Raw genomic sequence first — 71,379 nt, forward strand, 5'->3', positions numbered from 1 at the left:
TAGGTGAAACAGAAGATAAAATTATGGAAAATGAAGCTGAAAAAAAAGGAGGGAAAGAAAATTACTAGATCACGAGGGGAGAATTAGAGAGCTAAATGATTCCATGTAATGAAACAATATCTGTATCATAGGAGTTCCAGAAGAAGAACGGTGAGAGAAAGGGGCAAAAGGTTTATTTAAACAAATTATAGCTGAGAACTTCGTTAATCTGGGGAAGGAGAACAGGCATCGAAGTCCAAGAGGCACAGAGAACTCCTTTCAAAATCAACGACCACAACAAAACTCGTCCACACCACGACATATCACAGTGAAACTGGCAAAATACAAAGATAAAGAGAGAATTCTGAAAGCAGCTGGGGACAAACGGTTCTTAACCTAAAAGGGCAGACGCATAAAAGTAGTAGCGGACCTGTCCACTGAAACTTGGCAGGCCAGAAGGGAGTGGCAGGGAATATTCAATGTGCTGAATAGGAAAAATATACAGCCAAGAATCCTTCACCCGGCAAGGCTGTCATTCAGAATAGAAGGAGAGATGGAGCCTTTCCCAAACAAAAACGAAAGGAGTTCATGGCCATTAAACGAGCCCTACAGGAGGTCCTAAGGTGGAATTCTGTGAGTGGAAAGCAGCAAAGACTGCAAAATGTGGAAAGCCCCCAGACACGTGGAGGTTAAAGAACATCCCCCTAAAGAATGAATAGGTCAACCAAGAAATCAAAGAGGAAATTTAAAAAATATATGGAAGCAAGTGAAAAATGAAAACACAATAGTCCGAACCCTTTGGGATGCAGCCAAGGTAGTCCTAAGAGGAAAATACATTGCAATTCAGGCCATCTTAAGAAGCAAGAAAGGTTCCACATACACAACCTAACCTTACACCTAAAGGAGCTAGAAAGGCAGCAGCAAAGAAAGCCCAAAGCCAGGAGCAGAAGAGAAATAATAAAGATTAGAGCAGAAATAAACAGTATAGAATCCATAAGAGAAAAAAAAAACACAGTAGAACAGATCAATGAATCCAAGAGATGGTTTTTTGAAAGAATAAACAAAATTGATAAGTCTCTAGACAGATTTCTCAAAAAGAAAAGAGAACCCAAATAGATAAAATCATGAATGAAAGAGGAGAGATCACAACCAACACCACAGAAATAGAAACAATTATTAGAGAATACTATGAAAAATGATATGCCAACAAACTGGAAAATCTGGAATAAATGGACAAATTCCTAGACACTCAGATGCTACCAAAATCAAATGGGAAGAAATAGAAAATTTGAACAGACCTATAACTAGTGAAGAAATTGAACTGGTTATCAAAAATTTCCCAACATATAAGAGTCCTGGGCCAGATGGCTTCCCAGGGGAAGTCTACCAGACATTTAAAGCAGAGTTAATACCTATTCTTCTCAAACTGTTCCAAAAAATAGAAATGAAAGGAAAACTTCCAGATTCATTTTATGAAGCCAGCATTACCTTGATTCCAAAACCGAAGACCCCACTAAAAAGGAGAATTACAGGCCAATATCCCTAATGAACACAGATGCAAAGATTCTCAACAAGATACTAGCAAATCGAATTCAACAGTACATTAAAAAAAGTATTCACGGGGCACCTGGGTGGCTCTGTCGGTTGAGTGTCTGGCTTCAGCTCAGGTCATGATCTCACGGTTCGTGAGTTCAAGCCCCATGTCGGGCTCTGTGCTGACAGCTCGGAGCCTGGAGCCTGCTTTGGATTCTGTCTGTCTCTCTCTCCTGTCCCTCCCCCGGTCTCTGTCTGTCTCTCTCAAAGATAAAAAGCATTAAAAAAAATTATTATTCACTGTGGTCAAGTGGGATTCATTTCTGGACTGCAGGGCTGGTTCAATATTTGCAAATCAATTAACGTGATACATCACATTAATAGAAGAAAAGTAAGAACCATATGATCCTATCAATTGATGCAGAAAAAGCATTTGACAAAATACAGCATCCTTTCTTAATAAAAACTCTCAAAAGAGTCGGGATAGAAGGAACATACCTTACCATCATAAAAGCCATATATGAAAGGCCCACAGCTAATATCATCCTCAATGGGGAAAAACTGAGAACTTTTCCCCTGAGATCAGGAACACGACAGGGATGTCCACTCTCACCGCTGTTGAACATAGTGTTGGAAGTCCTCGCCTCAGCAATCAGACAACAAAACGAAATAAAAGGCATCCAATTTGGCAAAGAAGAAGTCAAACTTTCACTCTTCACAGATGACATGATACTCTCTGTGGAAAGCCTGAAAGACTCCACCAAAAAACTGCTAGAACTGATCCATGAATTCAGCAAAATTGCAGAATCTAAAATCAATGTACAGAAATCGGTTGCATTTCTATACACCAATAATGAAGCAACAGAAAGAGATAGCAAGGAATCAATCCCATTTACAATTGCACCAAAACCCATAAAATACCTAGGAATAAAACCTAACCAAAGAGGTAAAGGATCTGTATACTGAAAACTATAGAAAGCTGGAGTGCCTGGGTGGCTCAGTCAGGTAAGTGACGTCAACTCAGATAATGATCTCGTGGTTTGTGGGTTCAATCCCTGCATCAGGTTCTGTGCTGACAGCTCAGAGCCTGGAGCATGTTTTGGATTCTGTGTCTCCCTCTCTCTCTTCTCCTCCCCCGCTTGTGCTCTGCCTCTCTGTCTCAAAAATAAACACTAATATATATATATATATATATATATATATATATAAAGTTTATGAAAGAAATTGAAGAAGGCATAAAGAAATGGAAAAATATTCTATGCTCATGGATTGGAAGAATAAATATTGTTAAAATGTCGATACTACCCAAAGCAATCTACACATTCAATGCAATCCCAATCAAAATGGCACCAGCATTCTTCATAGAGCTAGAACAATCTTAAAATTTGTATGGAACCACAAAAGACCCTGAATAGCCAAAGTAATGTTGAAAAAGAAAACCAAAACTGGAGGCATCACAAGCCCAGACTTTAACCTGTATTACAAAGCTGTAATCATCAAGACAGTACGATCCTGGCACAAAAATAGACACATAGATCAATGGAATAGAATAGAGAGCCCAGAAATGGACCCACAAATATATGGCCAACTCATCTTCGACAAGGCAGGAAAGAGTATCCCACAGAAAGAAGACAGTGTCTTTAGCAAATGGTGCTGGGAGAACTGGACAGCAACATGCAGAAGAATGAAACTAGACCACTTTCTTACACCATACACAAAAATACACTCAAAATGAATGAAAGACGTAAATGTGAGGCAGGAAACCATCAAAATCTTAGAGGAGAAAACAGCAGCAACCTCTTGGACCTCATCCTCAGCAACTTCTTACTTGGCATGTTTCTGAAGGCAAAGGAAATAAAAGCAACAATGAACTATTGGGACCTCATCAAGATAAAAAGCTTCTGTACAGCGAAGGAAACAATCAACAAAACTAAAAGGCATCTGATGGGATAGGAAATGATATTTTCAAATAACATATTGGATAAAAGGTTAGTGTCAAAAATCTATAAAGAACTTACCAAACTCAACATGTGAAAAACAAGTCAGCGAAGAAATGGGCAGAAGACATGAATAGACACTTTTCCAAAGAAGACATCCAGATAGCAAACAGACACATGAAAAGATGCTCAACATCGCTCATCATCAGGGAAATACAAATCAAAGCCACACTGAGATACCACCTCACACCGAGCAGAGTGGCTAAAATTAACTCAGGTAACAACAGATGTTGGCGAGGATGTGGAGAAAGGGGCGCCCTCTTGCACTGTTGGCGGGAATGCAAACTGGTGCAGCCACTCTGGAAAACAGTGTGCAGGTTCCTCAAAAAGTTGAAAATAGAATTACCCTATGACCCAGCAATTGCACTACTAGGAATTTATCTGAAGGATACAGGAGTGCTGATTTGAAGGGGCATTTACACCCTAATGTTTACAGAAGCACTATCAACACTAGCCAAATTATGGAAAGAGCCCAAATGTCCATCAACTGATGGATAAAGAAGATGTGATACACACACACACACACACACACACACACTGGAATACTACTTGTCAATGAAAAAGAATGAAATCTTGCAACAACATGGATGGAACTGGAGGGTATTATGCTAAGTGAAAGAAGTCAGTCAGAGAGACAGATATCATATGATGTCACTCATATGTGTAATTTGAGAAACTTAACAGATGATCGTAGGGGAAGGGAAAGAAAACTAAGATAAAAATAGAGAGGGAGGCAAACCATAAGAGACTCTTAAATATGGAGAACAAACAGGGTTGTTGGGGGGAGGGGGGAGGGGGACGGGAAAATGGTGATGGGCATTAAGGAGGGCACTTCTTGGGATGAGCACTGGGTGTTGTATGTATGAATCACTGGGTTCTACTCCTGAAGCCAAGACAGCTCTGTATGTTAACTAACTTGAGAATAGAAAAAAAAAATCGTTTACCTACTTGGTTAAGTTTATTCCTAAGTATTTTATTCTTTTTGATACTAGTGTAAATGGAATTGTTTCTTTTTTTTAATGGTTATTTATTTTTGCGAGAGAGAGAGAGAGAGAGAGAGAGCACGCGCACACACGAGAGTCAGCGGGGGAGGGGTAGAGAGAGGGAGGGGGACACAGGATCAGAAGCAGGCTCTGTGCTGACAGCAGAGAGCCCAAGGTGGGGCTCAAACTCAGGAACTGTGAGGTCATGACCTGGGTCGAAGCCAGGCGCTTAACTGAGCCACCCACGCGCCCCAGACGGAACTGTTTTCTTAAATTCCTTTTCAGATCATTTGCTGCTCGAAATATAACCAATGTTTGTGTATTGATTTCGTATCCTACAACTTTAATGAATGTGTTAGTGTGTCGTAAATTTAACACTCTGGAAATATAAACACTTTCTTTTCTTTTCTTATTAATAATTTATTTATTTTTTAATTTACATCCAAGTTAGTTAGCATATGGTACAACAATAATTTCAGGAGTAGATTCCTTAATGTTCCTTCCCCATTTAGCCCATCCCCCCCTCCCACAACCCCTCCAGCAACCCTCTGTTCTCCATATTTAAGAGTCTCTTATGTTTTGTCCCCCTCCCTGTTTTTGTATTGTTTTTCCTTCCCTTCCCTTATGTTCATCGGTTTTGTCTCTTCAAGTCCTCATATGAGTGAAGTCATATGATATTGCCTTTCTCCGACTAATTTCTCTTAGCATAATACCCTCTAGTTCCATCCACATAGTTGCAAATGGCAAGATTTCATTCTTTTTGATTGCAGAGTAATACTCCATTGTGTATATATACCACATCTTCTTTATCCGTTCATCCATCGATGGACATTTGGGCTCTTGCCATACTTTGGCTATTGTTGATAGTGCTGCTATAAACATGGGGGTGCGTGTGCCCCTTTGAACAGCATACCTGTATCCCTTTGATAAATACCTACTAGTGCAATTGCTGGGTCATAGAGTCGTTCTATTTTTAATTTTTTGAGGAACCTCCATACTGTTTTCCAGAGTGGCTGCACCAACTTGCGTTCCCACCAACAGTGCAAAAGAGATCCTCTTTCTCCGCATCCTCGCCAACATCTGTTGTTGCCTGAGTTGTTCGTGTGAGCCATTCTGACAGGCGTGAGGTGGTATCTCAGTGTAGTTTTGATTTGTATTTCCCTGATGATGAGTGACGTTGAGCATTTTTTCATGGGTCGGTTGGCCATCTGGATGTCTTCTTTGGAGAAGTGTCTATTCATGTCTTTTGCCCATTTCTTCACTGGATTATTTGTTTTTTGGGTGTTGAGTTTGATAAGTTCTCTGTAGATTTTGGATACTAACCCTTTATCTGATATGTCGTTTGCAAATATCTTCTCCCATTCTGTCGATTGCCTTTTAGTTTTGCTGATTGTTTCCTTCTCTGTGCAGAAGCTTTTTATTTTGATGAGGTCCCAATAGTTCATGTTTACTTTTGCTTCCCTTGCCTCTGGAGACGTCTTGAGTAAGAAGTTGCTGCAGCCAAGGTTGAAGAGGTTTTTGCCTGCTTTCTCCTCAAGGATTTTGATGGCTTCCTGTCTTACATTTAGGTCTTTCATCCATTTTGAGTTTATTTTTGTGTCTGGTGTAAGAAAGTGGCCCAGGTTCATTCTTCGGCATGTCGCCGTCCAGTTTTCCCAGCACAATTTGCTGAAGAGACTGTCTTTATTCCATTGGATATTCTTTCCTGCTTTGTCAAGAATTAGTTGGCCATACATTCGTGGCTTCGTTTCTGGGTGGAAATATAAACACTTTCATGGGGAATTTTATTTCGGTTAAACTTTGTTGGAACATTATTTGGTAATATGGTAGATGACATTCTTAGCCATTATTCTATAGAAAATAAAGAAAATTTTTGTCATCATGTCTTTTATTTATTCTTTCGTTGACAGGTATGAATTGAGTGCCTACATATTCCAGGCATTGTGCTTGGATCTGGATACATACTGATGAATAAAGCTTACTTGGTCTCTGCCTCTTTCAGCCTAGATTCTAGTAACCAAACAAATAAAAACAATGACAAAGTGTGATAAGAACTGTGAAGAAAATAGTCCAGGAGTCAGGTCAGGGACTACAGAGAGGGACTATGTAGAGGGACTATAGAAAGGTCTCTCTGGGGAAGTGACATGAGAGCTGAGGGAGTTTCCAGAAACAAAAAGGGGGTAAATGTAGCTTGAGTGTAGTAGGTGAGGAGAAAAAGGGGAGAGGTGGAGATGAGAAGGGTCATGCCTTTTGAAAAGCCTGAGTAACAATGTCGGATTATTGTTTAGCAAAGGAACATTCATAGGGTTCTCCTTTTTCTTTTCTTTCTTTTTTCTTTCTTTCTTGTTTTGAGAGAGAGAATGAGCAGAGGGAAAGAGAGAAAGAGAGAGAGAATCTCAAGCAGGCTCCATACTCAGCAAGGAGCCGGACGTGGGGCTCAATCTCATGACCCCGAGATCATGACCTGAGCCAGAATCAGGAGTCAGATGCTGAACTGAGTCACCCAGGTGCTCCTGGAACATTCATAGGGTATTTCAAAGTCCATCAGTTGCTTTCTATATGCAGCTAAGGGGATGGCTAGATGAGTGAGCCCTCTCCAATGCTTTGCCACGCTCTCAACCATGTTTAGACAAGACAGAGCAATTTTCAGGCGAGCTCTCTGGGGAATGCCTAAACCATACATGTGCTGTGTGATTGGGAGGAAAGAGATGCCAGATGGTGAAAATGGAGGACCTAACTCCTGTTCCTCCTCTATTAGAAAGTTCTCCCATGTTCCCCTTATCATGCCACGTGGTCAGAGAGTTCTGTAAACATTGCAAAAGCCTTAGCATAAGTCTGAACAGATGGGCAATGAGTTGTAAGTAGAATAATTTTCAACATCAACATTGGGCCTGACGTGAACCCTCCAAGGAAAATGTATAAAGATACTCAGTCCCTTGGTTTGTTGAGAAGAAATTCGGAAGAGAATTTTGGAGTATATATAACAAAGTAATTTGCCTATTATTTTGGGAAAAGTCATTTTCGTTCTGTCTCGTCTTCCAATAGGGGCTAACCATTGTTCTATATGGCCCCCGAGTCAACTAGTTGAATTAAGACACGAGGAAACCACTACACTCAAGTTCTTCCAAAACTTTCCCACACGAGTCCATCGGACTAAATATATTCGCACCTGTTCTGTACAAAGAGAACTCATAGGTCATTCATAGGCTCTTTACTGGGTTCAGTGGACAAAGAAGGAAGAGGTGATACCAAACACTGTGCCCACACTGCACTCTGTAACTTCAAGGTGTGACCTTGTGTGGTCTGGCTTCTGCCCACTAGTCACTTGCCCTGTGTCATGACTGATTGTACCCTCATCTTCAATTGCTTGTTCAACAGGTGAGTGTAAGGGGCTGAGTCAGAGCTTAATGAGTCATCTCAACTAGCAGGATGTGGATTGTGCTGATCATACCCCAGGGCTAGGGCTCTTTCTTTCCTGGTCCAACTCGCTCCCAAACAGGACTTATTTCTTCCCATCCTCTCCAAAGCTGCTACTATGGATGTGAGGCTTCCTTCTCAAGGATTCATTTACTACAAAGTTCTGCTCAGTACAAGGCAAAGACGCTTGTAGTAGGGAAGGTGGTGGCTAAGTATTTGCCCAACTGCTTTATCTTGGTTTCTCTAGCTTACTAAACCCAGCAACGAAACCATTTCTGGGTCATGTCATGGTGACCAGCACAAGATTCTCACTTTTGCTTTCTTTTCCCTATTGCTCAAGAGGAAATATTCACAAAGGGGCGCCTGGGTGGCTCAGTCAGTTAAGCATCTGACTTCGGCTCAGGTCATGATCTCACAGTTTGTGAGTTCGAGCCCCGCACCGAGCTCTGTGCTGACAGCTTAGAGCCTGGAGCCTGCTTCAAATTTTATGTCTCCCTCTCCTTCAAAAATAAGTAAAAACATTAAAAAAATTTTTAAAAAGAGGAAATATTCACAAATAGAACTTCAAGAAACTCCCTGTGTAACCATAGTTGGAGTAAGTATTCTTTGAAGGTAATAATGGCTAAGGATTCATTTGGAAAGCATTGAGGCACTCCATTAAAGCAAAGTTCCAAGCCAGTGTTTTCCAGATTGTAGGTTTATTTGTGGGGTCTGTCAGCTTTCCTTCAGAAATGAAAAACTTTGCTTTCACTTTGATAGTAAGCTTAAAATATAATATGGGCATATTCTGGAATCATCAGAATGAACCTGTTGTTATGTTTGTGTTTACGATATTCTTGGGGCACAATAGTACTATTTTGACTATTTTCGGGTAATGGGCCATGAAAAAAGATGAACTTAATATGACTGCTTCAGCCAAATGAGGGCCAAATGACATTAACCATACGTTGTACGATTAGACATTCATCATAGTTTGATTAAAAAAAAAAAGCCATGGCTGAATTGGTTCATTGCAGGGTGTATGGTAGACAAGCCACGTTGAACTCAAATGTTAAATTAGTGATTTTTGCTTTAATTGTATTGTTTTTCAGTTTTGATTAGAATTAATTTATAAATTAGATTTGGTTTTATTGTGTGAGAGCTACAAACTGAAGGTTATGATTAGTTTTAAATTCACACATATTTAAGGAATATTATTTAAAAAAATTGTCAACATTGGGAGATGCCAAAGAAGCTTTTTTCCTTTAAAGGAGACATTTCTCAAATTTGAGGAACATCCTGCTAAATAAACAGATCTGATGAAAAATGGTCAGACTTGGGGCGCCTGGGTGGCTCAGTCGGTTAAGCCGCCGACTTCGGCTCAGGTCATGATCTCGTGGTCCGTGAGCTCAAGCCCCGTGTTGGGCTCTGTGCTGACAGCTCAGAGCCTGGAGCCTGTTTCAGATTCTGTGTCTCCCTCTCTCTGACCCTCCCCCATTCATGCTCTGTCTCTCTCTGTCTCAAAAATAAATAAACGTTAAAAAAAATTTAATAAAAAAAAATGGTCAAACTTGCAGACATAAAAGGACTATAAAAGAATATTATAAACAATCATATGCCAAAAAATCAGATAACCTAGATGAAATGGGTAAATCCTACAAAGACGAAACCTATAAACACTAACTCAAGAAAAAATAGAAAATCTGAATAGACCTATAGAAAGTAAAAAAATTGGGTTAATAAGCCAATCCCATAACAATCCAACTTCCCACAAAGAAAAGCTCAAATCAGCATATGGTATCACTGGGGAATTTTAGCAAACATTTTTTTTAATCACTAAGCTTTAATTTTTTTGATGTTTAACTTATTTTTGAGAGAGAGAGAGAGACAGAGTGTAAGCAGGGGAGGGGCAGAGAGAGAGAAGGAGACATGGAAGATGAAGCAGGCTCTAGGCTCTGAACTGTCAGCACAGAGCCTGATGAGGGGCTCGAACTCACAGACCATGAGATCATGACCTGAGCTGAAGTTGGACCCTTAACCGACTGAGCTGCCCAGGTGCCCCTTACCAAACATTTAAAGAAAAATTAACACCAATTCTTCACAAACATTTCCAAAAACAGAGGAGAAGAAAATATTTCCCAATTCATCTTATGAGGGCCAGGATTACCCTAATACCAAAAGCAAACGATGGCATCCAAACCAACAGAGACCAGTATCCTTTATGAAGTTGAATGTAAAAACCTTCAACAAAATATGAGCGGACTGAATCCAGTAATGTGTAAAAAGGATTAGACACCATAATCAAGTGAGATTTATTCCAGGAATGCAGGTTGATTTAACATACAAAAATGAATAAAGGACCAAAAGAAAAAAAAAAAGATCATTTCAGTAGGCACAGAAAAAGTATTTGACAAACATAATATGACATATGACTCCCTTTAATGATTAAAAACACTAAACACACTAAAAAAAGAAGGGAATTTCTTCAGACTGATGAAGAGCATCTACAAAAAGCCCCACATCTAACATCAAAGCTAATGGTGAAAGACCATAAGCTTTCTCCCTAGATCAGGAAAAAGACACTATTTACTTTTATCCAACATCGCATTAGATGTTCTAGCTGGGACAATTAGACAAGCAAAACAAATAACAGATATCCATATTGGAAAAGAAGAAGTAAAACTATCTCTATTTACAGATGATGTAATCTCGTGGATGGAAAATCCTAAGGAATCTACCAAAACTACTGTAAGAACCAATAAATAAACTCAGTAAGGTCGCAAGACAAATATATAAAAAATTTGGCTTCTAGCTTTTGGCAGCTATGAGGCTGGGAAGATCCTGGCCAGGCTGAGGAAGTCAGATCTTCGTGTACTCCCAGCCCTTCAACTTTTCCCCAAACCCCTCAATAAAATGGTTTGGTTCCCTTGACCCCAAGGTGTTTTTATTTGTTTATTTATTTTGCTTCTGTAGACTAGCAATGACAATTTGATGATTGAATTAAGAAAACAATTTCTTTTGCAATATCATCAAGTAGAATAAAATACTTCGAAATATACTTAACCAAAGAAGTATAAGGATTAGACGTTAAAAATGAAAAAAAAAACAAACCCCACCATTATTGAAAGAAATTAAAAGAGACCTAAATAAATGGAAAAATATCCCATATTCATGGATTGGAACAGCCAGTATTGTGAATATGGCTAGTGCCATAGTGTTTTTCCCACACTGGTGTAGAGATTCAACGCAATCCCTATCAAATCCCACCTGGGTTGTTTCTTGTTGTTGTTGTTTTTGTTTGTTTCTTTGTTTTTTGCAGAAACTGGAAAGCTGATTCTAAACTTTATTCTTTGTTGTCCTGTGCGTCGTAGGATATTTAGCAGCATCTCTGGCCTCTACCTGCTAGATGTCAACTCTCATTAGTCCTTGGGTAAAATGGGTCTTGGAAAACAGAGATTTGGAATTTCCCTCCTGCTCAAAAGCATGAAAATGCCATGGAAATAAGGGTGGCACCAACAGCATCTGCCACAGTGAACCCCTATACCCTTCAGAACCACTTGTGTCCCACGGTAATCAATTTCATGCTGTAACTGATTCTTCCAGGTGATGGCTGGTCACAATTAAAAAATATTTTTAAAAAAGAAAATCTTAAAGGAGAGTGTGAGCAGGAGAGGGGCAGAGAGAGAGGGAGAGAGAGAGAGAGAATCTGAAGCGGGGCTCAAGACCGTGAGATCATGACCTGAGCCAAAATCAGGAGTCAGGTGCTTAACAGACTGAGCCACCCAGGCGCCCCTCAGCCACCATTTCTTCTGATCTGGGTTGCTTGCCTGGTGTGATAACCCAGGCCTTTATCTCTGAGAAGGTTGTGCCCACATTCCTTGGCCTTTGTCAGGCTCTGTTCCTGTAATAGCTCGTTCCCAGTCATCACCTGGCACGGAAGCACCAAAATGTGCCCCAGGGGATTCCCAGCATTCCAGAGCCTCCCTTCCTTGCCCCATTACGTAGTTGTAACTTAATCTCCTGTAAGAATTGAGGTGAATTACCCTTGTCTGTATCTCACCTCTTGCGGTCTATTGGCACGCGGAACTCAAAACAGCCAGGTTTGAGCCACAGCTGCAGATTTGGTGTAGCTCTTACCGTCCTTTGGAAAAGACCTTCTTGTCCCTCTCCCCACCAGGAAACCAGGACCTCTAGTCCAGCCCAATCTAAAGTGCAGGTTCCCCAGGGGAAAACTGGGAGTGGTTTTGAGAGGGGCATTAGACGGCCATCCCTCGGTGCTACCTGTCGAAAACCCAGTATTTCAATCCCTCAGGGTTCACCTGCAGTCTGGTGGCTGGTGCCTTAGCTATGGTGTTTCAGGCCGTCCCAATGTTCTCTCGGGCTGGTAGCTTCTATGTGATGTGGCCTAAGGCAGGAGAGTGGATCCCATTGTCCGCTGTCCATTGTTGTACCTCCGTTGACATAAAACGGGTCCGTGGTCTAAGGCAATCTATCAGGATTCAGTCAGAGGAGCAGAACCGCTTTGAGAGATACGACATCGTAGCGGGCAGATGACAGTCACAGTCCCCGGAACCTGTGAATGTGTTAGTTTTGATGGCAAAGGGAGAATTAGGGTAGCAAATGGCATTAAGGCTGCTTATTAGCTGACCTTCAAACAGGGAGATGGTTCTCGATTATCTGGGTGGAGCCCAATGCAGTCACAGGGTCCTTTCATGTGGAAGAGGGAGGAAGAAGAGGAAGTCACCGTGGTGGCACGTGAAAGGAACTTGAAAGCTAATATTGGTGTTTATTATAGGGATTAGGCCCTCAGCAGTTGTGGAAGTTGGTGAAGAATGTTGCGGAAAACTACTTATAGCCTGTGCTTTTGGGGGAGAGCAGGCCTGGCTGTCAGAAGGAAGAGGTGGACATCTACAGACCAGCTGCTGTCCCACACCAGAGCAGCAAGGCAGGCCATCTGTTCCTGTGCCGTGGCAGACGCTTGCCTCTGCCCTCCATGCCTCTGGAAATTGCTCTCGTGGCAAACGCTAACTTGGAAGCAGACAAGGAAGGAAATTAGGAAAAGATAACTTCAGCATGGCCACACTGACACAACAAAAGGCTATTACAGACTCTTTTTTAAACGTTTATTTTAATGTTTTAATTTTTGAGAGACAGAGTCTGAGCAGGGGAGGGGGCAGAGAGGGAGACACAGAATCCGAAGCGGGCTCCAGGCTCCGAGCCGTCAGCCCAGAGCCTGACGTGGGGCTCGAACTCACAGGCCGTGAGATCATGACCTGAGCTGAAGTTGGAAGGTCCACTGACTGAGCCACCCAGGCGCCCCGATGTCTGTTTGTTTGTTTGTTAAGAGCCAGGGAGAGGCTGTCAGCACAGAGCCCAATATGGGTCTTGATCCTATGAACCATGATCATGACCTGAGCCCAACTCGAGAGTCAGACGCTTAACTGACTGAGCCACCCAGGCACCCCGGCTACACACTCTCTTTTACAAAAATACTTTAAAATACTTTATTTTTTCTTTAAGTAAGCTCGACACCCAACACGGGGCTCGAACTCACAACCCTGAGGTCGAGAGTCACACGCACTGCCAACTGAGCCAGCCAGGCGCCCTGGCACACGCTCTTTTGACCCCTGGATAATCGAGGCACTGTCAGGCATGAATCCCAGTAAACCTGAATTGCTGCCCCTCCAGGCGGGAATGGGCGGGTGGTGAGAGCATGGGGGTGGGGGGGGGGGGTGGGGGGAAGATGTTCCTGTGGGGGGCACTCAGCATCACTGCAGGCTGCTGTGGGGCTGGACGATCAGCCTTGTCCATTCTGTTGGGCCCCTGGCTAGGTTCTCTCACGGCTGGTCACAACCCCTCCCCCCCCCCCGCCCCTGCAAACACCGGGGGCGGCAAAGGTGGAGGCTGGCTGACCCCCTTGAGAAAAGTGAATGAACCGGTCCGCGGGGTCCAGTGCCTCCCCCGTGGTGGGTGCTTTCCGGTGGCACTGGCAGGAGACACAAAGACCTGCCTCTCACAGCGATCTCTTTGTCCTTGATTTCCCCTATGTCTCCCATTCCAGGCCCGAAGCCATTTGCTAGGATGGGTTCGTGGGTGCAAGTAAAGGCATTCATTCATTCATTCATTCATTCAAAAACATGTATTGATCAAGTACCCGCTTGTGCCAGGCCTGCTGTCGCATGCTGGGATCACTGTGGTGTGCATAACCGGCTGTCCCTGCCTTCTGGGGGCTGACCGTCGAGGAGGGGGAAGGTATTTAAGTGAGTAATTTCTCAGGGCGCCCAGGTAGTTCCGTGGGCTAAGTGATCAGTGTCCCATTTGGGCTCAGGTCATGATTTCCCGCTTCGTGAGTTCAATCCTGCATCAGCCTCTGCGCTCACAGTGTGGAAATTCTTTCTCTCTATCTCTGCCCCACCCCGGCTCACTCCCTCTCTCTCTCTTTCTCTCTCTTAAATCCATAAACATTTAAAAAAAAAAAAAAGTGAGTAATCTCTCAGGTGACGTGGAGGTACGGAGTGCCAGCACGGGAGGCTCTGGCCTCATCAGAGAATAGTCAATTCGAGGAACAGAAGTAAGGCCGGAAGGTGGGGCTGGAGAAAGGAAGCCCATGAGGTGTGGAAGGGCTGGAGCTTAACCTAAGGGCAACGGAGAAGGATCTGATGCGTCTTGAATGTTTTCTTTGAAGGACTAGCGACGGAGGGACAACGACTTGGAGAAGGATGGGGAGGAGGAAGTGTAGATAGGAGGCTGGTGTGTGGGAGCCCAGATGCGGGTGTAGACTAGCGTGGGGCGGCAGGGACAGAAATGGGAGGATTCGAGAGCTACTCAGGAGGCAGAATGAAGGAGACTTGGCGAAGGGTTGGATAAGGAGGAAGAAAGAAGGGCCCGAGACACCTCGTCGAGTTCTGGTCTGAGCCAAAGGATGCCCCACGGGCCCATTTCCTGAATGGGGGAGAGTAGGGGGAGGTGTGAAAGTCCGTTTATTCATGTACTTTTATTGATCTCTTAGTAAGAGGTGCTAAGGAGAGTAAAGGGTTGAGCAAAAAAGGCTGTCTTTGCCCGGAAAAGGGGCACAAAAGAGAAATGTCCCCCAAGTCAATGCAATCCAGAATATTCCTGCTTTTTGGCCAACTTGTCCTGCTCCTGGACGGTGGTGGGAAGAGACGACTCTAAAGAAGACAGCTGAAGTTAAAAATCAATATCCCTTCTGTCGAGCAACCACTCACAACAGGCCAGGCGCCACTTGGCCTAAGGAAAATCCGAGACAAAGGCACGCGGCCCCTGACTTCAAGTCGCTCACAGTCCATTAGGAAAGACAAAAGCAGCATAAAAATACCCGGGAAATGAAACACACGGTCAGAGCCGGGTGAGAAATGCTGGCAGCAAAGTGGGCCGCAGGTCAAATTCCTCAGAAAGGCCTGCACCCCCACAGGATTCAGACCTCCCCTGCCGTTCCCAACACCTTCTCCTGGGGAGAGAATCAGATTGAAATTAATTTTTCTGGCTATATCATGTTTGCAGTATTAACTCTCTTACCCACTGTTTCAAATTGTAAATAAAACAGGTACTGACTATACGTTTCTCTAGGAAGCATTACTTCTATTGGCCTAAGGGTCTCAGAGGGCCTAATAGTACTTCAGAAACCTAACATTAACAGGGTTGCCAGATTAAAAATGCAGGGCATCCAGTTATATGTGAATTTCAGATAAACAAATGAATGTCTCAGTATAAACATGTCCCAAATATTGCACGGGACATAAACTTTAGGACAAAGGTATTTGTTGTTCAGCTGAGATTATAGATGGAATCCAAAGATGACCTCTACACGGCTACGTGGTAGGAGTCATTTAGAGTTCAAAGAGGGAAGGATACACTTTTATACTAAAAAACTCCTAATAATCCCTCTAGAAGTAAACGCCAAAGTATTCAAAGCATTGTGCAACAAAACCAAAATTATTTAAGCGTAAGTATATCCCATACAATGTTTGGGACACACTTGTACTAAGAAAAGTATTCGCTGTTTACCTGAAGTTCAAATTCGATTCAGATTTAACTCAGTGTTCTGTATTTTTATTTGCTAAATCTAGCCACTCGAACCCTAGATTGTCTTTAGCTGCATTATTTGCTCTCTTCGTGTTTCTTCATGACTGGGCCCTTTAGGAATCTCTTTCTAAGATACCAGCTGGTTGTGAACCTGAACAGGGTGACTTGTCTTCCCCTAGTGGTGGACTTGGTCAGTTTATGTACCTTCAATGCCCCACTTCATCACTGGTGAAACACGGAGTGTCAGCCACAGGGCTATAAAAAAAAAAAAAAAGAAAGAAAGAAAAAAAAAAAGAAACTTGCTTCCGTGAAGCTCGCCATTTAGCAGAAGGATATACGGAGGCATATCGCTATGAAATCTCTCCTAGGCAGCAAGCTAGACAAATGTGCAGGTGCCCAGGGTCACAAAGACGACGCAGGTGGATGAGCAGGGGTCTTTTAGGAAGATTTCAGAGTGGATGATGCACCCCTTTATTCTGTAAAAGTCATTATCATCTCTTTTTATGACTAAAATTCCAGAGTGGCAAAGCATTGCAATATTTGGGACTATGCAACTATGCTATTTGTTGTATATTTAAGGACTAACTCCAATCTTTTGGAAAATGGGACCATCTTTCTACGAGAGATAGGGAAACGTTTTCATTCATTCATTCATTCATTCGCTTTCCTCTCAGCTCCTTCCTCTCTGATGGAGCTAGGAAATCTTGAGGATCGGGTTCAGGGCAGCGAGATTCACCGTGAGAAGGGCAGTTTACGTTAAACCAGCGACTGAGAGGAACAATCTCCCCATGTCCTCTCTCTTCCTCAAATTTTTCTAGGCCTGTCAATTTTTGCTTTCTCCCTCATCAATGACTACTTCATCTGCAAGATATCCTCTGCTAGAATGTGAGTCCCAAGTTGGGACCGGCCTCCTCAAGGGTAGGAAACTGGTATATCCTTCGCACAAAAAGCATCAAATTCTCTCTTCTTGCCTTTTTCTTCCCTCAGGTGAGGGAAAAGCTATTCCTCTTTTTCCTCCATCAATATAAATAGCCTATGACATATATTCCACATATATTTATGTGGCCTGCAAGACCTAGAATTCTGTGGTCACCTAAACCCAAGGAAAAAATGCGGTGAGAAAATACTGGATGTTACTGGTATTTGTTAGGTTAACAGGGCAGTTCTTGGGCATCGGAGATGAATTTATTAGTATTTTGAAAAAGTACTGTCCATTTTGAAAAGAAAATTTGAGAAAGCTTATAAAAAACAGATTATCGAAGGGTCCCCGGTCCGAGTATCAGTTGTGTTCAACTTCAGATTAAATGTGTCCAAATGGCAGGAGAGATCAGTTTACGTACGGGATTGGGGAGCGTCGTCAGACATTTCTGAATTTACTCGGAGAGGAAATATTTGTAAAAGGCAGGCGGTTCAGTTCAGGAAAGAAGCACACGCAACACCATCGCACAGATTTATCCAAGGCTGGGCTCCATCCACGTGTCTGAAGTGGAGGTTGTGAAAAGGAAAAGAGCAAGCAAGTGAGCGACTTGTCCAGGGGCTGGGGGACGCAGGATGGCCGCAGTGGCTCCTTCAGGGTCCTCGGCACTGGGCCTCAGCACTCTGGGCACAGGCATCGGCCCCCTTTGCTCTGAGCACTGTGTGAAGGCATCAGTTGTGGCATTTGGTACATGAGAGTTTATTTATTTTTTAAATGTTTTATTTTTGAGAGAGAGAGAGACATAGCATGAGTGGGGTCGGGGCAGAGAGAGAGAGAGACACAGAATCCGAAGCAGGCTCCAGGTTCTGAGCGGTCAGCACAGAGCCTGATGTGGGGCTCGAACCCACAAACCGCAAGATCATGACCTGAGCCGAAGTTGGGCGCCTAAATGAGCCACCCAGGCGCCCTTGTACATGGAAGTTTATTAAGTCTAAACATGACAACAACAAAATTGAAGACTTCTGGCCCCAGTGTTTATTATATAGAATTGTTCACAGTAACAGGGTTTAAAGACAAAAACATGAATAAAGGATGCAAGTTTACTGCAAAGAAACACTGAAAACATGGCTATGACCTTCCAACAAACTCAACAAACATACAAACATTGTCAGAGGCACCCCTGTGGTTCAAACTGTAGATTTCACACATTAGATAATTATTTTCTGCTTAGGATACAGCAATGAGTAAAAGAAAGTCTGGTCTCATACAGCTTCTGGTCTCATGGGGGCAGACAGATACCACATGAAAAACAAATATGTAACATGTCAGGGGACTCACGGGAAGGAGAGGGGAGGGAGGAAAGTTTTTGTACACTCAGAATTCTTAAGAGCAATCCGGGGCTGTTTTAAAGGTCACAGGCTGGGAAAAAGATAACAAACTGCCAATTCTTTTTTTTTTTTTTTAATTTTTTTTTTTTTTAACGTTTATTTATTTTTGAGACAGAGAAAGACAGAGCATGAACGGGGGAGGGTCAGAGAGAGAGGGAGACACAGAATGTGAAACAGGCTCCAGGCTCTGAGCAGTCAGCACAGAGCCCGATGCGGGGCTCGAACTCACGGACCGTGAGATCGTGACCGGAGCCGAAGTCGGACGCTCAACCGACTGAGCCACCCAGGCGCCCCCAAACTGCAAATTCTATTTAAAAAAATAACTTTACCGGTTGTAAATTTCTGGTCAGATTCTAAAATGCTCTAAGATGCATAGTTCTGAGCAGCATTGCTAATTTTCGAATTAGAATCTACACCAGTAAGTGGTTTATGGCTGTCCTAACAATGGAATATGGCCCACGTCATATGTGAGGGCAAGGGTAAATATAAACATGAAGGTATGTGTTTACGGACCCATGGCACTACTTACAATGGATATCAATCTATAATAAAGATTTCTGGCTGCGATGATACAGATCTTTTACACAAACTCTTAGGTTACATTCAGCCTCTCCGAGAACAATCCATATTGTAATCACGAGGATTTTCTCGGCACCCCCGAGGACACGATACTTCCAAGCAAACTATTCTTCGGAAAAAATACTCCTCACTTTGCAAGGAAGCACCTCCTGGCTGTGTTACAAGCAGACCATAATGTGGAATGGAAAGGAACTGTATTTTCAGGTCTAGACAACGAGGGCAAAACTGAGCAGCTTTGTGTTTGCTGCTGCGGCTGAGACGTGTGCTCACCCAACGCCACAGAGGTGAAGACGCACGCTGCCACATCGTAGGGCCCAGCTTTGTTGCCGGGGTCAATCTAGGGCCTGGGTGCTGGCCGGGACCGTCGCCATCAGCTCGGCATGAAAGCCACAGGGTGGGGGACAGGGTGTCCGAACACGTTCCTATCACCTCTACAAACAGAGGGCCAACCCAGAAGGTCTGCCTGCAAGGAAATGTCTCTGGTCAGAAAGATCAAAAGGCGAATGTGTGCGGGTCACCTCAGGGATCCCCCCAGCGCAGGCCTGTGTCTCAGAGGGGCTCCGGGGCCTTCCTGACCCCCGCGGCGCTCTGCCCGCAGCCTGGACGGCAGGTCCCGGAGAGCGCAGGACGCCCGGAGAGCGCATGACGTGCAGGTGTACGGCCTTCCCCATGGCAGCCGCCTTCAACCTTTTCTTCCCCACGGAGGAACCTGTCACCTCCGTGGGGACCACCGCGTACACAATACTGGCCTTAGGTTACGGATGTCCCAGCGCACCATGTCACTCCCATCTCTTCTCCCTTCAGAGGCCACCAAAACTCCCAGACTTCCTTCCTAAGGGAAGGATCTCCGTGAATAGTTCAAATATAAACTCTAGGTGGCCTTTGGAAAACACGTAATTCTTAAAATTAGGTTTTCCTTCGTTACATTTTCTTCCTCACCTCGGCAATACATTTTCCTTTTCTTGAGCACACGTAAACGAAACACAAGGGATGCCTGAACACAGCTACACACACAGAGAAGCTGGCCGGGTTTGAAACACGACACAGGTAAGTTACAGGTCAATTACATCTCAATAAAACTGAGAAAGGAAAAAAAAAAATGGCACATGAGCCTAGCAACAAGCGACCACACGGCACGTTAATAATTAAAAGTTGATTAGACACATTACTCTTGTTTTTCATTAAAGTCACCTGCTTTCCTCCTACTGCATTATCTTCTACTTCTTACTCTATCGGTAGCAAATTCTGGTCTCAAGCCTTCCTGCATACACCTGGCTCACCTCTACATACTTCCTTCTGCTAAAAAAAATCCTAACTTCTCTAATTAGACAGTTTGCCCTTTCTCTGTAACTTCGGTGGCTGCGAATTCAGAAGCTACTGTTCTACTAAGTTGTGAATTAAGTTCTGAATCGGGAAGTGTTAATGTCTAGCAAAAGATTACCTGTTTTGAAGCCTCAACCACAGAAGGGAGAGGTAACTGTGATGTAGAGCCAGTGTTTCGGGGATACCCGGAGAGAAGTCCCCTGAAAATGTTACGGATCCCATTCCTGGCATCTGCAGATGTTTTCTGGACTAAGCTGTTTTCCAGAAAAACAGTGGTAACGGAACCCGGCTTTTCTAAGGAAATTTCCCAAGGGCCTACAAGAGTGTCTAACTGCTCCCCGAAAAATCCTGAACTATCACACTGGGAATGGAGGATGGCGAACGAATGGGTGACGCGCGGCCACAGGCAGCACGGTGACCGTGTTACCCGACAGGAACACAACTAACCACCCTCGGTCACGGCTCCACACGTGGGAAAGAATACAGAGAACGCGTGTCCCGCTCTGTGCTCTTCTGTTTGCAAACACCACCCAGTCACGTGCTTGCCTGTATTTTAGGACCTACGACCTAGAGATGTTCTCCTTCCCCAGCAAGCCGGAGCGGAGGGACCGAGCGGCACAGCTCCCACTTCCGGCGTGCCTCCCACGCAACTTCCGGAGGGTGTAGCGCTTGCTTCCGGTCACTCGGCTTCCTGTTGCGGGAAGTCTTCGCCGCTTTTGCTGTCGTTGCTGTCGTCTTCGTTCGAGTAATTTCCCGAATCTTGACTGGTTTGGGAATTGTATTTTTTGTGATCTTCACCGATTTGCTCAGTTTCTTCTACTGCGGTGATAATGCTTGTATTTTCGATTATGAAACACCTTTCAGTTTGCTCTTCAGAAGTGAAAAGGAGGAGGTTTCGGAGTGGCGGCTCAGAGAAATACTGATTTAAAGAAGGGGAGGAATGGAAACAGGTTGTTTAAAAGAGTTAACAGTTTCCTACTAATAACCTAGCTTCCGTCTCCTACATCCAGTACCGAGAAAAGCTGTCTTTTGGCGTGCATATGAAAAAAAAAAAGTCAGCTAAGAGCCTATCGACCCCAGTCTAAAGTTTAGAACACGGCCACTTGTGAGGTCACGTACGTCTGAGCACTGTTAGGGTCAGGGGCCCGGTGAGCGCGGGAGAGGACGGAACGGGGGCGGGGGGGGGGGTGGTTCGTGCTCTGGGATTGTGGCGAGGGTGTCTGGAAATTTTACCCCGTAAGGGCGCTCGTTCAGGTTCTCTTCAGTGATCGGCTGGAGCTCACAGAGTGAACATGTGCAGACGGATTGTGGCTGATCAACAATTCGCCTCCACGTCTCTGGAGCTGCAAAGCCGGAGCCCCGAACGACACTCTCGAGGCAGGCAGCCTGAAGCCCACCTAGGTGAACCCACCATCCCCAGGCCAGGTCCTTGCGCTTGGGCCTTGACCATCGAGTGCTTTCATTAATTAAATCGGCTCCCCTCGCAGGTGTGCCAAACAGGAACCTGCGAGGTATCGCGAGAGGAGGCTCATTCTCCTTATTTCCCTGTCTGATGTCGTCTACAGAATACGCTTTGTGCAACTCACGACAGTGGGGTAGGCTTTTGGTGACTACCAAGCCTTTCTTTCTTTCTTTTTTTTTTTTAATATGAAATTTATTGTCAAATTCGTTTCCATACAACACCCGGTGCTCCTCCCAACAGGTGCCCTCCTCAATGCCCATCACCCACCCTCCCCTCCCTCCCACCCCCCATCAACCCTCAGTTCGTTCTCAGTTTTTAAGAGTCTCTTATGTTTTGCCAAGCCTTTCAATGGTAAAACAAAATGCCACAGGGGCCAAACTGCCAGGATAATAGGAGATGACGGACACATGTTACCAGTCCATGTTATGTGATGTTAAATGGCTGTTTCTAAAGCCAATTTACTGGAAGCTGAAGAAAACAGCCCAGTCTGTATTAGTTTCTGCGTAACAAGAAAAAAGTATGGATTCTGTTGAAACGAAACGTACTTCCTGTTCATTTTAAGAAAAATCCACCTGGCGACACAGAAGAGTAACATACCTCCTCTATCGTGGAAGGAGGTTTACTTGATGGGAAGAACACATAACGGACACATCGCAGGAATAGTTTCAGAACGTAAGTGACGACCGGGATGGACAATAAGGCAGCACAAATCCCAGCTATGAGCCACGTTTTGGAAGTACTTCCTAAAACAGAAATAAGTGATGTTTAGCTTCAACGTAAGTTTTGACACGCAAACACGTTAATAGTGCTGACATTGTGTGCGCATAATACGTGTAGCCACGTGAAAGGAAACATAAAATGTACGCAACCATACGCCCTTAGAAATATTTCTGGTAACACTGAGCATATAGCAGCTGTGGGCAACCCATTTCCGTTTAAAGATGGTGGCCTGGCCAGTGAAGTAAGAGAGGCTTAGTGAAGGAGGCCACCGTTGACATGTGGCTCCCAACGTGCCAAGTATTCTCTGGCATTTCTGTAACACACAGCTGGCCTAATTAAAACCATTCTGTGACGAGTAAGTACCTACAGGTCAACACTAGGAACTGGAAAATACAACATGGCACTTCACCATTCCCTCATAACAAAATTCACAATTGAGCTACTTAAGCGATTTCCGCGTGATAATCGTATTAAGAATGATGTAAAAAAAAAAAAGTCAAAAATAGTTTTATTAAATGCTAAAGAGTAACAGGTAAGAGCAATTAATTATGTGGGTACTGGAAGAAATTTAACACATTCAAAAACACTGAATTGTGCATTAAAAATATTTTCTAGGGGTGCCTGGGTGGCTCAGTCGATTGAGCGTCCGGCTTCCGCTCAGGTCGTGACCTCGTGGTTTGTGGGTTCAAGCCCTGCGTGGGGCTCTGTGCTGTCAGCTCACAACCTGGAGCCTGCTTTGGTTTCTGTGTCTCCCTGTCTCTCTGCCCCTCACCTGCTTGTGCTCTGTCTCTCTCGCAAAAATAAAACATTAAAAAGAAAAAAGAAAAGAAAAATATTTTCTAAAACCGAAAGACTTAACTTCAAGGTCTACTTTTGATTCATGTAGTTCATGAAGAAAATATTCTCTTTATACTTTTAAAGTAGTCAAAAGAAATATTTTACAATCTCAGTGAATTGAATTATTTTTAAAGTTTATTTATTTATTTTGAGAGACAGCGAGCGAGCTGGGGAGAGGCAGAGAAACAGCGAGAGAGAGAGAATCCCAAGCAGGCTCTACACTGTCAGCACAGAGCCCGATGTGGGGCTTGGATTCATGAACTGTGAGATCATGACCTGAGCCAAAATCAAGAGATGTTCAACTGACTGAACCACCTAGGTGCCCTAGTCTAGTTACATTAACAAAAGAAAAAGAAAAAAAGTTTATTTATTTTGATGAAAGAGAGAGAGCAAGCAGGGGAGGTACAGGGAAAGGGAGAGAGAGAAAATCCCAAGCAGGCTCCATGCCATCAGCACAGAGCCTGATGCAGGGCTCAAACTCCCGAACTGTGAGATCATTGACCTGAGCCGAAATCAAGAGTTGGATGCTTAACTGACTGAGCCACCCAGGCGCCCCAAGTCTAGTTACATTTTTAAAAAAGATACAATGAGGGCACCTGGGTGGCTCAGTCGGTTAAGTGTCCGACTTCGGCTCAGGCCATGATCTCACAGTTCATGGGTTCGAGCCCCGCGTCGGGCTCTGGGCTGACAGCTCACAGCCCGGAGCCTAAGATTCTGAGTCTGCCCTGCTCTCTGCCCCTCCCCCCACTCACACTCCGTCTTCTCTCTCTCTCTCTCTCTCAAAAATAAACATTAAAACAATTTTTTTTTTTAAAGATATAATGAAAGATTCTGACCTGGTTTTGTTTTCTCGCACACAGGATCACTAAAAACGCTGCTTTTATTCCATCTTTCATTCTCAGTGAGTGCTCTGGCTTTGACACAGTATACAGTCAGTGGTTTCAAGTTAGGAAAAGTAAAGTCAGTTCTTTTCTCTAGAGTTTTTCTCTATAAAAAATATAAGGAGATCATTGATAAAATTTAGTTACCTTAGGAAATCAGATAGGGAATGTCACTTTCCTGAATTCTCTAAATATCCAGTCTGGGACTGGCCCCTCCTAACCACCTAGTTGGAGTGCATTTAAGAACTATAAATTTGTTTTGGATGACACATCAGAACCAAACCAAAGTTAAAAATGCTGCTTCCAAAAAAAAAGAGTAAGATAGAGTCCTAAGACAACTCTAACTTATAAGCAGCCGTTGATTTGGATTAATCGCCATTGTACTTCGTCTGCTCAGGAGTGGGGGGTTCTGGCCTTCAACTGCCTGTATTAAGGTATCACGTATAGCTATGTGGCCTTTGGCGAAGTTATTTCATTTCTCCCTGCCCTATTTCCAGATCTGTAAAACGAAGACAATTATTGCACCTCCCTGTAGTAGTCGGGTATGGCCACCATAATATTGTGTAACAACATCACGAAACAAGGACAACGAAGTAACGTGCAGTGTTACATAATAATACTAAATGTCCTGTGGCTGAAAACGTATTTATTCCCCCCCCCCGCCCCCCCCCAACATCTTCTGACTGGCTGGGGAGCCCTCATGGAGGCGGTGGGTCAGGTTTAAGTCTCCTCCACGAGTCCCTCACCCTCCTTGGACCAGAAACCAGGTGGAGCATTGTTCCCTCCTGGCAAACGAGAGAAGTCTGAGCGCCAAGCCAAACTATGCTCACATCACACCCAGCCACGTTCCACTGTCGAAAGCTCCACATCAATCAGGGAAGGAATAAGGGACAGACACTCCATCCCAAGTGTCTGCTGAATGATTTCATCAATCAGATCGTCTGGCAGGGTTGTTCTGTGGAAGAATGACTGAGACAGTTGACGTAAATTACTTACCACAGTACCTGCTGCTTAATAAGCTTTCAATAAATAGGAGTTGCCATCATGAGTGTAATAACTGCCGTATTGGCCAGACAGGACAAGATGGCCAGTGAAATTATTTAATCTCTACTATCTGTCAAGTCATGTGCTAGGTATTTTCATATGTTGCCTCGTTTTAAAAGATTTTTAGGGGCGCCCGGGTGGCTCAGTCGGTTAAGCGTCCGGCTTCAGCTCAGGTCATGATCTTACAGTTTGTGGGTTCGAGTCCCGTGTCGGGCTCTGTGCTGACAGCTCAGAGTCTGGAGCCTGCTTCCGATTCTGTGTCTCCCTCTCTCTCTGCCCCTCCCCCAGTCATGCTCTGTCTCTCTCTGTCTCAAAAATAAATAAGAACATTAAAAACAATTTTTAAAAAAGATTAAAAAATTTTTGGGGCGCCTGGGTGGCGCCGTCGGTTAAGCGTCCGACTTCAGCCAGGTCACGATCTCGCGGTCCGTGAGTTCGAGCCCCGCGTCGGGCTCTGGGCTGATGGCTCGGAGCCTGGAGCCTGTTTCCGATTCTGTGTCTCCCTCTCTCTCTGCCCCTCCCCCATTCATGCTCTGTCTCTCTCTGTCCCAAAAATAAATAAAACATTAAAAAAAAATTAAAAAAAAAATTAAAAAAAAAATTTTTTTTTCAACGTTTATTTATTTATTTTTGGGACAGAGAGAGACAGAGCATGAATGGGGGAGGGGCAGAGAGAGAGGGAGACACAGAATCGGAAACAGGCTCCAGGCTCCGAGCCATCAGCCCAGAGCCCGACGCGGGGCTCGAACTCACGGACCGCGAGATCGTGACCTGGCTGAAGTCGGACGCTTAACCGACGGCGCCACCCAGGCGCCCCTAAAAAAATTTTTTTTAAAGTAATCTCTATACCCAACATGGGGCTCAAACCACAATCCAAGATCAAAAGTCACAAGTTCCACCGACTGAGCTGGCCAGGTACCCCTCAGATGTTGCCTCATTTTAAACCTTATAAACATAAACATCCTTTCAAAAAAAATGTAGTTACTATGACTACCACCGCTTTACAAAAGAGGAAACAAAATCTCAGAGAGGTAAAGCACCTTGTGTAAGGTTACACAATTTGGTGGCTTGAGACACATATTTAGGTTTTCCTGATATAGGGATAACTGAGAAATAACTGTAATTCTCAGTGTACTAAATTATGCTTTGGTTACAGTGTGTTCAGATAGTTGAAAGCAGCCAAGTCACTGGAATCTTCTTAGATTTCCAACTAAAAATGAAGTCAAGTTACAGAATTCACCCCACTCGACTGCCTAAGATTTTTAAAGGTTGAGTCCTTGATTGTAATTCCACAGGGAAAAGAGATCTAGAAATAATGTGGATTATCTGATGTTGTATATTATCTTTGCCCATGGTTTTTGAATTTTAGTATTTGAACCCATGTTTCTTAGCCTTTTTTTTTCAGGAGTCCCCCAGCTCAGGAGCCTTTTTAGACGACTGTTTTCTAATCTTTCCCTTGCCACGAAATTGATTTTGTTGAGTGAAATTGAACCCTGGAGGCATGGTTTCCTCCTGGAGGGCCACAAACCGTTGTACCATCTAAGATTCTTCACCTCCTCGGAGGTACCCTGCCTCCGAGGGATATCTGGCAACATCTAAAGGTTTTTTTGGCTGTCCTGACTGGGAGGGATGATCCTGGCATCCATAATGTGTAAGACAACTCTGACCACAAAGAATGATCCAATCCAAAGGTCAACAGCATTGAGCAACCCTGGTTTAGATAAATACCCAGGAATCGTTTTAGAAACACAAATTCCTGAGTTCTACCTCTGGAGATTCTGATTTGAGTAATAAAAGGGCTCAGGGATCTGAGTGTTAAAAACAAACGGGCCCAGACGCAGATGATCCATAACTAGCACGCAAAACATGGAAAGATGCTAACATTATTAGAGTTTACAAATTTTGCCAAAATTTTAACTTCAAACTTTGTTTACCCAAATCACATTCACAGCCCTACATTACAAACTTGCAGCACATAGTTTGTTGTTGGTGTGTGTGTGTGTGTGTGTGTGTGTGTGTGTGTGTTTTACCTCAGCATTTGAAGTATTTTCCCAAAATACGATTTCATAAATTAGTGAGTAATGCTGGTTCACAGACTTGTTTTCAGACTCTTCTGGAGCGCCGATAAAGACCCGCAGGGAAACATCATTCGTGGGTTTCACGTTAATGGTTGGAGGAACGAGGACACCTAGGAAAAAAATGCACAGACACGATGCTCAACTTGGGACTTAGGAAAACAGCGTTAAGAATTTGCATCAAATCAGAGAAACACATTCCGGAGGAAAAGCTACTGGCTTACTTTGTAACTGAGCATCAAATCTTTTTTCTTTAGACCAAACAGATGTGGTATTTCCATCAGATGCTTGAACACGGATAAGGTAAATTCCTTTCTGGAAAGTATTTTGAGGAATGGCACACTGGGTAGTTTTGACATTTTCACAGCCTGGCATTTGTTTCCATTTACCTGAGTTGTTCCCAGGAATCTTTTTAAAATAGGCACTTTTAAGACAAAAAAAAAAAATTTTTTTTTTATTACAAACATAATCATTCAATAAGTATTTATGAAACACCTATAATATCCTGGACACTCTGTTAGGGACTAAGGTTACAGAGGTAAACAGTCCCCACCCTCAGTGTCTCGCAATACGGTGTCAGAGACGTCCATACGATGCAGAGAACCGAAGACCTTGTTCCAGAATGTGATAAAGCACGGGTGTCCGGGGCTGACCAGTGCCAGCACACAAAAACAGCTGCCGAATAGTCAGCAATGCTGCGAACCCATTATTAAAAGCCATTATTAAAAATCAAATTGCAGGGCCCCTGGGTGGCTCAGTGGGTTGAGCGTCCGACTTCAGCTCAGGTCATGATCTCCCGGTTTGAGAGTTCGAGCCCCAAATCGGGCTCATTGCTGTCACCCTGTCAGTGCAGAGCCTGCTTCGGGTCTTCTGTCCCCCCCTCTCTACTCCTCCCCCACTTGCACTTTCCCAAAAAGTAAATAAGATATTAAAAAAAAATCATCAAATTGTATAAGCTGACAAAGAGTTTGCATTAAAAATAAAAATACTCAAAACTCTTCTCTTCTGTTTTCATTTTCTGTCTTTTTTTTTTAATTTGTAGCTGGTGGGTCAGAAGCACAGGTGACAACCTGGCTCGAAAGTCCTCTGTCCTAATTATTTGACTATATTTTATTATCCGTGCTCAAAGCTATTCACGCCTATTGTATCTATGTGGTGGACATACTGTGTAATGGAGTTTTGCTGTGCGTTTCTTCCCAACGCCACGTTCGGTGACATCATGTTGGAAGCTTGAAAGTGAGCACAGTAAAAAGAAAAAAACAAAAAGTGACCACAGTGGGAGCATTTACATCATGAAAACTGGCAAACATTAAAAATAAGGCTTTTTCTTCTTCTGGAAAACCAGCTGTGAAACATCCACCCACACGCCAATGGCTGCCTGTTATAATGGGAGATGTACGTACACCACAGGGTGATAAGAGCAAGTCTAAACAGAACGTGGGCACCTAACTGAGCCTGGGGAGGTCAAGTAAATTGCTCAGAAACCAACGGCTCGAAGCATCCCCGTTCAAGCTTGGAACTACAATAGCCTCCTAACTGGTTCTCCTGTCTTTGGGGTTTCAGTGGTTCACTGCATCACATACAATGCAGCAACCTTCACCCTCCTTGAATACGGACCTCATGTTACCTATCCCTCAATGCAAAATTCTGAACAGCACCCAAATGCCTAGAGGGCAGTCTGAGGCTAAGCTTATCTTACTCCATCCTACCTATTCCACTTTCTCTCCCACTTCTCTCCCATGACCAAAGGTTCAACTGTTCTCAACGCGGGTCTTCTCCCACATGGTAGGCAAAATTCCAAGATGGCCCCCAAGATTCTCACCCTTGGTGCACATGTCCTATATATTCCCTCCCCTTGAGTGTGGGCAGAATCCATGAACTCTTGAGCAGGTTACATTATATGGCAAAGATACAGGGATTTGCAAATGAAATTAAGGTCCCAAATCAGCAGACTCTTTGTTAACTGAATGACACTAAGCTTGAGGGACCTGCCTCATCAAACAGGCCCCCGAAAAGAGGTCTAGAGATCTGAGATTCTCTCTCCTGATGACCTCCAAGGAGTAGGTCAGCACAAGTCCTATAGCTCTGAGAAATGAATTCTGTCAACAACCACATGAGTGTAGGAGAGGACGCCAAGGTCCTCTATGAGGGCTGTATGAAACCACAGCCCCAGATGACACCTTGACTGCTGCCTTGGGACCCCTTGAGCAGAGGGACCATGTAAGCCAGGCCTGGGCCCCTGACCCGAAGTCAGTGGGAGGTAACAGCCCTCTTTACACTGCTAAATTTGTGGTAATTTGTTACAGAGCAATAGAAAACTGTACCTCCCCCTTACCTTGACCTAATTTTATCTATCTATCTATCTATCTATCTATCTATCTATCATTTTTAAAGTTTACTTATTTAGAGAGGAGGGAGGGGCAGAGAGAATCCCAAGCAGGCTGTGCACTGTCAGCGCAGAGCCCAATGCGGGGCTTGAACTCACAAACTGTGAGGCCATGACCTGAGCCAAAATCAAGAGTCGGATGCTTAACCGACAGAGCCACCCAGGCGTGCTGACCTGGTTCTAAATCTCCTCGCAGCCCGAGTTGCCCGTGTGGTGTAGCTCTGCCTAATGTGCCCCGTCTCGTCCAGTTTAAAACATGTGATTCACCAATCCAGGCCTTGTTCACATCTCCTCCCCCTCCACGCGGCTCCTTTGGCCTCTCCAGCCCCACTCCCACCTTCGCATTTTCGATTTCTGTCACCTTTTAATTTGTACACCACTCCTCAGCCCCAAATCACACCTTGCTATGCAACCTCAGCTACCCACTTTGGATTTCAGGAACCACGGGCCGTATTCGGCTGCCCCTTTACAGTCCCTTCCGGGCTCTGTACAGTGGGCCAAGTACCCAAAAGACAATTCGAGACGGGCCACCGGAAACGTCCATCCCTCCCTCGTCTGTGGCCCTATCATTCAGCATCCTGCTGGGAGGGAAGTGAACACAAAAGACTACTGCACGGTTTCCTGGTCCGTCTGAGGGTTCATGGGCGTGCACGGAGGCACGGGGGCACATTTCTATTCCACGACCAACACTGAAGGACAGAGAAAGTCCAGCAGAGTCAGTATCCACTTCCCTTCGCCCTGTTTGCTTCTCGCTTCTCTCCTGGCTCTTTCTTTCCTTGCGTCTGGTCCCTCTATCCCTCTGCTCTAAACAGAGCTTTCTTCCCCATCCCTTTCCTCCCCTACGGCCCCCTTCTCCTTCCACCGGATTTGCCTCTTTATCCCCTACAACCTCCCGGTCAATGTGAACCGCGTGCAGTTCTCTCTCAACCCACTTCTGCGGCGCCTAGACGTCATCCAGTGTCGGCGAGAGCACAGTTCTCCCGGCTCTCTCCATTTCCCACTGAAGTCATCACTAAAACCCCCTGTCAAAACTAATGAAGTCGTCAAGAAAATGGGAAGGCTGACTTGAGCAAGGCAGAGTGGCTGGACTGAGATCATTTCAAGGACTCCCGGGAAAAGCGAGTTCTGAAGAACAGGTCAGGGTCACGTGTCAAGTATTGCGGGGAAATGACACACACAACGAGACACACACTTAGGAAAAAGAAAAAGAGCCAGTGGGCACTCGAGATATTATGAGAGTGTGCCCATCTTACAACAAATGAGGAAAGTGAGGCCAAAAGAGTGAGGGATTAGCTCAGGGTCATCCAGTCAGTTACCGGCAGAGCAGGAACCGGTATTAAACATCCCGTTTCCAATATAGGGTAACGCGTCTCCATCAGTCAGCATGTGTGCCCGGAACAGTGGGGGGGCTGAAGTGGAACGAAAGGAACCATAACGAACTGTGCAAAATAGACTGTGCAAAAGGAAACTTATGGACTAGGACTTACTGGAGCCACTGAGCCTGAAAAGTCATGTTTTCAGATGTGTAATCCCACTTAAGAACATAGACGTCATTTACAGCATCAATTCGAACGTTTTCTGGTGGAGGCAGCTTATTTTCAACTAGAAGACAAAGATGACACAGAAAAGCATGCATTTTTACTTTAGGGAGATAACGTATGGTAAGAATTCTTAGCGGCACGGCAAAGAAAATAAAAGGCTTACATTTTATCACGAGGTAACGGCTAAGTGAGTTCTGGTATATGTTCACACAATGCAGTATGGTGCAGCCACTTAAAAGAATGTGATAGATCTGTATGTGCTCACGCACAAAGAGATCCTCAGTGTATTAGGTTAAACGAGGAAGTGGAAAGACAGATCTAGCAGGATCCAATTTTTTTATTTTGAAAGCCAAAACCAAGAAACTGTAGGTCCGTGCGTATGCTTACACGAGCCCTGACCAAGGCAGGAAAGAATATGTACAAAATGCGAGCAGTGCTCGTCACTTATAAACGGAACCAGGGGTAAGGAGGCAGGAGAGGAAAACTTTAAACCCTTCTGTGTTGTTTGATTTTGAAAACAAAGCATATAAAACTTTGATCAAAATAACAAACAAATCTAAGCTCCTAACCCCGGACCTTCATTACTGGCAAGATGTCATTGACGAAATATGTCAGCATGCTTTCACATCTGAACATTTCACTTATAAAGGTATACTTTTTGGAAAACTAACTGCTCCTCTGGCGGCTACTTTGTGGATTCTGAGCGAATAAAAATCAGTTTTTGTCATTAGAAATTATTTAGACTTTTAGGCAGAATTTTCATTCCTCTGGACTTGAGACAAAAAAAAAAAAAATCCCAAACGCTGTGACATTTTCCCCCCTTATGTAACGGCGGTGATAACGTTTTTGTTTTAACGTCTATTAAACATCATGTAACCTCCAGCAACCCAAGGGGGAAAAATGCCACAATTAAGATTGCCCATCCGGACATACAGTTACTGAATCTAAAGCATAACTTCCTCCTTACCTGTGGTCTTTATACAATACACTGGACTATAGGCACCAATTTTTCTCGGCAAAAGTCTTGCTTTAACTTTTAAACAGTAAGTCGTCTCTGGTGAGAGTTTATAAATTTTGTCTCTGGGATAAACAGTTTTAGTCTTTATCTATAATAAAACAAATAGAATTCTGCGGTTAAAAAGTATACAGTCAAAATCTGGACCAGATCCATGTCCTTTTGCCCTTCTGCTGAACAAAGGTAAAAGTCATGCTCACTTCGGCACTTGAAGAGTTTTTCCAGATCTCTAAGCTGTATGTAAAACTCGAACTATCCAGAGCCCACATGACACCACCTTTTGCTCCAGGTGGGGAGATGTTTATTTTTATTGCCTTATCTTCGGCTTCTAAATGTACTTTTGGAGGACCAATTTGAGCTGTAAAAAGACCAACGTATTTATTATAACAATTTCATTAACACAAGGTCAAAACATTCAGTTGGCAAATGATTCTAAGTGCTTCATATGTGCCTGGCATAGTCAAACAGAGAAAGTCCCTCGCAGAGCCTACATTTCAGTGGGGCATATGGCAAAAAACAAAACCAACCAACAAACAAAAAAGACAATCGAAAAAAACAAAAAAACGCCCAAACACCCAAATAAACGAATACATACAATGTGGTGTGCTATACGGAAAAACGAACTGACATAAAGGGATAGAGGACGGTGGCAAGGGCTGTTTTAGGTAAATTAGTCCGGAAAAGCCTCTCTGAGACAGGTGCTCAGAGGCATAAGTCACTTAAGGGAGGCAGCCATGCACATTACGTAGGGAAAAGGTATTCCTGCTCGAGGGTGCTCCAAGTGCAGAGCCTCCGAGGTGGGAATGTGCTCCCCCTTTGCAAGAGATGATGAAGAGGCTTGAATGGCTGAATGGTTGAAAAGGAGATCAGAGGAGTAGCTGGGAGCCAGATGACAAAGGAAGAACTCCGTAGTAGTTCGTAGTTCATGTAGTTAAATCAGTGACATGTAGTTAATCAGTGTCGGGGTGAGATCGGAGGACAGCCATGCCGCCGTGATTTACATTGTGGAAAGATCATCCTAGTTAACGTCCGAGGAAGCAGGGAGGCCGGGAAGAAGCTACTGCAGAAGTTCAAGTGGCAAGTGGGAGTGGCTTAGTGAAGGCTGGCCCAGGTGGGGGTGGGGGGTGGGGTGCAGTGACAAAGGATCCTATTCGGGACATGCTCTGAAGGTTGATCTTTCAGAATTCCTTGGCAGGCTGGAGGCAGGATGCCAAGGAGGACTCCAAGACTCTTGGCCTGAGCGAGCGAATAAATAGGTGCTGTCCTTAGAAGGGATGGAAAAAACTGCTAGAAGAGCAGGTTTTGAGGGGAGGAAATCAAGAGCTTTGGCCAGATGGCCCCTAGGCATCTACGCAGGGAGGCTGAATTCGAGAACTGATGATACCAGTCTAAAGGCAAGGGGAAAAGAGTGGGGCTGGAGGTGTAAGCGTGGGCCTTTCTCAAGAGCATACAGATGGGCTCGAAAGCCAGATTAGCAGCGGATGAGCCTAGAAAGAGAAGAGGCAAGGACCGAGCCCCGTGAGCAGTGGGGCACTGAAAGGTCAGGGGGGCCGGAACAAAGTGGCAAAGGAGGGATCCGATGCGCAGGAGTGCTGGGAGGGAGCAGGGCCCTGGAGATCTAGAAGAGGGCTGGGGACTCACTCGGCGTTGACGCGTTGACGTCACCAGGGTACTGGACGAGAGTGGTTTTGTGTAGTGACGAGGGACGGAATTGACGTGGAAGGCTGCAGGCTGAGCGGCAGGCAGAGAAGTGCAGAGAGGGATACAGATCATTCTTGGGAGTTTTTTTTGTTTTAATATTTATCTGGTTTTGAGAGAGAGAGAGAGAGAGAGAGAGAGAGAGAGAGAGAGAGAGAATGTGAGCAAGCAGGGGAAGGGCAGAAAGAGAGGGAGGCACAGAATCGGAAGCAGGCTCCAGGCTCCGAGCTGTCAGCACAGAGCCCGACACGGGGCACGAACCCACGAACCGCGAGATCACGACCTGAGCCGAAGTCGGACGCTTAACCGATGAGTCACCTAGGTGGCCCGCTTTTTTTTTTTTTTTTTTTTTTAAATGGGAGACTTCACATCGTGCAAATGAACAGGCTTACGAAGTGAGCTGTTGCAGTGAGATTTGATGAAGAATATACTGTAATGCAGCTGGCAACTTCTTACCTTTTTCAAATGGGGCGAATGCGTCAACGTTATGCCATGGAGAAGTCTCGTTTCCTTTTTCTGCTCTTACACGCAATTTGACTTTTTCGTAAACATTTAGCTTGAGTGAAGAAAAGTTGCATTTGGTACTGGTAACAGATTGACACCCAGGCAATTTTAGCCAAGTATCATTTCTGGGTCTTTAAAATAAAAAGGCAAATAAATGCATAAGAAAATATGTAAATACAAGCGTTAAACACAGTCTCTGTTTACTGACATTATAAGCTGGTCTAAGTAGTTATTTTTTCTATTTGAGGTCCTGTTAACGTTTTCCTCTGCAACTCTGCACTTTTTCAATACATATATACCAAGTTATTATTTATAAAATGGAATAATTCTGACAGTTAATGTTTTTGAGAGAGAGAGAGAGAAAGAGAGACAGTGTGCGTGCACAAGTGCAAGAGAGAATCCCAAGCAGGCTCCATTGCCAGCACGGAGCCCAGTGTGGGGCTCAATCCCACGACTGTGGGGTTAAGACCCGACCCAAAATCAAGAGCTGGATACGGAACTGACTGAGTCACCCAGGAACCCCGTGACAGAGTTAATTTTTTACTACAGTTCTATAATTTTGTGACGGTTTGTATTAGGAAGGATTTCAAAAAAGCAGAGAAAGAAATAACATGTAAGGTAACAGCGAACTTTGTTAAGAATAGCTGTGTGACTTCTGGCCAGCTGCCTTGTATTTCTGGATCTTTTCCTTATCGAAAATTTGGTAACTGGATTTGATGATTCCCTTCTTTTTAAAAAAATGTTTATTTTTATTTTTGAGAGACAGACTGCAAGGAGAGGAGGAGAAGAGAGAGAGGGAGACACAGAATCCGAAGCAGGCTCCAAGCTCCGAGCTGTCAGCACGGAGCCCGATGCGGGGCTTGAACCCACGAACCGTGAGATCGTGACCTGAGCCGAAGTCGGACGCTCGACCGACTGAGCCACCCAGGCGCCCCGATGACGCCCTTCTAAACTTGTCCTACGAATAGATTTACCAGACCAAAGAAAGACCTCAGAATCTGCATGGTTTGGTAACTTCCCCTGCCCTCATCAAGACCAAACGGTCCCTTTGGCTCACTGATTGCAGTAATTCTGCTACATCGCTAGAGACAAAGAACTTAAAATGTTAACAAAAATTAACAAATTCTTTGAAGTGGATTTAGTCCATTCAAAAGTAGAACTGATCAATATTGGATTCTTCAAAAAACAGGAAGAAATCAAGTTGGCAAGGAGGGCCTAAAAGGGAAAGGGTCACGTTGCCACATGTCACTTTGCCTGACCTACCGAGGAGGCTGACGGGAAGGTGAGAGGAAACTTGCCAGGTTTCGAAATTTTTTGCCTATGTGAATCCCTGTCTACCTTCAACCAGGCAGAGGAACTATCTGGTGAGAAGGCATTTTTGTCAAGATGAATTCATGGCTCCAGCCTAAGCTGCTCCTCAGAGGGGAGGGGGATGAGGAGGGAAGGAGAATATTGTAGATTTCATTTTAAAAATGCTTTAAGGGGGACCTGGGTGGCTCAGTCGGTTAAGCATCCGACTTCGGCTCAGGTCATGATCTCATGGTCCGTGAGTTCGAGCCCCGCATCAGGCTCTGTGCTAACAGCTCAGAGCCTGGAGCCTGTTTCAGATTCTGTGTCTCCCTCTCTCTCTGCCCCTCCCCCGTTCATGCTGTCTCTCCCTGTCTCAAAAATAAATAAACGTTAAAAAAAAAAATTTTTTTTAAATGCTTTAAGGGGCACCTGGGTGGCTCAGGTGGTTGAGCAATTGACTCTTGATTTCAGCTCAGATCACGATCCCAGGGTTGTGGGATTGAGCCCTGCGTCAGGCTCCACGCTCAGCTCACTTGGGTGCGCGCTCTCTCTCTTTCTAAATAAATAAATAAATAAATAAATAAATAAATAAATAAAGGAAATACATGGAAATAAAAATGCTTTAAGACAACAGACTCCAGGGGTGATCTATCCACATAAGTTCTTTGAGGACCCCAATACAAGTCTATCTCATTTTTCAAAAAAGAAACCTTTGAAAAATCTGCCAAAAACATACACTAGCATGTGGAAAGCTTCATTCCTGGCCGGTTTCCCTTTTTTATTTTACTCATTTGAGCTGTGAGGGTAGAGCTGGCATTTAATGATACCATTCCTGAGACACTTCTCCACACCAGAATCTATTTTTTATTTTGAGAGAGAAAGAGTGGGGGTGGGGCAGAGAGAGAGAGAGAGACAGAGAGACAGAGACAGAGACAGAGAATCCTAGGCAGGCTCCCCACTCAGAATGGAGCCCGACGCAGGGCTAGATCCCACAACCCTGGGATCATGATCTGAGCTGAAATCAAGTTGGATGCTCAACTGACTGATCCAGCCGGGCATCCTAATATTTGAGAGAGAGAGAGAGAGAGAGAGAGAGAGAGAGAGAGCATGAGCAGGGGAGGAACAAAGAGAAAGGGAGACACAGAATCCAGAGCAGGTGCCAGGCTCTGAGCTGTCAGCACAGAGCCCCATGGGGGGCTTGAACTTATGAGCAGTGAGATCATGACCTGAGCCAAAGTCGGACGCTTCACCAACTGAGCCACCCAGGGGCCCCGACCTTATAAAACTTCTAAAACCAAGTCTTGACATGGTTCTAACCCACTCTCACTCTTTACCTCTTTCCTGTTCCAGGAGATGCACTTACATCCTTGATTCCAATGCTTCTGTAGACTAGGGAGCTAATGCAGAGGTAGCTGCTTTTATGTTACTTAAAGAAAAAACAAACCCCGAACTCAACTTTATCATAAAAGTGTTTAGATCGGAACAAAATAGAATTTGAAACTGATCATGTAACCAACACAAAACTCATTTCATAAAACCAGTGTCATAACATAATCACCTGCCACCTTTGTCTTTCCTATTCACGGATATATTCTAAGCGCCCACAGGAGGATTCGGCACAGGAGGCACTCGGTGTTTATTGAATGAAAGAATCAATACTAAACACTACACACATCATAATGAACTGTAGATATAGGTCACAAACACTGATGTCTTAGCATGTGTTCTACAGACGCCGGAATCCTAACAGCTTTTTTATGCGGCATTTATCACCAGTGCCTATGTCCTATGTTCTGAGAAACACTACGTTAAAAAATATTTGTTTGCTGCTGCGATTCACTACACTTCCACTGATCATTTACTCCATGTCAGTGCTCTGGGCACCTTCCATACAACTGTTCTATATACTTCTAACAGCCTTCAGAGTTAGACACCTTATTACAGGGGTGCCCCATCTCAGCGTGCCTGGGGTGGTGCTGGTTGTAGTTTGTTGTTCTCGCTTATCTAAAATGAACTGCCCCTTCTAACTCCGAAAAGTGTCTTGGTTTGGATGATAAACATATATGGTCATATTAGTTTTTATTATCACAACGCAACAGGCAAGAAAACCGGGACAGAATAGGTAGCATGGGACGGCTCTAAACCCAAGCAGCCTGGCCCAAGTCCGCACGACACTACACCATCGCCACACTGTCTCCTTGAACTGGTGGTCTGGCATATTTTTACAAGGCGATTATTTATAAAGCTAGTAGAACAGGGTAGAATAAGAACACCGTGAAATAATGCATTCGATGCTAAAGTCAGAAAGGGTAAAAGGCTATTATGGGCTGGAGAATTCAGGATAAGCAACAGGATGCGGAGGAACGACAGTACAAGAGCGCTGTCTGTGACTATTCTTTATTAAAAGGGTATCTTTAATTAAGAGTATCTAGGGGCGCCTGGGTGGCTCAGTCGGTTGAGCATCCGACTTCGGCTCAGGTCACCATCTCGCGGCTCGTGAGTTCGAGCCCCGCGTCGGGCTCTGGGCTGATGGCTCGGAGCCTGGAGCCTGCTTTGGATTCTGTGTCTCCTTCTCTCTCCGCCCCTTCCCTGCTCATGCTCTGTCTCTGTCTCTCAAAAATGAATAAACGTTAAAAAAAATTAAAAAAAAAAAAGAGTATCCGAAATGACCTTTGTTATACTGAAAGCAGTTGTTTCATGAGAAAGTTCTCAACGAGAGCAAAGAACAAAAGTGACAAAACTCCAAGTTCAACTTAAAGAGTTTCTAGAGATAAATTCTTAAATAATTAATTCCGAGAAAAACCATGTATGTACGTATACAAGTTCGTGTGTGTACACGCACACACACATATATCTATGCACACATGCACAAGTACACACATGCTAATTACTAAAGCTGTGGGATTAATCTCACAGTTCTATTAACAACCCACTGGAGGGGGCGCCTGGGTGGCTCAGTCGGTTAAGCGTCCAACTTCAGCTCAGGTCATGATCTCACGGTTCGTGAGTTCGAGCCCTGTGTCGGGCTGTCTACTGTCAGCACAGAAGCCCCCTTCGGATCCTCTGCCCCCTCTCTCTGCCCCTCCCCTGCTCATTCTCTCTCTCTCTCTCAAAATAAATAAATAAACCTAAAAAAACAAACAAACCTCCAAAGAACAATCAATGGGAGAAGGAGGGTGCCGGGGCTGTTGTTGAAGTGGGAGCGTCCTGGTTCTGGAGGTCCTGCACCCCGTTTCTTCACCGCCCGATTACCGGCCGCTCTTTCTTGGACACAGATCACCCCAGACAGGGATCACCTAACACCCAGGACACCCAAAGCAAAGTACTGTGCTTCCTGAGCTGTGTTCCTTCTGTCATCCTTTCTTCTGCAACTCCCCACCTGCCCAATTATCTTGGCAGCTATTACGTAGGAAATCAGCACCAGGGAGGAGACAGAAACTCCAGAAACAGGGTCTGTGGAAATGTGAGGTCCTGTATCTAAAATGAAAACATTGTGCCTAATGGAGATAGTAAAGCCTGACCGGCAGGGTGCGGGTGGCCTATTCCAAGACCACGGATAGACCTTTTGGGGCCCTCTCCCATGTCCTCAAGACACGTTCGAGTTCCGACCCTAATTTATACTCAAAGAAGGCGGAGCGTCTAGAAGAGAAAAGCGTGGTCTACAGAAGCTGTCTGCTGTCCTTATGCCCCAAACCTCTTTTGCTGAAACACCCAAAGATGAATTTGTAGAAACGAAGGCATAAATATCACACAGACATAAAATTCCTCTAGAAGATGGAAAAGCCAATGGTGTCCCAACCCTGAGAAGTAAATGACAGGGTTACAATGGTTTGAAATCATTCAGGTGGTTCTTGCAAACCAATCAGTAGAGTCACATACACTTGATAATCTGCTGAGAAAGTCACGTTCCCGCCAGCTGGATCGCTCCCATTCCACCTCAGGGTGAAGGTATCATCAATGATGTGGACCTCTACATTGTCAGGAGATTTTAGATTTGTTCCCCCTATAAAGAAAGGCAACAAAAAAGAACACAGTTACATATGTACCATGCATATTCTTTAAAACGTGAGTCTTCCTTTCACATCACTGATCAAAGGGTGAATGCATTCAAATATAATAAAGCATCTACAAAAATCTAAAACAAAAACCCAATGAGTGCTCGCGGCCCAGGGAGGCTGCTAATTATATCTCTGCATTTGAGAAAGCTGGAGAAAGGCTGAGATTTTTTTCATCTGCAAAAAGTTAGCCTTATATGGCAAATGCATCTCAGTAAAGCCGGAGAAAAGAAACAAAGGGAAATTGTCTTTTATTTGAAAAAATGCCTCTTTGCCCAAAAAATGTGAAAATGTAATTCAAAAGGATACATGCACCCCTATGTTTACTGCAGCTTTATCTACAATAGCCAAGTTATGGGAGCAGCCCAAGTGTCTGTCAGTAGCTGAACAGAAAAAGAAGATGTGGTGTGTAGGTATAATGGAATATTATTCAGCTGTAAAACAGAATGAAATCTTACCATTTGCAACAACATGGAGAGAGCCAGAGAATATAATGCTAAGCGAAGTAAGTCAGGCAGAGAAATACAAACACCATATGATCTCATTAATATGTGCAAGTTTAAAAATTTTTTTAAATGTTTTTATTTATTTTTGAGACAGAGAGAGACAGAGCATGAGCAGGGGAGGGGCAGAGAGAGAGGGAGACACAGAATCGCAAGCAGGCTTCCAGGCTCTGAGCTGTGAGCACAGAGCCCGACGTGGGGTTCGAACTCACAGACTGTGAGATCATGACCTGAGCTGAAGTCGGACGCTTAACCGACTGAGCCACCCAGGCGCCCCTTCTTTAAGATGTGCAATTTAAGAAACAAAATGAGCAAAGGAAAAAAGAGACAAACCACGACACAGATCAACTGTAGAGAACAAACTAATGGTTAACAGAGGGAGGGTAGGTGGGGGATGGGTGAACTAGGAGATGGGGATTAATGCCCTCATCATGATGACAAAAATAAATAAATAAATACAAACTAATTAATTAAAAAAAAAAAAAAAGACCTTGGGGCGCCTGGGTGGCTCAGTCGGTTGAGCGTCCGACTTCAGCTCAGATCACGGTCTCGTGGTTTGTGAGTTCAAGTCCCTTCCCTCTGTCCCTCTCTCTCTGTCCCTCCCCTACTTGTGCTCTCTCGAAAAGAAATTAAACATTAAAAAAAAAAAAAAAAAGACCTACCAGCAAAAAGATTACAACTTGCTGAAATCTCAGATTACAGTTGGCATTTTTTAGCACTAAAAGTATTCTTTAGTTAAGGTTAAAAAAAAAAGAAAAAATAGTCTGTATAAACATTTTCTTTGATCTTAGCAGCAATGAGAGGATACAGGGTTCCACTGTGTAACAGCCTCAGTTTGGTTTCACATTCTATGTTCACGCTTCATATATTCTGATAGAGAATGAGACAGGTGTGATTCAAAGTGAACAGCTACTGGGGCGCCTGGGTGGCGCAGTCGGTTAAGCGTCCGACTTCAGCCAGGTCACGATCTCGCGGTCCGGGAGTTCGAGCCCCGCGTCGGGCTCTGGGCTGATGGCTCGGAGCCTGGAGCCTGTTTCCGATTCTGTGTCTCCTTCTCTCTCTGCCCCTTCCCTGCTCATGCTCTGTCTCTCTCTGTCCCAAAAATAAATAAAAACGCTGGGAAAAAAAAAAATTAAAAAAACAAACAAACAGAAAAACAAAGTGAACAGCTACTGACAGAAACCAAATATTCACATGACAAAATCGAGACATAGAGGTATGAATGTTGATCATGTCAGCCGAGCCCTACAGGAACTTGCAAAGGTGTTCATTAACAAGCCTGAACCCTTCTGTTTTTGTTTTTTAAGAATTTTTTTTTAATGTTTTATTTATTATTGAGAGAGTAGGCGCTGGGGAAGGGCAGAGAGAGAGGGAGACACAGAATCTGAAGCAGGCGCCAGGCTCCGAGCTGTCAGCACAGCCCAATGCAGGGCTCGAACTCGTGAACTGCGAGATCATGACCTAAGCCGAAGTCGGATGTTTACCCGACTGAGCCACCCAGGCGCCCCTCTTCTGTTTATTTTTAAGGACTTCTATCTAGAGATCTGCTTTATTTCTTATGCTTTGAGTACAAATCTTCCCCCAGTTGGATTTCCTGTCTTCTTATTTTTCCCTTTTGGCCCCTCCAACCTGAATTTTTCTTCCTCTCACACTCCAGACCCAGCTCACGGAAGCTCACATACTGAAGCTCAAATACTGCGGCCCATACTAACCTTGCTCTTTATATGCTGTAGCAGGAATCCATTTGCTTAATTTCACACTAAAGTAGATACTCAATACAGTACCTGACATCTAGCAGGACCTCAAAACTCATTGAAAGAAGATGTTACAAACAAACAAACTCAAAAACGAAACGCAATTGCTTCTTTGTGTCACGCACATATCTGCCATCAGATTACAAATTCCTTAAGGGCAGGGTCTATATAGCTTCATCCTTAACCTGCATTTCTCAGTAGCGTAATGCTGAGTTCACAGGAATTTCTTCCACATCACAAAGGACTGATCTTTCGTTATGACAAACTACAGTTTTTTAAAGACTGGCTCTAAAATGCATTCCTCCGTATTTCTAGCCTTTACTTCTGCCTCAAGGCAAGCAATTATCTCCTTGCAGACCACAGGAGTCCACATGTAGAACTTTCTTTATTGGGACTGCTTCCTCTATTTTCCAGCTGGAGATATTATGGTATGCAGTCAAAAGAGGAGGCATCTTAGAAAACATCTGAAAAAAAAATTTTGTTTTTAATTTGGGGGGCTCCTTATTGAGTCTCCCCTCCCTCAATTTTCTTTTTTACATTCATTTTCTCTGTGACTTCATCCCTGAGACCACTCTTCCTTATTGCACTCCTCTAAACTTTATTCCCGTCCCGTTTGTTGTAATTTTCTGGATTCTATGCAGCCAAAGGGCAGTGATTGGGTTTATGGGAATCAATAAAAGATCCGAAAGCATTCATAGTCTCCAGTTTAGACCAGTCTAATGCCAGCAATTCTGAGCCTTGAGACAAGAAGAGGACATGGATGGGGTAGAACCAGGGATTTCCTCTGGGATGCAGTACTTATACTGCTGAAGGAGAGAGACCCTGAAGTCAGGGGCATCTTGGCATTTGGGAGACCACCAAACAATTGACTGAAAAATGCAAAAGGACTTGGAAATAGTCGTTAAGTAGCATCTTCGATTTCAGGTTTTGTCCTATTACTGTCAGCAATCTCCTTTTGACAACACGTCTATGTCACCTTTGTACCGCGCACAATTTACACAATTGGCTGCGTCCAGCTTTTCACATGCCTACTGATGGTCAGAAATGATTTACTATCTTTTTAAATCTGACGTGAATCCAAACACATACATCCTCCCATATTAAATTTCCTCCCACATGTTGGATAATTTTCTGAAGCTAGGGTCCAGAATTGCATTTACTAGGTTTAAAAAGTGTGAATATTTTCATGACTTTGAAAGAGAGCAACATTAGGATCTCAATAACTGTTTACTGAATTGAGACACGGTTTCAGGAGCAGCAGCACAGCTCGCGGCTAAAGCCCTGGTTATTTTTTAAGGCTCTAGTCAAGCTGCCGGATTTTTCAAAGAGACACGAAGGCGACAGGAAGGAAGGCTCTGAACACCCAGCACCGCGGGGGTGGGAACCCGGGGAGGGATGGCGGGGAGGGCGTCCCCTGCCGGGGGACGGGGGCGCTGGCTCCCAAGCAAGCGGCGTGGAAGGATCCTCGAACACTATTTCCTCTTGATTTTCGATTTGAGCGCTGCGACCACGGACGAGCAGAGGTCTCCCAGACATCAGCCCCTTCCACCGGCCTCCAAGGGCGGAGGCTTCCAACGCCCCTACCGCCCAGCCTGATGCCCACCCCCCACCCCGGACCCCTCGTCTCTCACCTGCGGCTGCGGGCAAAGTCCACGGCGCTCCAGCAACCAGCATCAGGGTCGTCGCGCCCAGGAGGGAGAACATCCTCCGCTGGCCGCCGCCGGCCGGGCCAGTCACATCCTCGGTCACCTCGGGCAGAACCCCACCACGCAAGGCAACCCTCGGCGCAAAAGCGGCTTCTCGCTCCGCCCCTCGCCCCGCCCACTGCACAGTCACCTTCTGTCCGCGACCGCCTCCCACCCCCGACCCCGCTCTCGCCCCGCCTCTCCTCGCCCGCCCCCGGCGCGCGCTCGCCCCGCCCCCCCCGCGCACGCCCCGCCCCCCATGCTCGCCCCGCCGTCTGCGCGGGCTCCCCCTCCTACGAATCTGGGGCGCTGGTGGACTCCCGCGAGGAGGGAGGTGGGCCGGACGCTCGCTCCTCGAGTGGCGGTGGGCAGTATGTTGTGCTCCTCACTCCTCCTTTTTCCCGCCAGTGACCGCCCATGGCGGCTCACCCTCTCATTCCGGAAAGACCACGCCCAACGGAGGCCTTGACCCTCGCAAGAATGCGGCGCGCGCTTGCACTGGCCTTAGGGCCCAGGAGTTATCCAGCCTCTTGTCCTCTAATTGCGGCGGGAGGCCTTGGAAATGCCGCGTAGGGCGGCTTGGGGGTTCAGGGAGGCAGGAATGAGGAAGCTGCTGAGCGGGCCAGGCCGTTTCCGTGCAGAGCGCTGTGAACGAAGGGCAAGAGTGTCCATAGGTAAACCAAGATGTTTCGAGCACTCGTTTTCGGGGCGACCTGGCCGAGGGGCCCCCGAGACCCTGGGAGAGAGTCCTGACGGCCTCCGGGCTTGGGGTGGTCTCCAAGACAGCGGTCTCTAAGCATTTTTGATCGATCGTTTTCCCTTAGCTGTAAACACTATGGGTCCACCATTCAAATGGTTATTTAAATGCTTTAATAACAGATTATGTACATTATTGAAATATGCAAAACGAAAAATATAAAGGATGAGAGATGAAATAAGCCAAGCTAGCTGTTAATTACAACTAAAGGATATTATCAATTATGTGATAAAATGAATATTTGTAGAGAACAATGCACGTGGTATTTGCCTTGTAAACAACGTTGAAATATAATTTACATGCCATGAGATTCAGCCATTTTAAGTGAGAAATGATTTTTAGTAAGTCTAACCAGTTGTTAAGCCTCATTTTTGTTTTTACACCAAACACTTACTACTTTGTGATTCAGGAAACTTTTAGGTTTAATTCTGAGTTTGTCAGTTCTTTGTTTTGTTTTGTTTTAAATGTCTATTATTTTTGAGGGTGGGGGAGGGGATAGAGAGAGGAAGACACGGAATCTGAAGCAGGCTCCAGGCTCTGAGCTGTCAGCACAGAGCCTAACTCACAGACTGGGAGATCAGGACCTGAGCTGAAGTCGCCGCTTAAGGGACTGAGCCACCAGGCGTCCCAGTCAGTTCTTTGTTTTAAGGATGTGGTAGATGGAAAAATAACCCACGAGAATATGTGGGGCCAAATGGAAAAGGGAAATTCCTGGTTGCACTTACTAAATCATACTTATTTTTAAAGACTTTACAATGACTTTTTGACTTAAGGTTTTTAGTAAAATTTCCATTTCCTGTTGTCCAAATTGTTCTTGCAAACTGGTTGGAATAGGTTGCAGTTTTATATTTAAAACTATGGGCCCAAAACATTTCATGAACTGAAAACAGTCCATCTGAAATATTTTAAAATATGTTGGTAGATCCCCCCTACCCTAGCTGTTTTTTTTTTTTTTTTAATATTTCAAAGGGGGTGGGCAGAGGGAGAGAGGAGAGAATCTTAAGCAGGCTGCCATGACCCTGGGACCAAGACCTGAACAGAAATCAAGAGTCAGAGGTTCAACAGGCTAAACCACCCAGATGCCCCTCCTCCACTTTTAAAAATGGGAAGCTAGAGTTTTTTTACAGATGCACACAGCATTTTTGGCAACATAAATCACATCCATATGGAAACACTCCAGATGTATTTTATTTTATTTTACTTTACTTTATTTTATTTTATTTTATTTTTTATTTTTTCCAAATGTATTTTAAAATGCAAGAGTTACTCAGTTCTGTGGGGTCGAGCCCTCCCCCCCCCCCCCCCATCAGTCTCCCTGGTTTGGGATTCTCTGTCTCCCTCTCTCTCTGCCCCTCCCCCACTCACACTGTCTCTTTCTCAACATAAGTACACATAAAAAAATAATGCAAGAGTTATATATAGTATATGCCTATATAATTCCTTTTGATTTTCATTTGCTCCCAATAAGAGCAGTTTTAAAGGATTTAATGGTTCATTTTTTCAGTGTTGCTACAGAACATGCTAGTGTTACCCAGTTGCCAGAGAGAAGGTTAAAAAAAATACATAATTCATCTTTAAGTTGACAGCATTTGCATTGCACAGAAGATTTTCAGCATCTTTCCCCATCTTAATACAATATATTGTAAGGAATATTCTAAGTATTCATTTTGACTTACTTGCTGTAGTGGTTTGACTATGGATAAAACATGAATTAATTTCCCCTGTGGTGCTAGTTCTGTGACCTTAGCCCAGAACTTGCCCTCCACCCACTTTTTTCAAGTCAAAATGATTCGTCAGAGGTTACACTGGGAGTTCTTCCATAAAACATTTTTTTTTAACTTTTTATTTTGAAATAATTTCAAATTGACAAGAATAGTCACAAAAGTAATGAAAATACCTCCCTACCCCTTTGCTCAGATTCACCAAATTGTTAACATTTTGCCACATTTGTACTCTCTCTCTCCAATTCAAATGGAATATTTCCCTGAACTTCTTTATGCTTTCTTTGATCTGTTACCTGCCCTTGGTTTTTCACCACACTGCCCCCCCCCCACTTTTTAATACAGGCCAATTATTTTATAGAACGCTACCTAATTTGGGCTTGTCCGATGCTTGTAAAGATTAGATTTAGATTACACGGTCCTGGCTGGAGTACTGCATAAACTGTGCGGTGTTCTCAGAGGTTATAGTTCATCACTATCCTTATTTGTTACAATTATTTTTTTTAACTAATAGATTTTATTTTTTGGAGCAGTTTTACATTTAAAGCTAGATTGAACAGAAGTCGGATGCTCAACCGACTGAGCCACGCAGGTACCCCTACCAGGGAGTTGTATGGCAAACTTTCACATGATGAAGTTTAATTTTTGCTTCTTCAAACCTTCAGCCACATTTTCTAGACACCTTCTAATAGATTTGCTGACAAAGGAATAGGCATCATCATACAGTGGCAAGCAGAGCAAATATTTCCCTATGACATGCAGCTTTTTGTTTTTTGGCTGTTAAACGAAAACATCGGAGGCAGCTTCTAAACATTGTCCTCAGTTATGAAACTTTGCAAAGACCTGGAGTGACCAAGTATCACATGACTTAAACATATTCTTGAAACACTTGTAGAGGTTTGCTTTTATGGCCTTCCTAAGGCAATGGTTCACACTGTCAATTGGCTAATATGATTTAGGGCAAGGTGAGTGGTTAATAAAATTAGCATAAAAGACCTTTTTCAAATACTCTTCGTGATGATTTTTTTTTTCCTAACTCCTTTAAGGGTCTGATCAGATTGTCATTGTTTTTGCAACATAATGTGGTGCTAAAAAAGAAAAACAGTTCATACCACCAATGGAAGAGGAAGTTCTGACGTTATCTTATTCACTGTGTTAATAGTATTATCTTTAATTCCAGTTTATTTGCAAGAATCCATTCCTGAGTTCGTTAAAACTAGTTAGTTAGAGCTAGCAAGTGTAATCTGTACACACACTTAATGAGGCCAAGTAAACAGCTAGACATAGTCACAAACTTCAAAAGTGAGCAGGGGCGGGGCACCTGGGTGGCTCAGTCGGTTAAGCTCTGACTCTTGATGTCAGCTTGGGTCAAGATCCACAGTTCATGAGTCCCAGCCCTGCGTCAGGCTCTGCACAGACTGTGCGGAGCCTGCTTGGGATTCTGTCTCCCTATCTCTGCCCCTTCCCCACTTGCTCTCTCTCTCTCTCTCTCTCAAAATAAATTAAACAAAAAAAAAAAGGGAATGGAGGAAAGCATCACTGCACATTTCCACTCTGTGATACTCCCAGTCCACTTTCAGGTGGTCACACATCACTGGACGTGACACATGATCTTCTGACGTTTGGTCTAAGTGATGGTACTTGTGCTAGACCACATATCAAATAGTAGCGAAGCTTAATTTATTTCTTACTAAAAAGGCAAATCGAATTTCATCGGACCCCGGTAGGCCCTCTGTTCCAACACAAACCCCAGCTTAGAAACTGCTGCTCTAGAATCTTCCAGAAGAATGAGTTTACTTTAGGCAGAGAGGATGGTACAGGAACCTAGCTGAGCAGTGACTAGCTGAGCAACAGCGGAGCGAACTTTCAGAGCGTCCAAATACTAGCTCCAGGATGGGCAGGGAGGAATCTCAGCAGCCCTGCTCTGGAAGCTTCAGAATTGCCTTTCTCGTGAATGCTTTATCACCCTACTCCTTTCCTTATCCCAGCAGGCAGACAGTTACATAAGAAAATAACATTAAAACAAACGGTAGGGACACTCAACTGATTCGGTGGTGAAGGATATGGATTTTAGCAGGAGACCTGGGGTAAGAGGTGTTTAAGTGGAGGCTGGGTGTATAAGTAGCAGCCAGTGAGGAAAAGAAGAGGGAAGTGTTCCAAGCAAAGGGAACGCCATATTTGAAGCCTTGTGTTCAGTGTAGCTTGAGATAAGGGTACTGCCTGCATATTCCCTGCCCACATGGAGAAAAAGATACCAGTTGTATGTGATACCCTGGAGGACAGCCCTGCCTTTCCCAGCTGGTAACTAAGCATCCTTGAAACAGAATACTGGAACTGGGGAGCCTGGGTGGCTCAGTTGGTCGAGCACAGACTTCAGCTCAGATCATGATCTCACGGTTTTGTGGGTTCGAGCCCTGCACCCGGCTCTGTGCTGACAGCTCGGAGCCTGGAGCCTGCTTCCGATTCCGTGTCTCCCTCTCTCTCTGCCCCTCCCCCTCTTGTGCTCTGTCTCTCAAAAAATAAATAATTAAAAAAACATTTTTTTAAGCAAAAAAGGAACACTGGCACGATTGGTTAAGAGTATGAGTTCTGAAGCTCGCTTGACCTGGGTTGGTATCCCGGCTCCAACACTCTGGAACCTTGTGCAAGTTATTTCACCTTGTTTTCTTATGGGGACCATGAGAGTTTGCATGTCCTAGTGGTGCCGTGAGGATTCAGTGAATTAATGCATGTAGATTTTCGTTCAGTATCTGGCACATGGTGTTCAATAAATATTACTATTCCCCACCCCCCAGCGCCCCCAAACCATTGCGATGATTGTTTTTTGTACGTCAGAAAGGCTCAGGGGGAAACTCTAGTTCTGCCAGAGAAAGCTAGAAGCATCACATGGCCCCAGTGATCAAAACTTCATTCCCCAACCTCACCTGGGTTGAAATTTAAAACCTTCTGTGCTCGCTGTAAATCTTTGCCTCACCACTTCTCATTCTCGACAGACCAGACTTCAGCTTCCCACCACCGAAACCTCAAACTCATTTGGACCTGCAGCCATGCCTTTCTTTCCTCCTGTGGCTGGGAACACATTCTTCCTTCAGTCAAACAATTATCTGTAAGCAGCTATAGCTCTTATAGGTTCTATAGGTTCTTAAAGGTTCTAAAAGCAGCTCCTTTCTACATATGGCCTTCCACTGATTATCTTTCCCTTCCCCCATGACTTTATCTTCTCTTTGGTTCCTTCTCATCAACAGTGAAACATGCTCAAGTCTTTCCCATCTTAAACAAGGCACAGCCTTTACCCTCTCCAGAAGCTGTCCAGCATGCATAGCTACATTCATCCATACCCATCTGTATTTTCTCACTTCCCATGTATTCCTCAGCCCACTGAGTCTGGCTCTCTGTCCCCGCCACTGTGCTTAGCCTGTTCTCAGCAAGGTCACCAGCTAATTTCTAGCATTAAAATCCATTAAGTCTTTGGCGTCTGTCATGCTTGACTTCTTGATAGCAGTTCGTATATTTCGTTTCCTGTTCCCTTCCCCTTGGAGTCTCCTACTTTCACAGTTGTTTGCCTTTTCTTCTCTCTCTCTGCCCCTTCATGCTATTCTCCCTTGCAAACCCACTCCACTGCCTGTCTCTTAAATATTGGTGTCACTCACTGCTTTGTCTTAGCCTCCTCTCTTCTCCATTTAAAGTGATATCCCCTCAAGGTCTCCTCCCCTGCATGAGTTCATTAGCTGTCATTTACACTGATGGCGCCTCAAATTGTCTTTGGCTTAGATCTCCCTTCTGATATCCAGATTTTACATCCACCAACGTATTGGAAGTACTCCCTGATGCAGTTTGAAGTGTTGGGGTTTGGAGCCGATGGCTGGCTAAGAAAAAATTCTCGAGAGGCCTTTGATGCAAAGAAGGTGGTTTTATTAAAGCAGGGAGACAGGACCCGTGTGCAGAAAGAGCTGCACTTGGGTTGTGAGGAGTGACTGATTATAAAAGATTTTCTTTCCTAGGGAGGGGAGGGTGACGTTCGGGCTTCAGGAAATTGAGTTTGTAGGTTTCTGGAAGTTTGGCTATTGATAAAATTGCTTTTTTTCCTTGTAAACCATTAAGTCAGATGTAAACTTACAGAGACTCCTGTCCTGCGTGCCTGTGATCTCAATCAGTTAACCTTTTTTTCCCCTTTCCTTTGTTCTTGGGCGGCCTGAGGAATGTAACACAGATCCCACTTGGGCGGGGGGGGGGGGGGGGGGGGGGGGGGGGGGGGGGGGGGGGGAGGGCGGGTTGTTAGTTCCTGCCTTGCCCTCAGGTTATCTTTGTTTCCCACTTCATTCCCCAGTTAATTTGCTCCCCATCTGGGGAGTCCAGTTCCAGGCCAAGGTCCTTTGTGTGATCTTTCAGTCCTGACCACGAGCAGTCACAAAGCTTTGCCTGGTGGGCGTCACGGGGGAAACTGCCCTCCCCACGCCAGACTTGGGGCACAGCTGTCCTGGGTATCATCTGAAACTGGCCCCCAATACCCAGAGGGCAGGGAGAGACTGAAGAAAGAGGCAGTTTTAATAAGCAAGGGGAATTTGTTTATTTATTATTTTTTTTAATATGAAATTTATTGTCAAATTGGTTTCCATACAACACCCAGTGCTCATCCCAACAGGTGCCCTCCTCAATGCCCATACCCCCCTTCCCCCCTCCCCCCCCCTCAACCCTCAGTTTATTCTCAGTTTTTAAGAGTCTCTTATGCTTTGGCTCCCTCCCTCTCTTAACTTTTTTTCTTTTTTTCCTTCCCCTCCCGCATGGTCTTCTGTTTAAGTTTCTCAGGATCCACGTAAAGTGAAAACCTATGGTACCTGTCTTTCTCTGTATGACTTATTTCACTTAGCATCACACTCTCCAGTTCCATCCACGTTGCTACAAAGGGCCATATTTCATTCTTTCTCATTGCCAAGTAGAATTCCATGCTGTATATAAACCACAATTTCTTTATCCATTCATCAGCTGATGGACATTTAGGCTCTTTCCAGAATTTGGCTATTGTTGAGAGTGCTGCTATGAACATTGGGGTACAAGTGCCCCTCTGCATCAGCACTCCTGTATCCCTTGGGTACATTCCTAGCAGTGCTATTGCTGGGTCATAGGGTAGATCTGTTTTCAATTTTTTGAGGAACCTCCACACTGTTTTCCAGAGTGGCTGCACCAGTTTGCATTCCCACCAACAGTGCAAGAGGGTTCCCTTTTTTCCACATCCTCGCCAGCATCCATAGTCTCCTGATTTGTTCATTTTAGCCACTCTGACTGGCATGAGGTGGTATCTCAGTGTGGCTTTGACTTGTATATCCCTGATGAGGAGTGACGTTGAGCATCTTTTTACGTGCCTGTTGGCCATCTGGATGTCTTCTTTAGAGAAGTGTCTATTCATGTTTTCTGCCCATTTCTTCACTGGATTATTTGTTTTCCGGGTGTGGAGCTTGGTGAGCTCTTTATAGATTTTGGATACTAGCCCTTTGTCCGATACGTCACTTGCAAATATCTTCTCCCATTCCCTCGGTTGCCTTTTAGTTTTGTTGATTGTTTCCTTGGCAGCGCAGAAGCTTTTTATCTTCATGAGGTCCCAATAGTTCATTTTAAGCAAGGTGGATTTACAAACGAGGCTTGTCTTGGACGGCAGCAAGATGAATGGATCCCCACACTCCCGCCCTGAAACCAAATCTTGATAAAGAGGCCCTAACTGGGTTCAGTCCCATACACCATGCGGGGGCTTTCAATAGTGTGTCACGATCTCAAGACTGTGTCCTTGGAGCAAGGCGAGCCAAACCCACATTCCAAGGAGCCTCTGAGAGGCCTGGTCCAGCTCACGGGTCAGTGGGCGGTCATGCCTTTTTGATGGCATTCCCTGATGACAGCAGGGCACTGCAGTCTGAGAGAGGGCGTTGCAGACAAAAACTCGGGGCGCCCCAGGACAGCCAGGCTCAGATACATATTTGTAATCCAGAAACCTCCAGGTGGATTCACTCCCTTTCCGCTCTCCCCAGTCTCTTTTGCTCGGAAGCCTCTGTCGGTGAGAGAGCTCTCCCACCCCGGGTGCTTCACCTACTCCACTTCCCTGAGCACTTCTGGGGGAAAAGGGAGCACAGCAAGCCGGTGCGCCTCTCTTGTTTGGCCTGGGGCAGGACATGAAGACAGCCTTGCTTTTTATCGCACTTGGGCTCTTGTCCTAGCTGACTCCCTGGACACTTGATTGCTTGACATCACTCAGCGGGCCCTTCCCATTTGAAAACCTGGAGTCCCTCCCCCGCTGAAGGAAACACAGCTTGCGAGCTTTTTGGATCTGTGGGTTTTTAGTTTTTATCAAGTTTAGAAAATTATCTACCATGACTTCTTCAAACATGTTTTTTTTCCTTCCCGCCCTCTCTTTCTTCTGTTTCCAAATACACATATATTAGGTTGCTGGAAATTCTGGTGTAGCTCGCTGGGATCCTTTTCATTTCTTTTCTTTTCTTTTCTTTTTTCCCTCCCTGGCTTTAGTTTTGGGTAGTTTCTGTTGTGATGTGGTCCAGCGCACTGATCTTTTCTTCTGCAGTGTCTAATCTCTGTTAACCCTAATTCAGTATATTTTCCATCTCTGACGTTGTGTTTTTCATCTCTAGAAGTTTGACTTGGGTTTTTAAAAATAAATTTTGTTTTGTTTTTTAATTTCTTTTTTTTAGCATTTATTTATTATTGAGAGAGAGAGAGCAAGTGAGCGTAAGCATGGGAGGGGCAGAGAGAGGGGGAGATACAGAATCCGAAGCAGGCTCCAGGCTCTGAGCAAGCTGTCAGCACAGAGCCTGACGCGGGGCTCAAACTCATGAACTGCGAGATCATGACCTGAGCTGAAGTCGGACACTCAACCAACTGAGCCACCCAGGTGCCCCCAAAATAAATTATGTTTAATAAATAAGCTAAAAAATAAACTTATTATTTAATGAATAAGTTTAAAAATAAATTTTCATGTCTCTCTTTAACATGCTAATGCTTTCCTCTACCTTCTTGAACATATGAAATATGATTTCAGTAACTGTTTTAATATTCTGAGTTGCTAATTCTATTTATTGTTTCTATTGACTTCTTTTCCTTCTCATTCTGTGTTGTATTTGTCTGCCTCTTTGCATGCCTGGCGATTTTTGATTGGATGACAGACACTGTAAATATTACATTATTGGGTATTGGAAATTTCTGTATGCCTATAAATATGCTTCAGTTTCATTCTGGGATGTAGTTAAGTTACTTGGAAATAGTTTTGTCCTCTTGAGGCTTGCTTTTGTTAGGTGGTACCAGAGAAGTGTTATTTAAAAACAATTTTTTTTGAAAAATTTTTTTTTTCAACATTTATTTATTTTTGGGACAGAGAGAGACAGAGCATGAACGGGGGAGGGGCAGAGAGAGAGGGAGACACAGAATCGGAAACAGGCTCCAGGCTCTGAGCCATCAGCCCAGAGCCTGACGCGGGGCTCGAACTCACGGGCCGTGAGATCGTGACCTGGCTGAAGTCGGACGCTTAACCGACTGCGCCACCCAGGTGCCCCAAAAACAATTTTTTTTAATGTTTATTTATTTTTGAGAGAGAGAGAGTGTGTGCGTGTGTGCACGCATGAGTCAGAGAGAGGCAAAGAGAGAGGGAGACACAGAATTTGAAGCAGGCTCCAGGCTCCGAGCTGTCAGCACAGAGCCCGACGCGGGGCCTGAACTCACGGACCGCAAGATCATGACCTGAGCCGAAGTTGGAGGCTTAACCAACTGAACCACCCAGGCGCCCCCAAGGAAGTGTTTAATGTGGGGCTAAATTTGCCCCACTCATATTCTCTTGAGTACTCTTCCCAATGCCCCATGAATTATGAGGCTTTCCACTCTGGCCGGTGAACTATTCCCATCCTGTTGGGTTGGTCATCTTTGTTTTTTGGGGGGTGGTTCTTTCCCTCGCTTCCAGTTTCCTCACAATACATGCTCTGATCACTTCATGTGACCAGATACCTCGGGGGACCCTTTGCAGACCTCCAGAGCTTTCTCTGGGCGTGGCATTGTCCTCTCTGGCACTCTGCCCTGTCAGATCCAACTGTCTCAGCTTGCTTGGGCTCCGTATTCTCAATTCACAAGACTCCGGGTTCCTCCCTCCTGTGCCGAGGGCTGGAAATTATCTCCAGGAAGTCAGCTTGGGCAATTACAGAGCTTATCTTGTTTGTTTTCCTTTCTCAGCAGTGCCGTCTTGAGCTGCCTATTATTATCTAACAGCTATCTATCTAAAATATATTTTGTCTTTTTGCGTATTGATAATTTAAGTCAGGAGAGTGAATCTGGCCTGCGTCATTCCACGCTAGCCAGAAACAGAAGCCCCATCGTTGTACTATTTTTTTTTTTTTTAAGTTTATTTATTTTGAGAGAGAGACGGAGCATGGGCGTGGGGGAGGGGCAGAGAGAGAGAATCCTAAGCAGGCTTCCCACTGTCAGCAGAGAGCCGGAGTGGGGCTCGAACCCCTGAACTATGAGATCATGGCCAGAGCCAGATGCTTAACCGCCTGAGCCACCCAGGTGTCCCAGACGGTACTATTTTTTAGGTACTTTCTCCTTTCCATTTTTTCTGCTTTTTCCTTTGTAGTAGAATGCTGTAGTTCCCTGATTCGCCCTTGATGTCTCTTAATCTGTTCTCTCTAGTTTTTAGGTCTTTGTATTTTCGCTCTTGATTCTGGTTTCCTTGACCTCTAATGAAAATTTTATTTCTGCAATTATGTGTTTAATTTTCAAAAGTATTTCCTTATTCTTATTGTTCTTTTTTTAAAAAAATAACATCCTGGGGCGCCTGGGTGGCGCAGTCGGTTAAGCGTCCGACTTCAGCCAGGTCACGATCTTGCGGTCCGTGAGTTCGAGCCCCGCGTCAGGCTCTGGGCTGATGGCTCGGAGCCTGGAGCCTGTTTCCGATTCTGTGTCTCCCTCTCTCTCTGCCCCTCCCCCGTTCATACTCTGTCTCTCTCTGTCCCAAAAATAAATAAACGTTGAAAAAAAAAAATTAAAAAAAAAAAAAAAAATAACATCCTGTCTTTGTTTTATGGACACTCTACCATGTCAAGTCTTTTAGAATTTGTGTTTTTGTGACATTCTCTTCTTTCCAACTTTCTAATTCTCCGAGAGTCAATTTGTTCTGTTTGCTTATTTTTTTTTTGTCTTTCTCCCTTATGCTGCTAGTTTTTCTCACGGTCTGGTGGTTTTTAGGTGTCCGTTTATATTTAAAAAGACCAAAGGCTGGGGAGCCACGGTTAAGCATCCGACTTCAGCATGGGTCATGATCTCACCACTTGGGAGTCTGAGTCCCGCATCGGGCCCTGTACTGACAGCTCAGAGCCTGGCGCCTGCTTCACATACTGTGTCTCCCTCTTTCTCTGCCCCTCTCCCGTTCTGTCTCTTTCTCTCAAAAGTAAATAAACATTAAAAACAATTTTTTTTAAAGGCCAAAGGCTATTTTCTCCTTTTCAAAAGCCCCACAAACCTGATGCTTGTGCACCGTAACTGATGTCTTATTTAGCAGGATAAATTGTGTGTCCGAGGCAATAAAAGGTCATCAACCCCAATAGTAGGCTCTTCTCAGTACAACTGCTGAGACCACAAAATTGTGAGCTGGAGGCACAAAGGAAGCAGTGGTGAGACATGTGTACCCATCTGTTTCTTATCTGATTTCGATCACTCGAAAAGCTTATTTGCTGCTTCAGGAACGAAACAAAATAAAACTCCGTCTCAAGCAGTGACTCTTCATTTTCCAGTTTTAGACCTGGACCCGACTTTGTCGTTCGACCTTGCAGGTACTAATGCTGTGGGAGATCAATCCATGACACCTGGGATCCCCTTTACTTGTCTGTGTACGTCAGGCAGCATTTTCTGGTGGCAAGTACCTGGACCTCTGTTGGACGTGCGCCAGAAGTTCTTAGGAATGACGTGTGGGGGTATAAATACCCCAGTTCCCTCACCCCTTGGCCAGTCCATTTCTGAGGAACGTGCTCTACGCCAGTTCCTTAAGCTTCGCCGCGGGATGAAGATTTACTCACCCACCTTGAGAGCTGCCTTATTGGCAGTTTTCCCTTCCGGGTATCACTTCCCCTCCCATTCTGGTGCTGTCCTGCACCCCCCCAGAAAAACTACGTGATCTCAACGGTCATCTCAGGATCTTCTTGGTTGTGAGGGGGTGGGGTGGTTATCCAATTAAGGTCAATGGGAATATGGGCCGAAGGCTGACACCCTTCCCATACCTCTTTACACCAAAAGCCCTACTCTCCTCTCTCTAAAAGTTCATTAGGAGATATTGATCAAGAGGAACAAATTCCCACTCTTGTGCTTCTTAGAATGTGTTCGATCTGGCTTGTGGCAGGACGAATTCGGACACCCAGAACCTGCAGAGTTGTCTCTTAGACTGTTAAACCACAACAAACACAGATCTTCAAGACTAGTTGAAATGTAGGCTCCCGCTGTCACAAAGAATCCCTTCTGCTGATGATGGGGTTTCATATCTGTTTATCTCTACCATAACAAGGTACTTTTCTACTCCTGAAAAGCCAGAAAGCCACAGTAACACAAAAACCTGCACATTTTATACTCGATTAGCAAAGTAGGTATATTTTCAGGCAGTGATTCTCAAAGTTTGGTGTGCAGCAAGATTACCTGAGGGCTTACTAAAACACAGATTAGACTACTGGGCCTCACCCCAAGAGTCCCTGATCCAGCAGATCTGGGTGGGACCAGAGAGTCTGTGCTTCTCGTAAATTTCCGGGGGATTGTTCTTGTCCAGGGAACACGCTTCCGGAACAATTGCTGTAGGGCGTTGATGTTCTTCTTCCCCTAGCTTAGACGATTATATTTTACAGTCTGTTCTCTTCAAGGGATCTTCTAATACGATCTATGTAGTTTTCCATATCATTATATTGAAGCTAGTAGATTGTCAAGGTAATTTATTAGTGATGATAGGATATTTAGAGTTTTCTACCTATATGGTCATCTTTGGGCTAGCATACTCTACATTGGCTGCTCTTTGAACCTAGTGAAATATTAACTTAATTCATTTAGTTTTGAGTTTTCATGTTCATTTTTTGTTGTGGAACAGTTTTTATATCCACTCAGAGTTGCAGCAGTGGCTTTACTCTTGTCTCTGTAAAAGCTTCCTGTCTTCTGTAAGACTCTTAGCCGTGGGGATGCCTGGGTGGTTTGGTTGGTTAAGCATCCCACTCTTTTTTTTTTTTTTAATTTATTAAATATTTATTTATTTTTGAGAGAGAGAGACAGAGTGTGAGCAAGGGAGGGGCAGAGAGAGAGGGAGACACAGAATCCGAAGCGGGCTCCAGGCTCTGAGCTGTCGGCACAGAGCCCAACATGGGGCTTGAACTCATGAACCGTGAGATCCTGACCTGAGCCAAAGTCGGATGCTTAACCGACTGAGCCACCCAGGTGTCCCAGCATCCGACTCTTGATTTCGGCTCAGGTCATGAGCTCATGGCTGTGGGATACAGCCCCGTGTCAGGCTCTGCACTGAGCATGGTGTCTGCTTGGGATTCTGTCTCCCTCTCCCTCCGGCCCTCCTCTGCTCACATTTCTCTCTTTCTCAAAATACATAAGTAAACATTAAAAAAAAAAAAAAAAAAAAAAAGACTCTTGGCCCTGGCTTGGGAGGGAAGAAGGGGGGGATGGTAAGGAGTGTGGGGAGGAGGGAGAGAAAGCAAGGGGTAGAGGGGGCAGCCAGGGTTCCTGTATTTCTGGGCAAACGCAAACCCTCTTTTCCAGTAGGGTGGCAGCGTGGAGGGCCCAGGTAGAGAAGTGATGACCGTCACGTCCCCGGCCACCACGCAGGAGCCCAGTGCTGGAAGCTGGCTCCAAGTACACAGAGGGGAATCTTGGGAATCCAAACAAAAGCCCAAAGCCAAGGCCTTTATTCTAAGTCCTCTTTGCTGTCCAAAGGGAGCCACCCTGCACTTTTATTTCTTGTAGAATAACAATCTGTCCCTCACCCTCCTTTGTCTGCATTCACAGCAAAATAAACAGTGAGACAGCTGCTCCCCCAGCGGGGCAGTGGTTCCCTGCGTCCCGGCCTCAAGCACCTGTCAGCCATAGTCTTACCCCCTCTGATTCTTCTGATTCTCCTGCCAGCTGGGACGCGCTCTCAGCCAAGTCCTCTCCCGTCCGCTGGAACCTCCTGGACTGCACATCCTACGTGTATTTGATGGTTACCTTGAATTCAGCCATCTCACACTCAAAAAGCTTCAGCACGCGGGCCTGCTCTGGGGTCAGCACGTCGCCCTCCTGGCACACCTTGGACAGGCCCAGTTGCCTCCTCTGTGGCTCCATGGGGGGGGGGGGGGGAGGGGCTTGCTTCAGCCACCCTCCCACCCCTCCACGGGGTCCAGGGTCACGGTGAAAGTTGCTTTGCTTCCAGCTCTGGCGAAGTCCATTTCCCTGTGTCTCCTGAACCACTTTCACCTCGTCCTGCGGTAGGTGAAAAGGAGACAGATGTCACCCCTGAACCTCTGGCTGACCTGACGCAGGGTGTCTTTGTACTGGTCAGATGGCCTTCGTACCAAGGCAGCCATCTTCACTTGTGTTTTTGCCAAAGCACGTCTGGCTATGTTGCCTGGAATTCTGGATATCCTTCCGCTGGCTGGATCCCTGGAGACCAGCCACGGAGACGCTGAAAAGGTACTGGTACATGTCCATACATTTCCAAAGCTCTCCTGTCAGGTTCTAGTTCAGTTCTAAGCCTTTCTTGGCAGTTTTGGTGAAGGAAGCTTTCTTGTCGTGCTTGGATCTGGGCATCGCACCGCAGGCAGAGGCAGCGGAAGGTGGTCCACGTCATTTAACTTCATTTAACTTAATTTTTAAAAAAAAATTAAAAAGATTTTGTTTTTAAGGAATCTCTACAGCCAGTGTGGGGCTCAAACTTACAACCCCCAAGATCAAGAGTTGTGTGCTCCCCCAACGGAGCCAAGAAGGTGCCCCCTCATTTAATTTAATTTAATAATTTAATTTAATTTTTGTTTAATTAAATTTACAACATTTAATTTTATTTTTGGGACAGAGAGAGACAGAGCATGAACGGGGGAGGGGCAGAGAGAGAGGGAGACACAGAATCGGAAACAGGCTCCAGGCTCCGAGCCATCAGCCCAGAGCCCGACGCGGGGCTCGAACTCACAGACCGCGAGATCGTGACCTGGCTGAAGTTGGAGGCTTAACCGACTGTGCCACCCAGGCGCCCCTACAACATTTAATTTTAAACACCAAGGAGCAGTCTCATTCTTTTCAGATGTAACACTTAATTAGCACATCCGAATGTTTTGCGCATACGGTGGAGATTCGTTTCCAGTCTTTTCAGGACACTTTTTACACACGTAAAGTGACAGGCTTTGAAGCCAAAGCTCTGATCTCTTCCTTAATCCTGATGCATTTGCGTTGTATTTCCAGAATAAAGACGGAGGTCCCCTGAGGAGTTTCTGGGAAGTTCTGGGGACACTGATGCCAGGCAAGGACAGAGAGAGGAAAAGGGAACCATGTCAGCTGAGTGGCCAGCAGTCGATAGTCAAGAGGGCCACCCGAAAAGCCTAATCACATGGTGGGGACCTGGAGGGTCGAGGCTCTGGGCAGGTCAGAGAGGAGAAAGAAAGCAGGAGCAAGGCAGCTTGGAAGGCAGGGGGCTGGGGGACAAAGGGCGAGGGAAAGCAAAAAGCACGGCCTGAGTTGGAAGAGGCAAAGCAGAAGTCGCCTGCCATTAACCCTAATCATGAAATATCCTGCAGTTTTATGTAAGAAGAGACATTGTGGCATTCAGTTGCTGTGTTGAAGAGCAAGGTTCGAAAAAGAAGTTTAGAGCCGACTTTACGTGAAACATTGTTAGATGGGTGGGGCACGTTCCTTATAGCTTATGTCACATGGGCCATGGGCCATGTGGCCTCTGTTACAAATCTTTTGCTTAGGTTCACTCATAGAAGGAGAAGGGGAAGGGGAAGGGGGGGGAGGAGGAGGAGGGGGAGGAGGAGGAGGAAAGGAAAAGGAGAAGAAGGAGGTAGGAGGGGGAGGGGGGAAGGCGAAAGAGGAGGAGAAAAACAGGACTTGGTGGAGAAATGTAATTTATCTCATGACAAATACACGATAAGGGATGCTTGTTCTTGGAAGCTGAACTTGCCCAACGCATTGTAAAATGAACACACTTGTGGTATTTCTCCCGCTTCCGGATCTAGGCAGCCCATGCCACGACCGCACCAGTGTGTCTTTCGATCCACTATTAGCTTAGGGTCCTTTTGCTAGTCAGAAAGCACTGGATTCTAGTCTTAGATTTATCTTGCAAGCCCGTTCAAAAGAACATTGCCTACAGCTGCCCAAATGTCCATTGGTGGATGAGTGGATGGAAGCCGGACGTAAGAGGTCACATATTACGTGATTCCATTCATATGAACTACCCAGAATAAGTAAATGCATAGAGACAGAAAGTAGATAGGTGGTCTCCAGGGACGGGATGGGGGAGTACAGGAGCGATTACTTAATGTGTGGGGGTTTGGGAGGGGGGGTGACGAAAATGGTGGTACTCGAAATGGGTGGTGGTCGCATAACATTGTGAAGGTACTAAATGCCACTGAATTGTACACGTTTCAATGGTTAATTTTATGTGAATTTCATCCCCCTTAAAAAAAAGAGAGAGAGAATATTGCCCGTGGCACATCAGATTCCAGTATAATGTGAAGTTGTGTTCCTCCGTGGCGGGCACTCAACCTCCCTCTCCCAGAGCGCCTGGGGGTGAGTTTCTCAGATGGTTCTTCCAGCATCTCTAACCTCACAGCCAAGGAGGGAAGCCTGACTCATGGAATGGGAGCAGTCTCTTATGGCCGTCTCTGCTTTGCTGTCTCGCCCGCCACTTCCTTGCAGTGTATCAATAGATTTCCGTCTGCTTTGTTCTACCTTGGGTGAATTCTTGCACCGCCTGCCCGCGGGCTTCCACCCCGTCGGGTCACCCCACATTTGGTGGCTCCCATCCGATTGGGAGATCCCACATGAGTGGCCTCCCCCGCCCCCAGCATTTGGTGGACCGCACATGGAGAGCCTTTGGCAGCCGGAGCTCTCCCTGGATTCTCCGGGAATTTCTCGGGACTGTCTCTCGGTGGACCGACTCTGCTAGTTCTTGGCAGTTCTTGGCGAACTGATGACCTCCCGCGGAGGTGACTCCTCACTGAGGATCCAAAGCGCCAGGGGGATCCAGCTGGCCACGCTTGCCGGAATGGATGAAGGATTTTGCCTTTTGCTCTTGGAAGGGATCCTTCCCTCCCTCTCCTCTCTCTCTCTCTCTCTCTTTCATTTAATGTTTATTTTTGAGAGAGGGAGAGGGAGACAGAACGTGAGCATGGGAGGGACAGAGAGAGAGAGAGAGAGAGGAGACACAGAATCCGAATCAGGCTCCAGACTCTGGGCTGTCATGTCAGCACAGAGCCCGATCTGGGACTTGAAGTCACAAACCGTGAGATCATGACCTGAGCTGAAGTCAGCCGCTCAACCTACTGAGCCACTTAGGCGCCCTGCCCCCCCCCCCCCCCCCCCCGCCCCGCCCTGCCCTTTCTCCAGACAACTGAAGATCTCTGAGCAGGGCAGCTCCTCGGTGTGGTCTGAAGGTCTGAGAACGAATAAGTTGGACTGTCTACACCTTTGAGGGCAAAGGACCCCTTTGCTCCACTTTCTTCTTCCATCCCCTGAGGTCCATTCTGCAGGTGCAGGGTAGAGGGGGGCAGGGGGGTGGGCAGCTGGCAGGGGTGGCTCCCGGGAGAATTCGCACATGTTCCAGGCTCGCTTGGGATCCTTTCCTGCCACAGGCTGACTTTCGGTGCCTTATATCTTAAAACCAAAACCAAAACCAAAACCCTAATACAAGGTAGACTCCTGTGATGAAGGCAGAAGCAAAGGGGCATGGGCAGGAGAGGGAAAGGAAGGAGGCAGGTAGAATCTCAGCCACGAATTCTGCATTTTAGAACGAATGAAAGAGAATTGATGGGAAAGTGCTAACATTTCCACACAGGGAAGAAACAGATGCTGTAAAAGTCCTAGCTGTGGGTACAGATATAATCGAGTCACAAATCGAACAATTTAGGAGGGGTTGTATGTGTGCTGATTCCAAATCAGGTACGTGTGTTGTCCAAGACTCTGCAGATGGGAAATCCTAGAAGTAATACAGCCACCGGGAAAAGGGCCACAGAAGACTTTATCTCTGGATCTGAAGTTGCCACTGATTTACTGGATGACCCCGGGCATTCATTCATTCATTCATGTATTCAACAAGTAGATCTTGAACACCTATTAAGTGCTAAGAAGCACCCTTCTAAGGGCTAGGGATCCAGCAGTGAACAAGACGCACAAAGTTTCTGCTTTCGTGGAACCTCGAGTCTAGCGTGGACCCAGACAAATGTGCAAAGACATATTTGTTGAACCGAAATGGCCTAATATCATGTCAAGTAGCGATGTGTGCTATGAAAAAAAAAAGAAAGAGCAGAATGAGAGCTGGTGAGAAGGAAGGTCTCTCCCCAGAGGAGACATCACAGCAGAAAGGCAATGAAATGAGTAGGCTGTATAAGCAGAGCGTGTTCTGGGCACAGAGAAGGCCGGGCGCAGAGGCTCTGGGACATAGCCATGCTCTCACATTCCAGGCACGGCCACGAGGACAGAGCATATGAAGGCAGAGACAAGAAGGCCAGTCCAGTAGTGTGTAGGGCCTGCAGGCAATGAGAAGGGCGTGTGTTTTCAAGCCGCATCTCTGCCGTTGTAGGTATTAATCCTTCACTCCCCGTATTGCCAAACAACATTCCATTGTACGCATATACCACATTTTACTTATCCATTCCTCTGTTGATGAATATTTGGGTTTTCTCTACTTTCTGGCTGCTACACATGCAAGCTCTTGTACGGACATAGGTTTTCCTCTCCCTTTGGCCACATACCTAAGGGTGAAATCACCCGGTCACATAGCGATTCTGCGCGATCTTTGAAAGGCCGGCCAGACCGTTTTCTGAGGCGGCCGCCCCGTTTCACACCCCCACCAGCAAGAAATGAGGGTTCTGATGTCTCCCCATCTCTTCGGACACTTATTGGGTGTCTCTTTCCTTATAGCATCTTGGAGGGCATCCAGTGGAATCTCACTGTGGTGTGCCTTTCCTTTCCCTGATGGCCACTGAGCAACTTCTCGTGTGCACCTTGGCCATTGGTTCATCTTCTTTGGAGGAACGTCTATATGGACCCTTTGCCCATTTTCAAATTGGGTTATTTGTCTTTTCATTGCCTTTGAAATCCTCGCAAGCTCCGGTTCTACCCAATGCCACACAAAAGGTCCCTCAAGTCAAGAAACTCTGGACTCTAGAACTAGACTCTGGGGCCAACCCAGGTCAGGATCAGCAGGTGACCTTGGGGAAGAAGAGGTGTGATCACACCCGGTGCTTATGTCTCTCCCGGCTCACAGTGACCCTGGACTTACCCCATTTTAATAGTTTAATGTCCAAAGGGCTTTCGTACACTACGAGGAACCTACACTAAACTGTTATTTGTTTTTAAATTTAAAACAATGTTTTAAATTTATTTATTTATTTTGGGGGGTGGGAGAGAGAGGGAGAGAGAGAGAGAGAGAGAGAGAGAAAGCATGAGTAGGAGAGGGGCAGAGAGAGAAAGAATTCCCCGAAGGCTCCAAGCTGTCAGCGCAGAGACTGACACGGGGCTCGAACCCACGAACCGGGAGACCATGACCTGAACGAACTGGGAGATCATGATCTGAGCCCAAACCAAGAGTTGGATGCTTAACCGAATGAGCCACCCAAGTGCCCCTGTTATTTGTTTTTAGACAGTTAATGGTTGTCTAAATATTCACATTCTGCTTAGATAACTATTATATCAAAAAATGATTTTACAGATTAGAGCTCCGCAAACATTTTAATAGAGATAAAAACGTAATGAATTAAACTCTTCCAAATGAAAACTTGATGCGAATTACAAGCCAATACATTGATTACTCTTCCAAATGCTTTACACATCTCAAAAATCTGATACACGTGAAGACGATTATAAAATGTTAAGTATAAACCCTAAAAAGCCTTTTTGCAAAAAAATGCCAATTGTCATGGATCTAAATTTGCTTCTTCATTATCTTTGCTCTTATTCTTATCCTTTTTCATATGGCTTCCCTGGGGTGCTGGAGGCTTTCCATCTGCCCCCCCCCCCCCAGAACCCCTCTCACCTCATCTGCCCTGCTCTGTGCTCTGGGAGACTTGTATAAAATGCATCAACAGAGTCCTTTACCCCTGTCTTTGGATTTTGTCAGTGGAAGGCATCAGCTCAAGATTTGGGGGTGGCAGAACAGTGAAGTGGGCTCCTTTCCTGAAGGAGTCTCCGTGAGTTGGCTGTGTCTCTCAACAAGAAGCCATATACCCTGCCACTGACCCCAACTCTCTGTGGGGTGATGGTTCCTCCCTTTCTCCTCCAGGCCTGGACCCAATAAGCTCCCCATGCTAGTTGACTTGGGGCATCCGAGTGACCTTTGCTGATCCAGTGAGGGTGACCAATACAGATTTAGAGTTGAAGGCACAGAACCAGGGACAGAAGACTTGGGTCCGCCATCCAGGGGATTCTGTTCAAGTAGAATAGGCTCTTTATCTTTTTTATGGCTAGCTTTTGTCCCTTACGGGAGGACCTGCCCAGGTTATTGGCTCTAACCGGTTTTGCCTTGATTTGTGTGTGTGTGTCCTTAGTCTTATAATTCTTTGAAAAATAATGCCGCTTGGATGTCTCGTCTTTGAAAGGAGAGCCTGATAGAAGACGATGTCTAGTTACATGAGTGTGTGTGATACAACCCACATAAGAGACATTTCATAATTGCTTTTATCCCCATGGCACTTATTGCAATCTGTCACGTGACGTATTTACGTATGCTCATTGTCCACGGTGTTAGTCGGAGTTCTCTAGAACAGCAGCACCAAGCAGATTAATTGCAGGAATTATCTCACATTAAATCGTGGAGGCGGAGGAGTCCCGCGGTCTGCTCTTGGCAAGCTGGAGCCCCAGGCAAGCTGATGGTGTAGGTTTCAGTTCACGTGCAGAGGAAGACCAATGTTGCCGCTCACAATAAATTCTCTCTTTTGTTCTATTTAGGCCTCCAGCAGATTAGATGATCTGCTTTCCTCAGTCTACAGAATCAGATGTTAATCTCATCCCCAAACACCCCACCCCCAAACACTGTGGGGTGGGGTTTGGCTAAACCCAGAATGATGTTTAGCCAGATATCAGAGCACCCCCTGTCCCGGTCACGTTGACACGTAAAATTAACCATCACATCTTTCTCCCTTCACTGAAATGTAAGTCGCATGAAGGCAGGGACACTGCCACAGTCATCTTCTGTTGTATTCCTGGCATTTAGAACCTCACCTGGCACCAAGTAGTTGCTCAGCAAATAGTTGTTGAGTGAATGAATGAAAGTAGCCCCTCTCTCACTGAATTGATGAGAAACCCGAGGCGCGGGACGGTGCATGGTCAGCGGGTTTATGGCTAAGTTGGGACTCTATCTCAGGGGGCTGTATCAGTTATCTGTTGCTGCATAACAAATAACCCCACACTCAATAGCTTAAAACAACACTCATCTCATAGTTTCTGTAGATCAGGATTCGGGCACAGCTTAGCTGGCTTCTCTGTTCAAGGTCTCCCAAGGTATCAGCCAGGGCTAGTGTCCACTGGGGCAGAACCCATTTTGAAGCTCACATGGTTGTTGGAAGAACTCAGTTTCTCTAAAAAAAACTTTTTTTTCAATGTTTTTATTTATTTTGAGAGAGAGAGAGAGGGAAACTATGAATGGGGGAGGGGCAGAGGGGGGGGGGGGGGACAGAGAATACGAAGCAAGCTCCAGGCTCTGACCTTTCAGCACACGGGGCTTGAACCCACGAACTGTGAGATCGTGACCTGAGCTGAAGGTGGATGCTCAACCAACTGAGCCACCCAGGTGCCCCGAACTCAGTTTCTTTAGGGTTGTTGGACTGAGGACCTCAAGTCTTTGCTGGAGGCAACTCCAGTGCCTTGCCACGGGGGCCTTTCCACCGTGGCTGCTTGCTTCTTCAATGTGTGTGGGCCAAGAAGGCAATAGAGAGAGCCTCCTAGCAAAATGGAAACTACCATCATCTGTAACTAGAATACAGAAGCGGTGTCCCTTCGACTTTGCCACATTCTATCGAGTGATAGGCACCATCCATACTCAAGAGGAAGGGATTCCCCAGAGGGGTGAATACCAGGAGATGGGGATCACAGGTGGCCTTCTCAGCCTGCCTGTCACGGATGGGTACGACCACCGACTCTGGAGCCAGACCACCTAGGTTCAGATCCCTGCCGTCGCTTCTTCCCTGCGTGATCTCAGGTAAGTTACTCAGTCTCTCTCCGTTTCAGTTTCAGCCTTTGAAAAGTGAGGCAAATAATAACCGGTTCATAGGGTTGCTGTGGGAACTGAGTAAAACATGCGAACATGCTTACAACTGGGCCTGCGCGTAGAGATTGCCGACTAGGGATTGGCTGTTATCCCGCACCCCCCCCCCCCCGCCCGGGCACGGGTGCAATGCGGGCCCCCAAAGGAGGGGGAGCCTCAGCTACCCTGTGTTTCCTGTTTGTGCAGAATTATCGGATCCAATCTAGGGTCTGTCCCTATCATGATTTCTCCTGCCCAGAGGCTTTACTCTCATTGTGTAGTCTTTTGGGTACATTTGTAGTCACAAACCAAGGGCAGTGAGTCTGGACTCGTAAAGTGCTGGCCCACTGGTAGTGGGTGCTCCGTGAAGAGTTCCGATGGGCCCGGAAACGAAGGCATTGTTGGGGGTCTGCTCGGACCGGGCGGGAGCAGGGAAGCAGCCAGGAGACAGATGCGAACTTGACTCAGGGAGAAAATCGCGTGAAGTCTCCATCGCTTGAGACAGACCTTTTATTGAGTTAATTAATTAATTAACTTATTTTCACTTTTCAAGGAAGTGGCTTGGCTTGAGCATTGTCTGAATTAGAGAGCTCAGGATTTGAGACAACTCACGGAAGTCTGTGGCTGAAGGGGGGTATCAGGTTCCCATACGATGAATCGGGACCTGCTCTTGCCCCTTCCCATTGTAAACACTAAGAAGAGGCTATACCTGGTCAGCCTTTCACCGCAAGGTTAGTTTCCTGTGGCCGCCTTAAGAAACCACAGCAAACCGGGGCGCTTGGGTGGCTCAGTCGGTTTTACATCTGCCAAGACGCTATTTTCAAATAAGGCCACATTCTGAGGCTTTGGGTGGATGTGAATTTTGGAGGGGCTTTATTCAACCCAGTACAATTGCCCCTAAGTTTTATATATTCATCTTCGCTAGCTACAAATCATTTCTCATTATGGCTCTGAGGTCCTCTGGAATCTAGAGCCAAGGGCAATTTATTGTATTCTAATTCTAGGATTCATTCTCTCTCCCACCCATTATGATTTTTTAACTGAAGTGTAGTCGACATGCAATGTCACATTAGTTTCAAGCGATCCGCAATTCTCTACTCTGCGCTCACCATGATAAGTGTAGTTACCATCTGTCACCTTACAATGTCATTACAATGTTATTGACTGATTCTCAGCGCTGTACTTTTCAACCCCATGACTTACATATTTTATAACTGGAAGCCTGTACCTCTTAACCCCCTTCACCTATTTTGGCCATTCGCCCAATCCCCTCCCCTCTGGCCACCATCAGTCCGTTCTCTGTATTTATGATTTTGTTTCTGGTTTTTGTTTGTTCATGTATGTTGCTTTTTGGATTCCACATATAAATGAAATCGTATCCTATTTGTCTTTCTCTGTCTGAATTACTTCACTTAAGGGCATACCCTCTAGGTTCATCCGTGTTGTCCCAAATGGCAAGATCTCGTTCTGTTTCATAGCTGAGTAATATTCCGTTGTATATATATATATATGTACCTCATTTTCTTTATCCGTTCATCTATTGATGGACACTTAGGTCGCTCCCATAACTTGGTTATTGTAAACAATACTACAATAAACATAGAAGTGCATATATCTTTTTAAATTAGTATTTTCATATTTAAAACAAATTTTACAGAGAGAGAGAGAGAGAGAGAGAGAGGACATGAGCTGAAGTGAAGGGCAGAGGGAGAGAGAGAGAATCTCAAGCAGGCTCCATGTGGATCCTGACTCGGGGCTCGATTTCACAACCCTGAGATCCCAACCCAGAGCCAAAACCAAGAGTCGGATGCTCAACTGACTGAGCCACCCAGGATCGGTTCAGTGTTTTCATTTTCTGTGGGTAAAAACCCAGTACTGCAATTATTGAATCATATGGTGATTCTATTTTTTATCTTTTGAGAAACCTCCATACTGTTCCCACAGTGGCTATACCAGTTTGCATTCCCACCGACAGTGCACGAGGCCGTCTTTTTCTCCACGTCCTCACCCACACTTGTTATTTCTTGTCTTTTGGATATTAGCCATCCTGACAGGCGCGAGGTGGTATCTCATTGTGGTTTTGATTTGCGCCTCCCTGACGACGAGTGATGTTGAGCATCTCTTCATGTGTCTGCTGGCCAGTTGTCTGTCTTCTTTGGAAAAACGCCTGTGCAGGTCCTCTGCCCATTTTTTAATCAGATTCTTCGTTTTATTGGTGTTGAGTTGTATAAATTATGTATATATTTTGGAGACTAGCCCTCTAGGATTCCTTCTCGATTAGGACAAAACTATGGGATAAAGTGAGCTCGTCTGTGAGCACACAACCAGTGACCGTGAGTCTTGGGATGGGCCATCTGAAATTCTGCCTCCTCTGAGCATTGAAAATGGCTTTATGGACACCCAGCGAGGTAGGGTGTCATATCTAAGGCTCCTTAGACGTCATTGCGTCCAGCTCAAACTGCAACCCAGTTCAGCCCTGACTGATCACCTTCATGCTTGAAGGAGACCATCACCTTCTGAGGCTGCTTGTTGCCTCTAAGGCCAAAGGGATGGATGGATGGATGGATGGATGGTCTTCCTTCCAGGAGCTGAAGTCTGCCTCCTCAAGCCCAGCTGCACTGTTCTGCCTTCTCATTAATCCTTCACAAGACAGCCGAGGACAGGTCAGCCCCCATCACACCTCTGCTTCTTTTAAAAACATCCCTATTCTGCCACCCTTTCCATTTTTTTTTTGAATCTTTATTCATTTTTGAGAGACAGAGAGAGACAGAGCAGGGGCAGGGGAGAGGCAGAGAGAGAGGGAGACACAGAATCGGAAGCAGGCTCCAGGCTCAGAGCTGTCAGCACAGAGCCTGATGTGGGGCTCGAACTCATGAACTGCAAGATCGTGACCTGAGGCGAAGTCGGACATGTAGCCAACTGAGCCACCCAGGCACCCCAACTGCCACCCTTTTCACAGTGTGTGGCAGGTTTTCACTGTGGTACCAGGACCAAAATATAATTTTCCATATACGATCTGACAAAGGCCCTGTATACTTAACGTTTCCTCTTTTTTTTTTTTCAAGTTTTTATTTTGAAATAATTTGAAACTGATAGCGAAAAAGAAGTCCCTCGTGTCATTAACCCAGGTGCACTGGCTGGTGTTTCTCTAGAAAACAGGATGGGCCAATGTCAACGCTGTGGAGGGCTCAGCAGGTGGTCCTCGGTGCCCGCACACTGGGATTCGGAGAATGCAAGAACAGGTTACCTCGCTTTCTAGGAGACACGTCACACACGGTTACCACTGGATGAGTTTGAGGTCAAATACATTCCCTAGCTCATTTTCAATTCTTGCTTTCTTTACAGCACTCAGTCATGAGAAACTTCAATTCAGGGGCATCTGGGTGACTCAGTTGGTTAAGCATCTCGCTCTTGATTTTTGCTCAAGTCATGATCTCTCGGTTCGTGAGTTCGAGCCCCGCGCAGGGCTCTGTGCTGACGGCTCAGAGCCTGGAGCCTGCTTCGGATTCTGTACCTTCCTCTCTCTCTGCCCCTACCCTGCTCACACTCTGTCTCTGTCTCTCTCTCTCAAAAATAAACATTAAAAAGAAAGAAAGAAAGAAAGAAAGAAAGAAAGAGAAAGAAACCTCAATTCAATGAATAACCCCTGGTAAGGGTCTCTTGTTGGTTTTAGTCAACCATTGATTGTCAAAGTCTTGTTGAATATCTCATTTGACATGCTCATTGCTCACCTCAGCTTTGTCTTATCTGCACATTTGAAAGGAATGGCTTCCAGAACGTTATTCTATCTGTGGATTCTTTATGCTGTGTGAAGTCATTAGCTATTTGCTTTGTTGGCCACAATTCCTTCTAATTAATTACTGCCTCGGCTATCTTTCCTCCTATTTTCCACCTGGTTCTCACTAACATGTCGTTACACGACCTGCCAAAATGCAATTGACAATATGCATTGTCAATTCTAGCAATTTCCAATCTCTGTTCCTTGACTGGCACCTGTATTGATGGGTCTTCTTCCAAATAAGGATCTTATGAAATGTTTAAAAATGATCTGTGCCATATTCGCCTTCTGGGAAAATGCCCTGCATGAGTCAGTTTACTATATGCCCTGAAGAATCCCGCAATAATAATATGTTTTCAAGCTCATTTTGTTTAACCCAGTGCTTCCCCAATTCCTCAATGATCACTCCCCTTGTTTTGGTTACCATTTTAAGGAACACTAGTGTTGTGAGAAACCCTGTGAAGGGGAAACTGAAAGATCTCACTAATTCACCGTATAAGTCACCTAGTCCGTGGAAAGAAACGAGGCCACGTTGACAGGATTCGAAACCGTCCATTCAATAATTCATCCTCGATATTAACTTTTTTGTCCTGGTGAATCAGACTTAATCTTAATGGTTTATCGTTTCCCGAATCTTTCTTTCCCCACCCCCCCCCCCACGCCCTTTCTGAAAATGTGGTAACTCTTTGCGTCCACGGTGTCGGCAACTTCTCACTCGCTATAATTTCCCCAATCTTGTTGACCAAGAGATCGGTCGCACGTTGCAAGTTCTGTTAGCCTGTGAGGCAGTGTCCGAGTCCAGACGTGCTGTCTTTGCCCTGGAGGGCTCTCTGAGCAACTCTTCTTGGCATCTCACGTTTCTCGGTTCGGTGCTGTGTATACAGCAGGCGCTTAATACATGACCTTCCTTTCCAGGCTTGTGCAAGACCTTCAGAAATCTGAGCCGGCTGAGCCTTCCCGATGACGTCTTTGAACTATAAGAAGTGGTGTGGCCGCCCCGGGGCCACCAGTTATTTTCTCCTACCGTCTGCCTCAGTTTGCCTCAGCTGCCACAGCTGAGTCCCACAGCCTGGGCGGCTCCGTCCGACAG

At 45.2% G+C, this 71,379-nt stretch overlaps 1 protein-coding gene, 1 long non-coding RNA gene and 1 pseudogene across 4 annotated transcripts; 1 reads left to right on the forward strand and 2 right to left on the reverse strand.

Annotated features, from left to right (window-relative positions):
• Positions 1 to 17,859: 17,859 nt before the first annotated feature.
• Positions 17,860 to 43,777, reverse strand: IFNAR1 (interferon alpha and beta receptor subunit 1). Of its 3 annotated transcripts, XM_043593705.1 has the most exons (11): positions 43,534 to 43,777; positions 39,470 to 39,593; positions 34,253 to 34,431; positions 32,299 to 32,456; positions 32,051 to 32,189; positions 31,030 to 31,144; positions 27,381 to 27,580; positions 27,112 to 27,269; positions 23,993 to 24,143; positions 22,197 to 22,342; positions 17,860 to 21,056 (listed from the first exon to the last, which is right to left on the reverse strand). In XM_043593705.1, the coding sequence occupies exons 1-11, from the start codon at positions 43,604 to 43,606 to the stop codon at positions 20,817 to 20,819; spliced, it is 1,683 nt and encodes a 560-aa protein (XP_043449640.1). In that variant the 5' UTR covers positions 43,607 to 43,777; the 3' UTR covers positions 17,860 to 20,816. The 3 variants fall into 3 exon arrangements, with proteins under 3 accessions (XP_043449640.1, XP_043449641.1, XP_043449643.1); XM_043593706.1 differs by lacking the exons at positions 32,051 to 32,189; positions 32,299 to 32,456 and having other exon boundaries at positions 43,534 to 43,704; XM_043593708.1 differs by lacking the exons at positions 32,299 to 32,456; positions 39,470 to 39,593; positions 43,534 to 43,777 and having other exon boundaries at positions 34,253 to 34,362.
• Positions 21,618 to 22,309, forward strand: LOC122491223. Its single transcript, XR_006299304.1, has 2 exons — positions 21,618 to 21,732; positions 22,162 to 22,309. It is a non-coding gene; the product is annotated as an uncharacterized LOC122491223 (long non-coding RNA).
• Positions 43,778 to 58,149: 14,372 nt separating the features above from the next.
• LOC122492258 lies at positions 58,150 to 58,869 on the reverse strand (annotated as a pseudogene).
• Positions 58,870 to 71,379: the final 12,510 nt, after the last annotated feature.

Source organism: Prionailurus bengalensis, chromosome C2 (genome assembly GCF_016509475.1).
Source record: "Prionailurus bengalensis isolate Pbe53 chromosome C2, Fcat_Pben_1.1_paternal_pri, whole genome shotgun sequence".
NCBI lineage: Eukaryota > Metazoa > Chordata > Mammalia > Carnivora > Felidae > Prionailurus > Prionailurus bengalensis.

Coding starts and splice junctions, on each gene's coding strand:
- IFNAR1 (XM_043593705.1), bottom strand. CDS start 43,606: ATGTTCTCCCTCCTGGGCGCGACGACCCTGATGCTGGTTGCTGGAGCG. Junction 32,457..34,252: donor ATTCGCCCCATTTGAAAAAG/GTAAGAAGTTGC, acceptor GTCTTTTTACAG/CTCAAATTGGTCCTCCAAAA. Junction 21,057..22,196: donor CTCCTTCCACGATAGAGGAG/GTATGTTACTCT, acceptor TCTTTAAATCAG/TATTTCTCTGAGCCGCCACT.